General features: G+C 46.2%; 5 protein-coding genes across 5 annotated transcripts in view; all 5 read left to right on the top strand.

Annotated features, from left to right (window-relative positions):
- Positions 1 to 3484, top strand: part of LOC147270232 (uncharacterized) — a 10053-nt gene extending 6569 nt beyond the window's left edge. Inside the window, exon 6 of the mRNA XM_086215150.1 lies at positions 1 to 3484. This exon is cut by the window's left edge and continues 5500 nt beyond it. Within this exon, the coding sequence (XP_086071276.1) occupies positions 1 to 2489 (2489 nt within the window). The 3' untranslated portion in view covers positions 2490 to 3484.
- Positions 3485 to 8663: 5179 nt separating this feature from the next.
- LOC147270231 (uncharacterized) lies at positions 8664 to 9757 on the top strand. Its single transcript, XM_086205117.1, has 4 exons — positions 8664 to 9068; positions 9177 to 9280; positions 9359 to 9645; positions 9751 to 9757. The coding sequence occupies exons 1-4, from the start codon at positions 8966 to 8968 to the stop codon at positions 9755 to 9757; spliced, it is 501 nt and encodes a 166-aa protein (XP_086061243.1). The 5' UTR covers positions 8664 to 8965.
- A 579-nt stretch (positions 9758 to 10336) lies between these two features.
- On the top strand, positions 10337 to 19987 carry LOC147270230 (uncharacterized). The gene is made up of 5 exons (XM_086205111.1): positions 10337 to 10348; positions 10453 to 10587; positions 10673 to 10741; positions 10853 to 10918; positions 11030 to 19987. The coding sequence occupies exons 1-5, from the start codon at positions 10337 to 10339 to the stop codon at positions 18992 to 18994; spliced, it is 8247 nt and encodes a 2748-aa protein (XP_086061237.1). The 3' UTR covers positions 18995 to 19987.
- Positions 19988 to 28451: 8464 nt separating this feature from the next.
- LOC147270229 (uncharacterized) lies at positions 28452 to 35319 on the top strand. Its single transcript, XM_086216259.1, has 11 exons — positions 28452 to 28542; positions 29623 to 30075; positions 30182 to 30285; positions 30364 to 30636; positions 30756 to 30849; positions 30960 to 31027; positions 31139 to 31354; positions 31459 to 31593; positions 31677 to 31745; positions 31855 to 31920; positions 32032 to 35319. Exons 2-11 carry the CDS (start codon positions 29973 to 29975, stop codon positions 35317 to 35319), a joined length of 4416 nt encoding a protein of 1471 aa, XP_086072385.1. The 5' UTR covers positions 28452 to 28542; positions 29623 to 29972.
- Positions 35320 to 60090: 24771 nt separating this feature from the next.
- The window catches only part of LOC147270228 (uncharacterized), a 12701-nt gene continuing 7231 nt past the window's right edge, over positions 60091 to 65560 (top strand). Inside the window, exons 1-12 of the mRNA XM_086213022.1 lie at positions 60091 to 60141; positions 61258 to 61351; positions 61600 to 61702; positions 61811 to 61914; positions 61993 to 62265; positions 62378 to 62471; positions 62579 to 62646; positions 62757 to 62972; positions 63082 to 63216; positions 63301 to 63369; positions 63469 to 63534; positions 63646 to 65560. The exon at positions 63646 to 65560 is cut by the window's right edge and continues 7231 nt beyond it. Of these exons, the coding sequence (XP_086069148.1) occupies positions 61600 to 61702; positions 61811 to 61914; positions 61993 to 62265; positions 62378 to 62471; positions 62579 to 62646; positions 62757 to 62972; positions 63082 to 63216; positions 63301 to 63369; positions 63469 to 63534; positions 63646 to 65560 (3043 nt within the window). The 5' untranslated portion in view covers positions 60091 to 60141; positions 61258 to 61351. The remainder of the gene's footprint in view (positions 60142 to 61257; positions 61352 to 61599; positions 61703 to 61810; positions 61915 to 61992; positions 62266 to 62377; positions 62472 to 62578; positions 62647 to 62756; positions 62973 to 63081; positions 63217 to 63300; positions 63370 to 63468; positions 63535 to 63645) is intronic.

The following is a 65560-nucleotide window of genomic DNA, read 5'->3' as shown; positions in this document are numbered from 1 at the left end:
TGAAGTCGGTTCAAAGCGTCGTCGATGAGAACAGGGCCAGGTTTGAGGTCGATTGTCCTGAGTTGGATCACGCTGAGGAGATTGCTCAGCAAGGTCAGGTCGATGAGGATGTTTGGGGGGAGCTCTGTCCTGAGCTGGAAGCGGAACGCCTCGAGTGTTTAGAGGAGATGAAAGAGCAAAGGCAAGGCGAAAATGCTGATGAGCATTTGGCCGACGCCTTACAAAATGTTCCCGATTTGGCGGCTGCCAAACCAAAAACAGATGTGTTTTTGGAGAGGAACAGGAGCATTTTGCCCAGAAGTGACGGCTTGGCCTTAGTTAGGTCTCTGAACGAGACGCAAATGGCTGTCTTCAACAAAGTTAGACAGTGGTGTCTGCAGAAGGCCATGGGTAAGAACCCAGAGCCTCTGCATGTGTTTTTGACAGGCGGTGCAGGGACGGGGAAAAGTCACTTAATTAGGGCCATTCAGTACGAGGCCGGGAGACTGCTGGCAACACTTTGTCATCAACCAGATAGCATTTCGGTTCTGTTAATGGCCTCCACGGGCATAGCTGCATACACTTTAAATGCAGCAACAATTCATCACTCGCTGAGTATTGGCACACACTCCAGCTTGCCTTACACACCCTTGGGAGAAGACAAACTGAACTCTCTAAGGGCCACATTTAGAGACCTCCAAATTGTCATCATTGATGAGATTAGCATGGTTGATCACAATCTGTTGGCATACGTTCACGGCAGGTTGAGGCAGCTAAAACAGACCGGTGACTTTTCCCCATTTGGTAATGTTAGCGTCATAGCCGTCGGTGACTTCTACCAGTTGCCTCCCGTTAAAGGGAAGCCGCTGTACGCTGGTCAGGTTGGTGTGGACCTGTGGTGCCACTTTAGCGTGGTGGAGCTGACTACTGTCGTCAGACAGAAGGACAGCTCCTTTGCTGAGATGTTGAACAGGCTTCGGGTGCGTTCCAAGAAAACCCCCATGTTAGACGGCGACGTCCAAATTTTGAAATCGCGAGAGACAGGGGAAGATAGCTCGGCCTTGCATATTTTCACCACAAATGTGCAAGTGGAAGAATTTAATTTGAACCAGTTGTTCCGCACGTGCCCAGATTATGTTGAAATTGACTCTAAAGACTTTACGCCGAACCGCAAAACCGGCAAATTGGAACCTGGAATCATTAGCAAGGGGCAGGGCACGTGTTTGGAATCTAAATTGTGTTTGGCCAAAAACGCCAGGGTTATGCTCTGTCGTAACGTCGACGTCCAGGACGGTCTGGTCAATGGCGCGTGTGGCACTGTCAGCTACATTGAATTTGGCCCCGACCCCACATTTCCTCTGAGAATTTACGTCAAGTTCGATGACGACAACATTGGCAGACAGAGGAGGACAGAGCGTCCACACGCAGCAGTAGAATACAGGCATTCTACTGCTATTGAACCAGACAGGGAGAAGACCAGGAAGCGCGGTTGTGTGCGGGTGCAGTTTCCCCTCAGGCTAGCGTGGGCTTGTACAGTCCACAAAGTACAGGGGTTGACTGTAGACCAGGCTGTTGTCAGTTTAAAGAAGGTATTTGCACCTGGGCAGGCGTATGTAGCTCTCAGTCGTGTTAGGGCCTTGTCGGGACTGATCATCAAGGACTTTGAAGAAAAGGCCATTTACTGCAAGGACACCATTAAGGAGGCCATGGCTAGCATGCCTCCATTTTTGATTGAGCAGCCTTCATCAAATACACAGTTCGCGGTGTATTTGATGAACGTACAAAGTTTAAGTCGCCACCTGCTAGACTTGGTGTCCTGCACGCAGCATTTGCAGCTTAACTGCATTGCTGTCACAGAAACATGGCTCACTGCACAGTCCTCATTGGACTGTGTGCAAATCTCTGGCTACGATTTCCACAGTCGTCCTCGGTCTCTGTGTTACAGCGCCGCTGACCCCACATTCTCCAAATTCCAGCAGTTAGAACGCGGTGGCGTCGGCCTGTATAGTTTAGCCCATTCGGACGTCGACATTCTGCAGGTACCCGATTTCAATCTGGAGTGCTTGGTGTGCCTGCACAAAAAATTGAGCATTTCCCTGGCCGTCATTTACCGTCCACCAGCGTATCCAAATTTGCTGTTCAAAGGCAATGTGGGGAGGTTGCTTGACTGGTTAACTCCGACAAGTAACACTGTTGTAGTCATGGGAGACTTTAACGAGAACATTTTGAAAGGGTCATCAATTTGTAAATTTATGGAAGAAAAGGGGTTCACCCAACACGTGACACAAGAGACCACAGAAAAGGGGACGCTAATTGACCACGTTTACGTTAAAACGTCACAGTACGACGTGGAATGTGCAGTCTGGCCAGCCTACTTCAGCGATCACGAAGGGATCCTGTGTAGGTTTTCTGTTTCAGATGATCAGGGGGAGTTAGATGACCTCGCCAGTTTGTTTAGCTTGGGTGACTTTGAGGATTTCCAGGGCGATTCTGACCACCAGGATGACTGAGTGTCAAAGCTACATGGCTGTCCCAGGTCAAATACTAGCCTCATGTCAGCTCAGTTGGCTCTGTGTGTGCTGGTAGGACAAGTTGACTCGGACCTGTTGTTGATAGGAAGCCTGGCATGACTGTTGGCATTTGTTAGTATAGAAAGTCCCACTCCACCTCTCTGTGCCCTTTTTAATCTTTTTAACTTTTTTAACCTTTTTAACTTTGGCTATTTATTCTGTGCATGTCTTGACATGCACGGTTTTTAAGGTATTTATTCATGTATTTATTAACTTATTCCACTGTCACGCACTGCACTTACTGCAGTTTTGTAGTGACTATGAGTTGGTAGTTTAGCTCCACGAATCATGGTTCCACTCGTGCTGCGTGACAATCATGGGTCACAGCACGTTGTTGTAGTTGTTATTTATAGTTGTTGTTGGTCATTTATAGTTGTTGTGAGTCACTGTCTGTCACATTATTGCTGTTGGTCTCTTATGAATGTTTTATAAATGTATTCTGTATGTATTTTTGCCTGTTGTCTCTCCTCTCAGCCCCCTCCCTCTTTGTCTCTCTCTCTCTCTCTGTATCTCTCCTCTTCTCCCACTGCCCCCGCCCCTCACCCCCAAGTCTATCTCCCCTCTCCACCCCAGCCCCATCTCTCTCCCTCTCCCTTTCAACCCCAACCGGTCCAGGCAGGTGGCCGCCCACTTTGAGCCTGGTTCTGCCTGAGGTTTCTTCCTGTAAAAGGGAGTTTTTCCTCACCACCGTCGCCAAGTGCTTGCTCATGTGGGAATGTTGGGTTTCTTTCACTAAACTTGTAAATAGTTTGTTCATTGAACCCCAACGGGGAGAAATTTCATTTCAGTTCTAAATTACTTTCATTATGTTCACTGTATGTTCTAAATGCATTTTTATTTGACTTCAGATTTATAATTTCCATTTTGTTACACATGCAGTGACTGTCTCTAATTGACCTTTTGTTCAAACTAATCAGTAAATAAATTCCCATGTTCACCACAGCTGATGTCTGTCTTTTATTGTCACAATAACTGTACATGGACAATGAATGTTGAACTTTCTAATCCAGTCAAATGTCCTGTTTTCAATGCTGTATTTTGCCACATTCATGCTTGATGATATTCAGCAACTTAACTGGAAGAACCACAGTAAAGTGACAGCCAACAGGTAGCACAGACAATGATGAACACAAGGGTCAATATGAAGCTGTCACATCTGCAGTCACACTTTGGGTCCAACTGGAGCTTCTACCTCCTCAACTTCAACTCTCACCACTTTGATACCAACATGGATGGAGGAGCACTTCTCCATCACCCTGGGATTGATGATGTCATTCAACACCTTCACTAGGAGAAGCACATCAAACTTAGACAAAGGTAGGACAGAAGATGACAGGCAGACGGATCAATGCTGTCAGCTCAGCACTTGGAGTCACAACTGAAAAAGATGGTCTAAAATATTACTATTGGCCAACATATGGAGAGTTAATGACTGTTTTTAACAGTAAAACTGGCAGAATCCTCCTCTGCCCTTCAGTCTAAAAAAGATGGTAGAGATTTGTTATCTGTTGTCATGGAAACCAAAAGGCAGCTTCTCTGCCCTCATGTACATACTCTCAAACAAACACTTGTAGCTTCTAAACTAAAACACTCACACCTTCAGAAAACACACCATTGAATTCCTGACAAAAAACTCTACGCACTGATGTCTTTACTTTCAACTTTTGACCCACATATGCTGAGTTATGACTGTGTTTCACAGTTAAACTGCCAAATCCTCCTCTGCTCTCAGCTCTGACACAGATGGCAGAGAGCGAGCAGAGAAGGGAGGGGCTCTTAAAGGGCCGGCTCTCAGCTCTGCACTCACACTGTGCAGCGCACTGAGGCTCGTATCTCCTAAACTACAAGGCCTAGGGATTTGCCGATGACACCGTTGGATTCGGGCCGGCGATCCGGCCGCGGTTAGGCGGGGGCTCAGGCCCTAACAACGCTGCTTGCAGCTTTAATTAGGGCCTGAGCCAGAAGGTACTTCTGGGCGAAGACCCTATTATGTTTCGAAGTCAGAGAGACACGAAGTCAGCGCTAAAAGCAGTAAAAACACACACTTAGGAGCATCACAGGCCTCTAAAAACATCACAGGGGGGTCCGGGGGGGGGACGGGGGGTGAGGTCCCCCATTGAAACCAATGGTGGCAAAAATTTTATCTGAAATTGCTCCGTTTTATTAGGGCCTGAGCCAGAAGGTACTTCTGGGCGAAGACCCTATTATGTTTCGAAGTCAGAGAGACACGAAGTCAGCGCTAAAAGCAGTAAAAACACACACTTAGGAACATCACAGGCCTCTAAAAACATCACAGGAGGGTCCGGGGGGGGACAGGGGGGTGAGGTCTCCCATTGAAACCAATGGTGGCAAAATTATATCTGAAATTGCTCCGTTTTATTATTAGGGCCTGAGCCAGAAGGTACTTCTGGGCGAAGACCCTATTATGTTTCGAAGTCAGAGAGACACGAAGTCAGCGCTAAAAGCAGTAAAAACACACACTTAGGAGGATCACAGGCCTCTAAAAACATCACAGGGGGGTCCGGGGGGGGACAGGGGGTGAGGTCCCCCATTGAAACCAATGGTGGCAAAATTATATCTGAAATTGCTGCGTTTTTTTTAGGGCCTGAGCCAGAAGGTACTTCTGGGCGAAGACCCTATTATGTTTCGAAGTCAGAGAGACACGAAGTCAGCGCTAAAAGCAGTAAAAACACACACTTAGGAGGATCACAGGCCTCTAAAAACATCACAGGAGGGTCCGGGGGGGGACCGGGGGGTGAGGTCCCCCATTGAAACCTATGGTGGCAAAAATTTTATCTGAAATTGTAAAATTTCTTGACTTATTATTGTTTCTTTCTTCTCCCGCCACTTTGAGGCTTAATTTGACCCCCTGAACATGCATGAAATTCGCTGAAATTTTGCACACACGTCCGGTCTGGCGAAAAATTTTATATTTAAAAAAAAAATTTCGCAAAAACTCAATAGCGCCACCTAGGGAGCCAAAAAACTCGCAAAAAATTTGGAGCGCTATAACTGCTTGTACGAATGTCCCACAGACACGGGACCAACACCGTTGCACTCGTCTCATCAAGACAAAAATTTCATACGCTCTGACCTCTCACCTATCTACAACACAATGTCCACAAATTGGACAAAACTGTCAAAATGAGGACTTTTGCTCCTCCCCGAACAAAATCTATCTCCTCCTAAACCGTAAATGGCACCGCTTCCAGACTTTCACACATTACTCTCCCAACACTGCTCTTCAAAAATCTTTAAAGGCTAATATACTACGCGCTCGGTTTGGATTTTATAAGCCGTCAAAGTCGGGGAGACACGTTTCACGCTTACAATGGAAGTCAATGGGGAGGCCGTGTCCTCTCATGGTACATACTCTCAAACAAATGCTTCTCACGTCTAAGCTAAAACTCTCACAGCTTCACAAAACACACCACTGGATTCCTCAGAAAAATCTCGACAAAAATATGGTATTATATTGCACTTTGAAGCAACATATGCAGACTTATTTGACTTTCACACACTAAAAATGTACACTTTTAAGCTGCTCTCCACTCAGGCACAGATGGCAGAGATTTGTTTACTGTAGTCATGGAAACCACAATTGGAGGGTCTCTGCCCTCATGTACATACTCTGAAACAAACACTTGTAGCTTCTAAACTAAAACACTCACACCTTCAGAAAACACACCATTGAATTCCTGAGAAAAAACTCTACGCACTGATGTCTTTACATTACACTTTTGACCAACATACGCTGAGTTATGACTGTGTTTGTCAGTTAAACTGGCAAAATCCTCCTCTGCTCTCCACTCTGACACAGATGGCAGAGAGCAGTGGGGGAGGTGCAGCTACAGTGACAGCTGTCACCTGTACATGTACATGTACTGTACCTGTACTGTCACGTATCTCTATACGGAGAAGTTACCTCTTCATAAACTCCATGCTCTCAAACACAAAGTTCATAACTCACAAATACACATCACACTGCTTCGTCACATCCATCTAAGTATGTTATTTTATTGCACATTTAAGCAACATATGGAGAGTTATTTCCTTCTACATACTAACATTTTCACACTTCTGCTCTACTCTCTACACTCAAACACATGGCAGACATTAGTTGTCAGTTGTCATGGAAAGGGGGGAGCATATCTTCCCTCATGGTACATACTCTCACAAATACGCTTACAACATCTACAATACAACCCCCACACCTTCATAAAGCACACCATTGAATTTCTGACAAATAACTTTACCTAAATATGGTCTTACATTGCACTTTTGACCAACATATGCTGAGTTATGACTGTGTTTCACAGTTAAACTGCCAAATCCTAACAGGCAAATTCCTCCTCTGCTCTCCACTCTGGTACACATCACACAGATTTGTTTACTGTGGTCATGCAAACCTCCACTCTGCACCTCTCCACTCTCACACAGGTAACAGAGAGCAGTGGGGGAGGTGAAGCTACAGCGACAGCTGTCAGCTGTGATAGGATAGGGAGAGGCTAAGTATTCATAAACTACATGCTCTCAAACACAGACATCACAACTCACAAACAGACCTCACGCTTCTTCAGAAAAATATCCATCTAAGTATGGTATTACATTGCACTTTTAAGAAACGTGCAGAGTTCGTTGCTTTTCTCACACTAAAAACTTCCAAATCCTACTCTGCTATCCACACTAACACACAGTAGACATTTGGCGTCAGTTGTCATGGAAACCGAAAGCGGAGCATATCTTCCCTCACGGTACATACTCTCAAAAAAACGATTACATCGAAATAAAATACAACACTCACACCTTCATAAAGCACACCATTGAATTCCAGAGAAAAAACTCTACGCACTGATGTCTTTACATTCCACTTTTGACCAACATATGCTGAGTTATGACTGTGTTTCACAGTTAAACTGCCAAATCCTCCTCTGCTCTCCACTCTGACACAGACGGCAGAGAGAGAGCAGAGAAGGGAGGGGCTCTTAAACCCTAGCAACAAGGCTCTGTGAAGTCTCAGCTCTCTCCTCAATGGTCAGATCTGACAGCTCTCTGCCAATCAGTTGCTGTGCTGCAATGCACTTCATGACGTGTCATCATGCCACCTCTCTGCCAATCAGTTGCTGTGCTTCAATGCACTCCGTGACGTCTCCTCATAGGAGCTGATATAACCTGACGGCTACGGTCGCCATTTCCTCTTGCTCTCGCGACTGGAGGTAAGTGCTTTCTTCTCTATTGCATGACTTATTATTAGCTTCAGCCAAGCTACCATTAATTCAGTCTTTTCATTTGGTTCATCGATATGTATTTCCCCTACTTACATGTGCTCCGTGTATGCAGTAATGTTATTGTGCACTTACAACCCTAAACTCCGCACTCCGCCCGCTTGATGCGACAAAGCCGCTAGCTCGTTGCCGGCCATTTAGCATCACCGCGACTCGGCCACTAGCTCGTCGTCGGCCATTTCGCAACACCGCAACTGGGCCGCTAGCTCGTGGTCGGCCATTTCGCACCACCGCGACTGGGCCGCTAGCTCGTCGTCGGCCATTTCGCATCACCGCAACTGGGCCGCTAGCTCGTCGTCGGCCATTTCGCACCACCGCGACTGGGCCGCTAGCTCGTTGTCGGCCATTTCGCAACACCGTGACTGAGCCGCTAGCGTCGTCGGCCATTTCGCAACACCGTGACTGAGCCGCTAGCTCGTTGTCGGCCATTTCGCACCACCGCGACTGGGCCGCTAGCTCGTCGTCGGCCATTTCGCACCACCGCGACTGGGCCGCTAGCTCGTCGTCGGCCATTTCGCATCACCGAGACTGGGCCGCTACCTTGTAGTCGGCCATTTTAGATAAACTATCTACATCTGTATGGTTTTCTGTGTTTTTATCTGTGTAAATATATATTTGTATGATTGCATGTATGTGCCTACATGTATGTGTGCATACATGTTTGTTTTGCACATCTTTATTACATCTTATTTCTACTTTTAATACCTAATACTATATGTCACAATATTATTCATTGCATTGGTGCTATTATATTGTAAAAACACCCTCATGTTTTCTTTCCAGATCTTGACTTGTCTCTTACTGCTCTGCTGCTTTGTGCTACTATATCTACAACTCTTCTTCAGGAAAGCTCTACTTTGAAAAATATACACGTACACCTAGTTACTTAATTTACTTTTACACATATCTTTTGTCTAATTCAACACTTTTGCATTAGTTCACACACTCACAAACTCACACACACTCACTCTACATTTACTGATTGCTCATCTCCCACAACCAAGGTAAGTTGCACTTCTTTAATTCACCCACTTCTGATGATCACGGCCCTCCAGTTTGTGAGTACAACTACCATTCTATACTACTACCCTTTGTCTGAGAACACTTAGTTTCAAAATTTGTCATTTGTAGATGCCCCGTTCCAAGTCCCACCGGCTTGCCCAGGCGGCCAAGCGGAGGATGGCGCAGCGGGAGCCTTGGACCCCTGGGCCACCTGTCCCCGAGTTTGTTGCTCGTATGTATCAACACTTTTTTAAATACCAAACTCCTGCTACTCTAACATGTGCTACAAAAACCATGTCTGCCATTGCCTCACATTCTAACATTATCTCCATCCTAACAGGGCGCGGTACCGGACACCGCCATCGCGTGCGGAGATGGCCTACTTCACTCTACACCAACCACTCCGTGAAGTTGGTCACTCCTGCACAGATCCCCGGCCAGAAGGTACCGATCTTTCTCATTCTACATCATTGCATGCATGTCATGCTTGCTGTCTGTTCTAAACATGTGCTTATGTGACAGATGGTGTTCGTCCTCGGAGACTCCCACCTGCGCGCCATCGTCGACGGGTTCGTAAGTATGCCGCAGGGTTCTCTCTCTTTCGGCTTCTTGTCTGTTCCAGGTGGAGCCGCCTCTGACCTCAGGACCGAGGTCATGCATGCCGCCCTCCCCTGGACCCCGGACTTGGTGTGTGTGGGTGCCCCGAGCAACAACCTCACAGCCAGCAGGACTGTTGGTGAGGCGGCGTTGGACTTCCGTGCTCTCCTGACCACAGTCAGCAGCCTCTGGCCGACGGTGAGCTTCTCCTTGTCATATACTGTTACTATTATGTATTCCCTCTTGCACAGTCACACTTGTTACTTATGTCATTATTTACATTCACACTTAACATTTGTTTCATTTCGCCCTTCAAGGTGTTAGTGATGGATTTCCCTCCACGCTTAACCATCGATCCGGCCTTGCAGGACCTGCTGCGTCAGGAATACCGCCGTGTCACAGCGCGCATGGGTATGTTAAATTTTCACACATCTCCTTGTCCAATCAATTGCATACTTCTATTAAATGTACAGTACACCATTACGATAGATATTTCTGCTTTCCACATCTCTCAGGTATCCCATACGTGTCTATGGCGGAGCACCTCCCAGTCCATCGGTTGGAGCTGTGGTGCCACGACGGTGTAAGTACAGCATTATTTTGTCGTTTAGATATGTGGCACGCTTTACCTTCCCTCTTCCCATGCCACGTGACCCAACGTCATTAAAGTCTGCTTTGTTTTCCTGTCTTTCAGGTGCATCTCAGCGACTCCGATGGCATGCCGGTTGTGGTGGACCTGCTGTGGAACGCCGCGGTCCGTCAGCTCGCCCCCCCTCCACCACAGCCCACCGTGTCACCCCGCACATCGCCACGTGTCAGGGTGTCTCCCAGGGTGATCGTGACGGGACACATCCCTGTGCCTCGTCGTCGTGACCCCCGGGAGTGGACCGTCGTTGGACGGGCATGCGCGGTAATGTATTTCACTACTACGTTATCCTCATGCACTCTTCTGAACTCTTTTTCTCATGATCAACATCTAATATATATCCTCCTTCCCCTCTTTGCTTTCTGTTTGAAAGACTGGTACACCTCCGGCCCGACAGTCTCCCATCCCGTCCAACCCGGTGTGGTTCAGCAGTGACATGCTGGTTGCCATGGAGAAGGTTTCACCTTCTTCTGGCTCTGGCTGCACTGCTGCTCCACCAGCTGGCCAGGTAACTATACCACTCATTACATGTACTTCTTTCAAGCCTACAGTCATATCAGATTTTGTAAACAAAAATTCTCTCCTTCCTTCAGCCTTCCCCTGGGCACGGGAAGCGCCAGCGCCAACGTGTTGCCTCAAAGCGCAAAGGAGGAAAGCGACAGGTTGGTATTTGGATCTTTTCCTCCAATAACTGCAATAAAACTTACACCTGCATTTTGACTTATACATGTAAATCCACTTATTTTGTACTTACACTCCTTTTCTTTCTTTAGGTGCTGGCAACACCACCTGCCCATCTGACCGTGTCCGCCTCCAAGCCCCGTCCAGCAGCGCAGCAGGTTCGCCTTGCTTTAATTACATACACTTTACTTCTTGTGGCTCATTCAAATTGCCAACATTTCCTCTTCTACTTCGTTCACATTTAACATTGTCTTTTCATCTTCTATCAGGTGGAGGCGGCAGCCAAGGCGTGCGAGGAGGAGTCTGCGGTGCCACTGACTGCTGCCGTGGTGCCAGAGGGTCGGAGGAGGGAGGTTGCCGCAGCTTGCCCGGCCTTGCTGACGGAGTCGCCTGTCCAGGAGTCAACGCACACGCCCGGCAAAGCTAAGTCAGACTTCTCTGTCTTCTCTGTGCATGATGTGAAAGCGGCTAATGCAGATTCCAATGGCAATGATGTGACAATGGTGGCTCCTAATAGCAGAGGCATTAAGATAGGCAAGATTGTGAAGGGCTCATTTCACCAGGGACATGAGCAGTTTAAGTATGGAGGACTGCAGTGTATGGCTATTGCTTTGGTCAGCATAGCCAAACACACTTTCAGCAGTGTGTTCTCCTGGAAAAGGTGTGAGCTGGATCAGGTCTTAATTAAAGGAGATCAGTTATACACCTTCTTGCGTGACAGTGGCTCTTTTACACATCCCACAAATCTGCTATCTGTTCCTGATCTGCCACAGCACTTGGAAGTTGATGGACAGATGTGCAGTTTCCATTTTGGGGATGTACTGTTGGGTGAAGTTGGTGTGACTGAAGGGGAGCTGGTTGACTTTGGTGTCTTTATCAGTCTGCGTGATGGACTGGCCAGGATCTTCAGTCAGTACAGCACATGTCTCATGACACTGTGTGGCAACACCACTTCCATCATCCATCAGGATGGACAGTTTGCTGTGGTTGACAGTCACTCCCGTAATTATAGTGGCTTGTCACATTGCCGTGGTACGAGTGTGGTTCTGCATTTTGCTTGTATTGATGACCTGCACCACTACATCTGCTGTTTGGCTGAGAGTCTCAGTTCAAACCAGAAACTTTTTGAACTCTGTGGTGTTCTTGTGATTCCGAGTGTAAATCCAGTTCCGTCTGGTGTGTCTGCAGACAGTTGTAGGATTGCATCCACAACTAAAACACGGCCTACTTTAACTGAAAAAATGGTACATGATGGCTCTGTGCACATATCTGACGATGTTCGAACTGTAGCTGGAAATCTGGCAATGTGTAACATTGCTGACCAGACTTTCTCCCATGATGGTGGCACTGCGGTACAGGAAGAACCACACTGTAGCCATGGCATAAAGCGCAACATTTCTCCTGACACCCATGTGTCAAAGAAATTAAAGTTGCTTGATGAGAATACACTCAGTACAGACATAGACACAGATGTAGAATTTATTAGCGCTGTTACAACTAACACGCTAATGTTTTGTCCTCTTGGTGTAGATTCCTGTAAGGTTTTGTGTCAAAAGTTAAACATTGAGTTTGACAAGTTCAATCCTCCACTCTCAACAGAAGTTGGATTGATCGGTCCTCCATGTAAGAATGAGAGGATCGTTGCTGATGGGAACTGCTTCTTCAGGGCCATCTCTCAGGCAGTGAGCGGCTCACAGAAGCACCATCGCAAGATTAGATCTGCTGTTTGTAAAGAGCTGGAGAGAAATGCTCAGAAATATGTCTCTCTTCTGAGAAGACAGTATTCGTCTGTGTCACAGTACCTCCAGCAGTCCAGGATGAAATATGTTAATACTTGGGCCACAGAGGTGGAAATACAAGTCATGGCAGATTGCTTAGGAGTTACTGTGTGTACGTTTTTGAATAGTCGTTGGATTAAGTATAGTAGTGCTGGTGACCTTTTCTCTCCACAATGCATTTATGTGGAGAACATCCTGGACAGGCATTTTGAGAATGTGGTCTGTGTGTCTAAGCCTGGACAACAGACGTGTTATGGTTTTTGTAAACTTGTGGATGTGCCAACTTACACCTTGAGGACTACAGTGCAGGATGTTGACATAGAATCTGTAGAATATAACTTTCCATTTGTGGTTTCTGACAAACGTCTTGACACTGATAAGGTTGTGCAAAATGATAGTCAGGTAAAAGTTAACATTACCGCTCGTAGATCTAAATATTTGACGCAAAAGAAAAGTACACATGACAAATTTAATATGTTGATCAGGAAGCAAAATACCTTGAAACACAGACAAACATATGCTCAAAATGTTACCTGTAGGGAAAGGAAAAAATTATTTAGTCACATTAAATATCACACACAATTGGAACATAGGCAAAACGTAAAGGCAAAGAGTAAAGCAAGGAGTTTAACACAATACCAGCAAAACCCCCAACATAGACAAAAAGCTAAAGAAATGAGTAAAGCTAAAAGCATGCTGAAATATAGACAAAACCTACAGTACAGACAACATCTTAAATCCCAAAGTGTGGCAAAATATAAAGATAATATTCAGCATAGACAGCAAGTTAGAGCCAGGAGTATTGACAAGTATAGGCACAATATTCTGTTTAGACAAAAACTTAAGCACACACAAGTCATTACATATCAAACAGATATCAAACATAGAATGAAAGTCAGAGCCAAAAAGAAGGAAGTTTTCAAAAGGAAATATCATGAAAGCTCCAAATTTAAACAGACAGTTATTGCTAACGTTAAATTACGTAGCAAGACCACAGCTGTAAGGTGTCAAGATTTCACCTTTGTCATGGAACGATTCTTGGAGAAGGTTAGAGACGGCCCTGAGTTCATTTGTTGTGTCTGTCATCGGTTGTTGTTCAGAACTCAGGTGCTGGGTTGTAGCTATGAAATGTATGCTGGAAATTCTGCCAGAGTTGCTGTTGCAAACCGATGCATTAGTGACACGTATTTGCATAGGTGTGGTAGTGATTGTGTTGTGCCTTGTGGGTTGGCAGCTTGTAGAGGGGAACTTTGGATCTGCCATACGTGTCACAGTAAAATTTCCAAAGGGCAGATTCCAGCTGAGTGTTGGGTCAACAACCTGACACCTGATCCCATTCCGCCGGAACTGGGATGCTTGAATAGCTTGGAGCAACACTTGATTGCGCTGCATATTCCGTTCATGAAATTGTTGGCATTGCCTAAAGGGGGGCAGAACGGAGTACATGGGCCGGTAACATGCGTTCCGGCTAATGTCGTGCAGACAACCAATGTGTTGCCTAGGACTAGCGTGGAAGGGTCCATGATGCAGGTCAAACTTAAACGCAAGTTGACCTACAAGGGCCATTATCGATATCAGTTTGTCGATAGTACACGAGTAAGACAGGCGCTGCACTTTTTAAAAAGGAATAATCCTTTCTACAAGGACATTGACTTCAATGAGGATTGGGTCAATGACTTTTGTCGCCAGGACGATGGCGAGACTGAGGAGGTTCAGTCTGACGGTGAGGACGGAGCTGTCGTAGATGGGGCAGAGTCTTGTGAGCAGAAGCAGGTCGTTTCAGAGGGTGCGGTGACAGCTCCGTCAGGTGGTCAAGACGACGTGATAGATGATTCAACAGAAATAATACAAGATGAACTGTTGCATGACAGACAGCAGCACTGCATGTTTCAGGACACTTGCCTTATGCCTGTTGATATTGGTCAGGAAGCATTAGACCAGTATTTCGAGGACATCATCAACGTGGCGCCTGCGGAAGGGAATAGTCCAGTTAGGCTGCTTTCTGACCACACGAACGAGGCCAAGTGTTTCCCCGTCTTGTTTCCTCTGGGTAGGAAAACATTTCACGACGGGCGCTCGCAAGCGTTGACTTTGACGCGGTACTTCAACAACCGGATTATGCATGCGGATGGCCGCTATTCCGGCAACGTTGAGTACATTTTTTTCAGTCAGTACATGTCTGAGACTGAGCAAGTGTCCTCTAAAGTTTCCGTGGCAGGGCGTAAGGGTAGGGCAGGTCACAAGTCCCAGAAGGTTAGCGCAGCGATGCTGATGAACGAGGACACTTTGAAGCAGATGTTGCAGGTCGACGAGGGCTTCAGATTTCTGAAGCCCATTCGAGGAACGCCTGCCTTTTGGCAGTCGGTTCAAAAGGACCTGTTAGCATGCGTCCGTCAGTTGGGGATTCCGACGTGGTTCTGTTCGTTTTCGTCTGCTGATCTGCGCTGGCAGAATCTCCTGACCAGTATCCTGAAGCAGGAGGGCAGAACGCAGACGGTAGAGGATTTGGAGTGGGCAGACAGGTGCGAGCTGTTGCGGAGGAACCCCGTGACAGCCGCGAGGATGTTTGACTACAGGTGGCATTGCTTCTTGAATGAGGTTCTCAAGTCTCCTTCACAACCGATTGGCAAAATCACAGATTACTTTTATAGGGTAGAATTTCAGCAGCGCGGCTCCCCTCATGTCCACTGTCTGTTTTGGATTGAGGGGGCTCCCCAAATTGATAAGAACACAGATGAGGAGGTGGTGGCATTTATTGACCAATATGTCACCTGCGACTTAAACCCTGACGATGACACGTTATCGGCTATCGTGGCATCGGTTCAAGCCCACTCCAGGCGACACACCAAATCCTGCTTGAAACACGGAACGTGTCGCTTCCATTTCCCAAAAGTTGTTTCGGCCCGGACTTTTGTTTGTAAAACGGAAATTAAAACCTGTACCTGTGATCCGAAGGCCAGAGAGAATCCTCAGTCAACAAGCGTGCCGGTCTGTAATTGTTTTCAAGACACGAATCCCATTAATAAGGAGACGGCACACGCCATTTTGAAAGCCGTGAAGAAGGCTGTTAAAAAAGCGGACGCAGGAGAAGTGGCCTACGCTAGCGTAGAACACTTGTTCCAGACTCTGGGCATTAATCAGGACATTTTTGAGCTGGCTTATAAGCGCCTGCACACAAAGACTAGGGTAGTCTATAAAAGAGGGGTAAAGGATGTCTGGGTGAACCAGTACAATAAGAAATTGTTGAAGTGCTGGAATGCTAACATGGACATTAGCTTTGTCACCGATGCCTATGCAGTAATCATTTACATCATTTCGTATATAACCAAAGCCGAGAGAGAAATTGGGCTTTTATTGGCCAACGCACAAAAAGAAGCATCCAAACAATCAAATCTCTCTGCTAGAGAGGCTTTGAAAAAATTAGGAAGTGTGTATTTGCACAATAGGGACGTTTGTGCCCAGGAGTCGGTGTACAGGCTAACGAACATGCATCTGAGGGAGTGTTCCAGGAAGGTCGTTTTTGTGCCGACGGGGGCAAATGTAGTTAGGATGAGTTTACCCCTCAGTGTGTTGAGGCAGAAAGCCGCTTGTGGTGACATGAGGTCAGAGGATATGTGGATGCCAAATATAGTGGATAGATATAGGAGCAGGCCAGATGACCAGGTGTTCGAGGACATGTGTATGGCTACGTTTGCGTCTGAGTATCGTCTTCTCAGCAAGAATGAAAAGTCCAAGAACATGATTCAACTGAAGAATGGACTTGGCTTCATCTCGAGGAGAACGCGGTCTCAGTTCGCTGTTGTGCGCTACATGCGGTTTGATTTAGAAAAACAGGAGGAAGCACACTATCAGAGTCTGCTTCAGATGTATCTCCATTACAGAATTGACGCAGATCTGAAACCTGAGGGGTTTCATCTGTTCAGTCAGTTCTATAAGGATGGAGAGGTTAGGTTCAGGGACGGTTCGATGAAGTCGGTGCAAAGCGTCGTCGATGAGAACAGGGCCAGGTTTGAGGTCGATTGTCCTGAGTTGGATCACGCTGAGGAGATTGCTCAGCAAGGTCAGGTGGATGAGGATGTTTGGGGGGAGCTCTGTCCTGAGCTGGAAGCGGAACGCCTCGAGTGTTTAGAGGAGATGAAAGAGCAACGGCAAGGCGAAAATGCTGATGAGCATTTGGCCGACGCCTTACAAAATGTTCCCGATTTGGCGGCTGCCAAACCAAAAACAGATGTGTTTTTGGAGAGGAACAGGAGCATTTTGCCCAGAAGTGACGGCTTGGCCTTAGTTAGGTCTCTGAACGAGACGCAAATGGCTGTCTTCAACAAAGTTAGACAGTGGTGTCTGCAGAAGGCCATGGGTAAGAACCCAGAGCCTCTGCATGTGTTTTTGACAGGCGGTGCAGGGACGGGGAAAAGTCACTTAATTAGGGCCATTCAGTACGAGGCCGGGAGACTGCTGGCAACACTTTGTCATCAACCAGATAGCATTTCGGTTCTGTTAATGGCCTCCACGGGCATAGCTGCATACACTTTAAATGCAGCAACAATTCATCACTCGCTGAGTATTGGCACACACTCCAGCTTGCCCTACACACCCTTGGGAGAAGACAAACTGAACTCTCTAAGGGCCACATTTAGAGACCTCCAAATTGTCATCATTGATGAGATTAGCATGGTTGATCACAATCTGTTGGCATACGTTCACGGCAGGTTGAGGCAGCTAAAACAGACCGGTGACTTTTCCCCATTTGGTAATGTTAGCGTCATAGCCGTCGGTGACTTCTACCAGTTGCCTCCCGTTAAAGGGAAGCCGCTGTACGCTGGTCAGGTTGGTGTGGACCTGTGGTGCCACTTTAGCGTGGTGGAGCTGACTACTGTCGTCAGACAGAAGGACAGCTCCTTTGCTGAGATGTTGAACAGGCTTCGGGTGCGTTCCAAGAAAACCCCCATGTTAGACGGCGACGTCCAAATTTTGAAATCGCGAGAGACAGGGGAAGATAGCTCGGCCTTGCATATTTTCACCACAAATGTGCAAGTGGAAGACTTCAATTTGAACCAGTTGTTCCGCACGTGCCCAGATTATGTTGAAATTGACGCTAAAGATTTTACGCCGAACCGCAAAACCGGCAAATTGGAACCTGGAATCATTAGCAAGGGGCAGGGCACGTGTTTGGAATCTAAATTGTGTTTGGCCAAAAACGCCAGAGTCATGCTCTGTCGTAACGTCGACGTCCAGGACGGTCTGGTCAATGGCGCGTGTGGCACTGTCAGCTACATTGAATTTGGCCCCGACCCCACATTTCCTCTGAGAATTTACGTCAAGTTCGATGACGACAACATTGGCAGACAGAGGAGGACAGAGCGTCCACACGCAGCAGTAGAATACAGGCATTCTACTGCTATTGAACCAGACAGGGAGAAGACCAGGAAGCGCGGTTGTGTGCGGGTGCAGTTTCCCCTCAGGCTAGCGTGGGCTTGTACAGTCCACAAAGTACAGGGGTTGACTGTAGACCAGGCTGTTGTGTCTTTAAAGAAGGTATTTGCACCTGGGCAGGCGTATGTAGCTCTCAGTCGTGTTAGGGCCTTGTCGGGACTGATCATCAAGGACTTTGAAGAGAAAGCCATTTACTGCAAGGACACCATTAAGGAGGCAATAGCTAGCATGCCTCCATTTTTGATTGAGCAGCCTTCATCAAATACACAGTTCGCGGTGTATTTGATGAACGTACAAAGTTTAAGTCGCCACCTGCTAGACTTGGTGTCCTGCACGCAGCATTTGCAGCTTAACTGCATTGCTGTCACAGAAACATGGCTCACTGCACAGTCCTCATTGGACTGTGTGCAAATTTCTGGCTACGATTTCCACAGTCGTCCTCGGTCTCTGTGTTACAGCGCCGCTGACCCCACATTCTCCAAATTCCAGCAGTTAGAACGCGGTGGCGTCGGCCTGTATAGTTTAGCCCATTCGGACGTCGACATTCTGCAGGTACCCGATTTCAATCTGGAGTGCTTGGTGTGCCTGCACAAAAAATTGAGCATTTCCCTGGCCGTCATTTACCGTCCACCAGCGTATCCAAATTTGCTGTTCAAAGGCAATGTGGGGAGGTTGCTTGACTGGTTAACTCCGACAAGTAACACTGTTGTAGTCATGGGAGACTTTAATGAGAACATTTTGAAAGGGTCATCAATTTGTAAATTTATGGAAGAAAAAGGGTTCACCCAACACGTGACACAAGAGACCACAGAAAAGGGGACGCTAATTGACCACGTTTACGTTAAAACGTCACAGTACGACGTGGAATGTGCAGTCTGGCCAGCCTACTTCAGCGATCACGAAGGGATCCTGTGTAGGTTTTCTGTTTCAGATGATCAGGGGGAGTTAGATGACCTCGCCAGTTTGTTTAGCTTGGATGACTTTGAGGATTTCCAGGGCGATTCTGACCACCAGGATGACTGAGTGTCAAAGCTACATGGCTGTCCCAGGTCAAATACTAGCCTCATGTCAGCTCAGTTGGCTCTGTGTGTGCTGGTAGGACAAGTTGACTCGGACCTGTTGTTGATAGGAAGCCTGGCATGACTGTTGGCATTTGTTAGTATAGAAAGTCCCACTCCACCTCTCTGTGCCCTTTTTAATCTTTTAACTTTTTAAACCTTTTTAACTTTGGCTATTTATTCTGTGCATGTCTTGACATGCACGGTTTTTAAGGTATTTATTCATGTATTTATTAACTTATTCCACTGTCACGCACTGCACTTACTGCAGTTTTGTAGTGACTATGAGTTGGTAGTTTAGCTCCACGAATCATGGTTCCACTGGTGCTGCGTGACAATCATGGGTCACAGCACGTTGTTGTAGTTGATATTTATAGTTGTTGTTGGTTATTTATAGTTGTTGTGAGTCACTGTCTGTCACATTATTGCTGTTGGTCTCTTATAAATGTATCATGCATGTATATTTTTGCCTGTTGTCTCTCCTCTCAGCCCCCTCCCTCTTTGTCTCTCTCTCTCTCTGTATCTCTCCTCTACTCCCACTGCCCCCGCCCCTCACCCCCAAGTCTATCTCCCCTCTCCACCCCAGCCCCATCTCTCTCCCTCTCCCTCTCAACCCCAACCGGTCCAGGCAGGTGGCCGCCCACTTTGAGCCTGGTTCTGCCTGAGGTTTCTTCCTGTAAAAGGGAGTTTTTCCTCACCACCGTCGCCAAGTGCTTGCTCATGTGGGAATGTTGGGTTTCTTTCACTAAACTTGTAAATAGTTTGTTCATTGAACCCCAACGGGGAGAAATTTCATTTAAGGTCTAAATTACTTTGATTAATTATGTTCACTGTATGTTCTAAATGCATTTTTATTTGACTTCAGATTTATAATTTCCATTTTGTTACACATGCAGTGACTGTCTCTAATTGACCTTTTGTTCAAATTAATCAGTTAATAAATTCCCATGTTCACCACAGCTGATGTCTGTCTTTTATTGTCACAATAACAGTGTACATGGACAATGAATGTTGAACTTTCTAATCCACAGTCAAATGTCCTGTTTTCAATGCTGTATTTTGCCACATTCATGCTTGATGATATTCAGCAACTTAACTGGAAGAACCACAGTAAAGTGACAGCCAACAGGTAGCACAGACAATGATGAACACAAGGGTCAATATGAAGCTGTCACATCTGCAGTCACACTTTGGGTCCAACTGGAGCTTCTACCTCCTCAACTTCAACTCTCACCACTTTGATACCAACATGGATGGAGGAGCACTTCTCCATCACCCTGGGATTGATGATGTCATTCAACACCTTCACTAGGAGAAGCACATCAAACTTAGACAAAGGTAGGACAGAAGATGACAGGCAGACGGATCAATGCTGTCAGCTCAGCACTTGGAGTCACAACTGAAAAAGATGGTCTAAAATATTACTATTGGCCAACATATGGAGAGTTAATGACTGTTTTTAACAGTAAAACTGGCAAAGTCCTCCTCTGCCCTTCAGTCTAATACAGATGGCTGAGATTTGTTTACTGCAGTCATGGAAACCACAATTGGAGCTTCTCTGCCCTCATGTACATACTCTCAAACAAACACTTGTAGCTTCTAGACTAAAACACACACACCTTCAAAAAACACACCATTGAATTCCTGAGAAAAAACTCTACGCACTGATGTCTTTACTTTCAACTTTTGACCAACATATGCTGAGTTATGACTGTGTTTCACAGTAAAACTGCCAAATCCTCCTCTGCTCTCCACTCTGACCGAGATGGCAGAGAGCGAGCAGAGAAGGGAGGGGCTCTTAAAGGGCCGGCTCTCAGCTCTGCAGTCATGCTGTGCAGCGAACTGAGGCTCGTATCTCCTAAACTACAAGGCCTAGGGATTTGCCGATTATACCGTTGGATTCGGGCCGGCAATCCGGCCGCAGTTAGGCGGGGGCTCAGGCCCTAACAACGCTGCTTGCAGCTTTAATTAGGGCCTGAGCCAGTCCCTGGCGAAGACCCTATTATGTTTCGAAGTCACACTCGCCACTTCAAAAGTTAATTTGACCCCCTAAACATGCATGAAAACTCACCAAATTTGGTAAGCACATCGGGTGCGGCGAAAAATTCGATAATTAAAAAAAAAAGAGGCGCTCTACTTAATAGCGCCACCTACATACACAAAAAACCACGCCACAGACTGTAGGAATGTCCTACAGACATGGGACAAACACCATTGAACTCGTCTCATCAAGACGGATAAATCATGCACTCACACCCCTGACCTAACTGTAACAGGATGTCCACAATTTGGACACAAATGTCTAATTTTGGACAATTTTGCACCCCGAACAAAATCTATCTCCTCCTAAACCGTAAATGCCAGGGCTTCCAAACTTTCACACATTACTCTCCCAACTGTGCTGATTAAAAGTTGTTCAAGGTTAATATACTACGCGCTCGGTTTGGATTTTATGAGCCGTCAAAGTGGGGGAGACACTTTTCGCCTTACAATGGAAGTCTATGGGGAGAGCGTGTCCTCTCAGGGTACATACTCTCAAACAAATGCTTCTCACATCTACACCATACATTCCACAGCTTTTAAAAACACACCACTGTATTCCTGACAAAAATCCCTACAAAAATATGGTATTTTGTGTGACTTTTGACCAACGTATGCCGACTTATTCACCTTTTACACACTACATTTCTCTGAATCCTCCACTCTCTCCACTCCAGCACAGATCAAAGACAGTGCAGCGGGGGAGGGGTTCTTAAAGGGCCAGCTGGCAGCTCTGCTCTCAGCTCTGACAGAGATGGCAGAGAGCGAGCAGAGAAGGGAGGGGCTCTTAAAGGGCCGGCTCTCAGCTCTGCAGTCACACTGTGCAGCGCACTGAGGCTCGTATCTCCTAAACTACAAGGCCTAGGGATTTGCCGATTACACCGTTGGATTCGGGCCGGTGTCAAGGACGCGGCCGTAGGCCGCGCGGGGGCTCAGGCCCTAACAACGCTGCTTGCAGCTTTAATCTTCTTCTTCTTATTCTTTCCGGTTCCGCCGCCAAAAAACCCCTTAATTACACCCCCTGAACATGCATGAAATTCGCTGAATTTTGGCACGCACGTCCGGTCTGGCAAAAAATTTTATATTTTAAAAAAATATTTCACCAAAACTCAATAGCGCCACCTAGGGAGCCAAAAAACTAAAAAAAAAATTGGGAGCGCTATAACTGCTTGCACGAATGTCCCACAGACATGGGACCAACACCGTTGGAATCGTCTCATTAAGACGAAAAATTCATACACTCTGACCTCTCACCTATCTACAACACAATGTCCACAAATTGGACAAAACTGTCAAAAAAAGGAATTTTTTACTCCCCGAACAAAATCTATCTCCTCCTAAACCGTAAATGGCATCGCTTCCAAACTTTCACACATTACTCTCCCAACACTGCTCTTCAAAAATCTTTAAAGGCTAATATACTACGCGTTCGGTTTGGATTTTATAAGCCGTCAAAGTCGGGGAGACACGTTTCACGCTTACAATGGAAGTCAATGGGGAGGCCGTGTCCTCTCATGGTACATACTCTCAAACAAATGCTTCTCACGTCTAAACTAAAACTCTCACAGCTTCACAAAACATACCAGTCGATTCCTCAGAAAAATCTCTACAAAAATATGGTATTATATCCCACTTTCAAGCAACATATGCGGAGTTATTTGCTTTTCACACACTAAAAATGTACACTTTTCGGCTGCTCTCCACTCAGGCACAGATGGCAGAGATTTGTTTACTGTAGTCATGGAAACCACAATTGGAGGGTCTCTGCCCTCATGTACATACTCTCAAACAAACACTTGTAGCTTCTAAACTAAAACACTCACACCTTCAGAAAACACACCATTGAATTCCTGACAAAAAACTCTACGAACTGATGTCTTTACATTACACTTTTGACCAACATATGCAGAGTTATGACTGTGTTTGTCAGTTAAACTGTCAAATCCTCCTCTGCTCTCCACTCTGACACAGATGGCAGAGAGCGAGCAGAGAAGGGAGGGGCTCTTAAAGGGCCGGCTCTCAGCTCTGCACTCACACTGTGCAGCGCACTGAGGCTCGTATCTCCTAAACTACAAGGCCTAGGGATTTGCCGATTACACCGTTGGATTCGGGCCAGCGATCCGGCCGCGGTTAGGCGGGGGCTCAGGCCCTAACAACGCTGCTTGCAGCTTTAATTAGGGCCTGAGCCAGAAGGTACTTCTGGGCGAAGACCCTATTATGTTTCGAAGTCAGAGAGACACGAAGTCAGCGCTAAAAGCAGTAAAAACACACACTTAGGAACATCACAGGCCTCTAAAAACATCACAGGGGGGTCCGGGGGGGGACGGGGGGTGAGGTCTCCCATTGAAAACAATGGTGGCAAAATTATATCTGAAATTGCTCCGTTTTATTATTAGGGCCTGAGCCAGAAGGTACTTCTGGGCGAAGACCCTATTATGTTTCGAAGTCAGAGAGACACGAAGTCAGCGCTAAAAGCAGTAAAAAAACACACTTAGGAGCATCACAGGCCTCTAAAAACATCACAGGGGGGTCCGGGGGGGGACAGGGGGGTGAGGTCCCCCATTGAAACCAATGGTGGCAAAAATTTTATCTGAAATTGTAACGTTTTAATATTATTAGGGCCTGAGCCAGAAGGTACTTCTGGGCGAAGACCCTATTATGTTTCGAAGTCAGAGAGACACGAAGTCAGCGCTAAAAGCAGTAAAAACACACACTTAGGAGGATCACAGGCCTCTAAAAACATCACAGGGGGGTCCGGGGGGGGAGAGGGGGGTGAGGTCTCCCATTGAAACCTATGGTGGCAAAAATTATATCTGAAATTGCTGCGTTTTTTGGGGTATTATTCTTTCTTTCTTCTCCCGCCACTTTGACGCTTAATTTGACCCCCTGAACATGCATGAAATTCGCTGAATTTTTGCACACACGTCCGGTCCGGCGAAAAATTTTATATTTAAAAAAAAAATTTTGCAAAAACTCAATAGCGCCACCTAGGGAGGCAAAAAACTCGCAAAAAATTTGGAGCGCTATAACTTCTTGTACGAAGGTCCGACAAACACGGGACCAACACCGTTGCACTCGTCTCATCAAGACGAAAATTTCATACGCTCTGACCTCTGACCTATCTACAACACAATGTCCACAAATTGGACAAAACTGTCAAAATGAAGACTTTTGCTCCTCCCCGAACAAAATCTATCTCCTCCTAAACCGTAAATGGCATCGCTTCCAGACTTTCACACATTACTCTCCCAACACTGCTCTTCAAAAATCTTTAAAGGCTAATATACTACGCGCTCGGTTCCCATTTTATAAGCCCTCAAAGTCGGGGAGACACGTTTTACGTTACAATGGAAGTCAATGGGGTGGCCGTGTCCTCTCATGGTACATACTCTCAAACAAATGCTTCTCACGTCTACACTGAAACTCTCACAGCTTCACAAAACACACTACTGGATTCCTCAGAAAAATCTCTACAAAATTGTGGAATTATATTCCACTTCCAAGCAACATATGCAGAGTTATTTGACTTTCACACACTGAAAATGTTGATTTTTCAGCTGCTCTCCACTCTAGCACAGATGGCAGAGATTTGTTTACTGTAGTCATGGAAACCACAATTGGAGCTTCTCTGCCCTCATGTACATACTCTCAAACAAACACTTGTAGCTTCTAAACTAAAACACTCACACCTTCAGAAAACACACCATTGAATTCCTGAGAAAAAACTCGACGCACTGATGTCTTTACATTCCACTTTTGACCCACATATGCTGAGTTATGATTGTGTTTCACAGTAAAACTGCCAAATCCTCCTCTGCTCTCCACTCTGACACAGATGGCAGAGAGCGAGCAGAGAAGGGAGGGGCTCTTAAAGGGCCAGCTCTCAGCTCTGCAGTCACGCTGTGCAGCGCACTGAGGCTCGTATCTCCTAAACTACAAGGCCTAGGGATTTGCCGATTACACCGTTGGATTGGGGCCGGCGATCCGGCCGCGGTTAGGCGGGGGCTCAGGCCCTAACAACGCTGCTTGCAGCTTTAATTAGGGCCTGAGCCAGAAGGTACTTCTGGCGAAGACCCTATTATGTTTGCTCGGCAGAGCAACACATTAGCAGCACTAAAAACACTAAAAACCCACACTAAACAGTGTCCCAGGCCCCCCCAACACCCATGAGGCAACTGGGCCAGACGGCCCGGAGCCAGTTTTCACATACACACCCATTCAAAACCTGGTATTATACTGTTCTTGCTCTCAATGAGTGCGCGCTATATGCGCATAATGCGCATAACGCGCATAATCTAATTTGACCCCCTGAACATGCATGAAATTCGCTGAATTTCGGCACAATCGTTCGGTATGTCTCAACATTCACTAATCAAAAACAAAAACGCCACAAAAGTCTCTAGCGCCACCTAGGGAGCCACACAAAAAAAAGATAATTTTTTTTAATTTCGCGCGCTATAACTCCTCACACAAAACTCCCACAGACATGGGACCAACACCGTTGGACTCGTCTCATCAAGACGAACAATTCTTACACTCTGACCCCTCACCTATCTCCAACAGAATGTCCACAAATTGGACAAAACTGTCAAAATCAGGACTTTTTTTACTCCCCGAACAAAATCTATCTCCTCCTAAACCGTAAATGCCAGGGCTTCCAAACTTTCACACATTACTCTCCCAACTGTGCTCTTCAAAAATCTTTAAAGGCTAATATACTACGCGCTCGGTTTGGATTTTATAAGCCCTCAAAGTGGGGGAGACACGTTTCACGCTTACAATGGAAGTCAATGGGGAGGCCGTGTCCTCTCATGGTACATACTCTCGAACAAATGCTTCTCACGTCTATACCATACATCGCACAGCTTTTAAAAACATATCACTGTATTCCTGACAAAAATCCCTACAAAAATATGGTATTTTGTGTTACTTTCCACCAACGTAGGCCGAGTTATTCAGCTTTTACACACTACATTTCTCTTAATCCTCCACTCTCTCCACTCTAGCACAGATCAAAGAAAGTGCAGCGGGGGAGGGGTTCTTAATGGGCCAGCTGGCAGCTCTGCTCTCAGCTCTGCTCTCAGCTCTGACAGAGATGGCAGAGATTTGTTTACTGTAGTCATGGAAACCACAATTGGCACTTCTCTGCCCTCATGTACATACTCTCAAACAAACACTTGTCGCTTCTAAATTAAAACACTCACACCTTCAGAAAACACACCATTGAATTCCTGAGAAAAAACTCTACGAACTGATGTCTTTACATTACACTTTTGACCAACATATGCAGAGTTATGACTGTGTTTGTCAGTAAAACTGCCAAATCCTCCTCTGCTCTCCACTCTGACAGAGATGGCAGAGAGCGAGCAGAGAAGGGAGGGGCTCTTAAAGGGCCGGCTCTCAGCTCTGCACTCACACTGTGCAGCGCACTGAGGCTCGTATCTCCTAAACTACAAGGCCTAGGGATTTGCCGATTACACCGTTGGATTGGGGCCGGTGTCAAGGACGCGGCCGTAGGCCGCGTGGGGGCTCAGGCCCTAACAACGCTGCTTGCAGCTTTAATTAGGGCCTGAGCCAGTCCCTGGCGAAGACCCTATTATGTTTCGAAGTCACACTCGCCACTTCAAAAGTTAATTTGACCCCCTAAACATGCTTGAAAACTCACCAAATTTGGTAAGCACATCGGGTGCGGCGAAAAATTAGATAATTAAAAAAAAAAGAGGCGCTCTACTCAATAGCGCCACCTACATACACAAAAAACCACGCCACAGACTGTAGGAATGTCCTAGAGACATGGGACCAACACCATTGAACTCGTCTCATCAAGACGGATAAATCATACACTCACACCCTTGACCTAACTGTAACAGGATGTCCACAATTTGGACACGAATGTCTAATTTTGGACAATTTTGCACCCCGAACAAAATCTATCTCCTCCTAAACCGTAAATGCCAGGGCTTCCAAACTTTCACACATTACTCTCCCAACTGTGCTGATTAAAAGTTGTTCAAGGTTAATATACTACGCGCTCGGTTTGGATTTTATGAGCCGTCAAAGTGGGGGAGACACTTTTCGCCTTACAATGGAAGTCTATGGGGAGAGCGTGTCCTCTCAGGGTACATACTCTCAAACAAATGCTTCTCACATCTACACCATACATTCCACAGCTTTTAAAAACACACCACTGTATTCCTCACAAAAATCCCTACAAAAATATGGTATTTTGTGTGACTTTTGACCAACGTATGCCGAGTTATTCACCTTTTACACACTACATTTCTCTGAATCCTCCACTCTCTCCACTCCAGCACAGATCAGAGACAGTGCAGCGGGGGAGGGGTTCTTAAAGGGCCAGCTGGCAGCTCTGCTCTCAGCTCTGCTCTCAGCTCTGACAGAGATGGCAGAGAGCGAGCAGAGAAGGGAGGGGCTCTTAAAGGGCCGGCTCTCAGCTCTGCTCTCACACTGTGCAGCACACTTAGCCCAGGGGTTAACCCTACTGTTCTCATGGAAACCTCCACTCTGCACCTCTCCACTCTCACACAGGTAACAGAGAGTAGTGGGACAGGTGCAGCTACAGCAACAGCTGTCACCTGTGATAGGATAGGGAGAGACTACCTCTTCATAAATTACATGCTCTCAAACACAAAGTACACAAGTCACAAATACACATCACACTGCTTTGGAAATACATCCATCTATCACTCACAAATTCTCCTACTACATGAGGGTATTACACATCGATTTCTATCAAGACATGTCTTGATGACTTCTGACCATTTCTCTAACTAACTACACATCATCCTCTCCTCTCCACTCAGCCACTCATGAACCACAGTGCCAGACGGGAGGCACTTTGAACATCTCTCACTCTGAAGCCACAGTTTGCCATATACATCTCCTCCAAAAAGAAAAAAAAATTCAGTTCAGCTCATAACACTTCATGTTACAATCCCTTTGACTGATCAACACTTGCTATGGATTGTGTGTGTGTGTGTGTGGGATAAAGGGTACAAAGTCTCATTCTAATCCAAAAATCATGATAATGCAAAATATCTCTCGAATAACAACAATCAAGGACGTTACACCTTTGCACGTTTCATTTTCTGCCCATGTAATAATACTTTATTTGTCCTCTGCACACATCCCTCCTACATTCTATATAGACAGCTAAATCCTAAATCCTCCTCTGCTCTCCACTCTGACACAGACGGCAGAGAGAGAGCAGAGAAGGGAGGGGCTCTCAAACCCTAGCAACAAGGCTCTGTGAAGTCTCAGCTCTCTCCTCAATGGTCAGATCTGACAGCTCTCTACCAATCAGTTGCTGTGCTACAATGCACTTCATGACGTGTCATCATGCCACTTCTCTGCCAATCAGTTGCTGTGCCTCAGAGCACTCGGTGACGTCTCCTCATACTAGCTCATAAAACCCGACTGCTGCATCGCCATTTTCTCCTGCTCGTCTGACCGGAGGTGAGTGCTGCCGTCTCTGTTGCATGATTTCTTGTTACTTACGGTCCTGTTTCAAATACTCATTTTTGCTTCATTCTGTTACGCGACACCGTATTTCCCCTGCTACCAGGTACTCCCTAAACGCTGCTACATCCGCACCTCAGCCATTCCGCCTCACCTTGACGAACTTGTTAGGTCCTCGGGTCTATTTCGCCTCTTCTACACCGCTAGCTTCACACCTCTGCCGACTTACCTTGCCACCACGAAGTCGCTAGCTTTGAACGTCTGCCGTTTAAACTCACCACCACAAGGCCGCTACCTCTTGGAGTCCGCCATTTCGCCTAAACGCGACTACGCCGCTATCGCTGCCATTTCGCGTCGCTGACACGAGGCCGCTGTCTCCGCCATTTCGCGTCACCGAGACGAGGCCGCTAGCTCCGCCATTTCACCTCTCCAGACGAGGCCGCTAGCTCCGCCATTTCACCTCTCGAGACAGGCCGCTAGCTCCGCCATTTCGCGTCTCCACAGGAGGCCGCTAGCTCCGCCATTTCGCGTCTCCACAGGAGGCCGCTAGCTCCGCCATTTCGCGTCTCCACAGGAGGCCGCTAGCTCCGCCATTTCGCGTCTCGAGACGAGGCCGCTAGCTCCGCCATTTCACCTCGCCTCCGCCATTTCCATGTCATGTGGCTGCACGAAATAAGCGCCATTTCGCCTCACCGCCAGGAACTGCTACCTAGTCCCTTTTACTAAATCATTTCACATGACGAACAGCTTCATATGTTTCTGTATCCATTTAACCATTTTTTATTATTTTATTAAATCATACTTTAGATGTTTTTGAGTTGTTTAATGATTTTCTCTCAATACTGTATAACAGTGAAGCATATTATACATAGTTATATCGTTTCACACTGTCAATCACTACAAATAATTATTACACACGTTCATTAATGCCATCATTTCACATGAATAATAGCTTTATTTAGATTGTTTATAGGTGTGGTTGTATGTTTATAGGTGTGTGTTTATCTGTGTATCTTCTATGTCTATATGTGTGTATATAAAACAATACCTTGTAACACCGTCATGTCTACCTTACAGATTACCTGCTTGTGACTTGCTGGTCTGCTACATCTCGTATATCAACAACTACTCTTCCAGACTACTCTCATCTGCAAACTCAACACATACTTACATACTCACTTCATTTATTCAAACGCATAACTTTTGCATACTTTTACAACTCTTCATTGGTTCTCTCTCACACACACACACACACACACACACTACTTTTACACATCGCCCATCTCCTACTGCCAAGGTAAGTTGCACTTCTTTTTAATTACCTCACTTAAGAAGTGAACATCTTTCCTGTTTGTGAGTACAAATACCATAATATAGTCTCATGCTTTCATTGTGAACCATCAATCAATATACATTCTCTTTTATAGATGCCCCGTGCGAAGGCCCACCAGCGTGCCCAGGCGACCAAGCGGAGGATGGCGGAGAGGCAGCCTTGGATCCCTGGGCCACCTATCCCCGAGTTTGTTGCTCGTATGTATTACCTATTCTTTACATACCTTGCCGTTCTCACTTAAACACTTGCCACAAAAAAACATGTCAGCCACGGCCTCACATTCTTTACATCTCATCCAAACAGGGCGCGGTACCGGACACCGCCATCGCGTGCGGAGATGGCAAACTTCACTCTACACCAACCACTCCGTGAAGTTAGTCACTCCTGCACAGTCCCCCGGCCAGAAGGTACCAATCTTTCTCATTCTACATCATTGCATGCATGTCATGCTTGCTGTCTGTGCTAAACATGTGCTTCTGTGACAGATGGTGTTCGTCCTTGGAGACTCCCACCTGCGCGCCATCGTCGACGGGTTCGTAAGTATGCCGCAGGGTTCTCTCACTTTTGGATTCTTATCCGTTCCAGGTGGAGCCGCCTCTGACCTCAGGACCGAGGTCATGCATGCTGCCCTCCCCTGGACCCCGGACTTGGTGTGCGTGGGGGCCCCCAGCAACAACCTCACAGCCAGCAGGACTGTTGGTGAGGCGGCGTTGGACTTCCGTGCTCTCCTGACCACAGTCAGCAGCCTCTGGCCGACGGTGAGCTTCTGTTTGTCATATACTGTTACTATTATGTCTTCCCTCCTACACAGTCACACTTGATACTTATGTCATTATTTACAGTCATACATGACATTTGTTTCATTTCACCCTTCAAGGTGTTAGTGATGGATTTCCCTCCACGCTTAACCATCGATCCGGCCTTGCAGGACCTGCTACGTCAGGAATACCGCCGTGTCACAGCGCGCATGGGTATGTCACTCTTCACGTCTCCTTTTTACATCACATTCATACTTTGACGTTCTATTATTTCATGCACATTACACAGTACCATAAATATTTATGCCGTCCACATCTTCCAGGTATCCCATACGTGTCTATGGCGGAGCACCTCCCAGTCCATCGGTTGGAGCTGTGGTGCCACGACGGTGTAAGTACAGCATTATTTTGTTGTTTAGATATGTGGCACGCTTTACCTTCCCTCTCTCCATGCCACGTGACCCTACCCCATTAAAGTCTACTTTATTTTCATGTCTTTCAGGTTCACCTCAGCGACTCCGATGGCATGCCGGTTGTGGTGGATCTGCTGTGGAACGCCGCGGTCCGTCAGCTCGCCCCCCCTCCACCACAGCCCACCGTGTCACCCCGCACATCGCCACGTGTGAAGGTGTCTCCCAGGGTGATCGTGACGGGACACGTTCCTGTGCCTCGTTGTCGTGACCCCCGGGAGTGGACCCTCGTTGGACGGGCATGCGCGGTAATGTATTTCACTATTATATTATCCAAATGCACATTTCTTAACATTTTTTCTCACGAACAACATCTAACATATCCTTCCCCTCTTTGCTTTCTGTTTGAAAGACTGGTACACCTCCGGCCCGACGGTCTGCCATCCCGTCCAACCCGGTGTGGTTCAGCAGTGACATGCTGGATGCCATGGAGAAGGTTTCACCTTCTTCTGGCTCCGGCTGCACTGCTGTTCCACCAGCTGGCCAGGTAACTATACCACCCATTACATGTACTGTTTCAAGCCTACATACATATCAGATGTTCTGAAAAAAATTCTCTCCTTCCTTAAGCCTTCCCCTGGGTACGGGAAGCGCCAGCGCCATCGTGTTGCCTCAAAGCCCAAAGGAGGAAAGCGACAGGTTGGTATTTGGATCTTTTCTTCCAATAACTGCAATATAACTTATACCTGCATTTTGACTCTAAACTAAATCCACTTATTTTGTACTGACTCTCCTTTGCTTTATTTAGGTGCTGGCAACACCACCTGCCCATCTGACCGTGTTCGCCTCCAAGCCCCGTCCAGCAGCGCAGCAGGTGGGCCTTGATTTAATTACATACACTTTACTTCTTGTGGCTCATTCAAATCACCAACATTTCCTCTCCTACTTCATTTACATTTAACATCGTCTTTTCATCTTCTATCAGGTGGAGGCGGCAGCCAAGGCGTGCGTGGAGGAGTCTGCGGTGCCACTGACTGCTGCCGTGGTGCCAGAGGGTCAGAGGAGGGAGGTTGCCGCAGCTTGCCCGGCCTTGCTGACGGAATCGACTGTCCAGGAGCCGACCCAGATGACACACACGCCCAGCAAAGCTAAGTCTGATCTTTTCACTTTTCCTGATGTTAAAGCAGCTCTGGTAGATTCCAACAGCAATGATGTGGCAGTGGTGGCTCCTAATAGTAGAGGGATTAAGGTAGTTAAAGTTCTGAGGGGCTCATTTCACCAGGGACATGAGCAGTTTAAGTATGGAGGACTGCAGTGTATGGCTATTGCTTTGGTCAGCATAGCCAAACACACTTACAGCACTGTCTTCTCCTGGAAAAGAGGTGATCTGGATCAGGTCTTAATTGAAGGTGATGAGTTATACACCTTCCTGCGTGACAGTGGCTCTTTTACACATCCCTCAAATCTGCTATCTGTTCCTGATCTACCACAGCAGTTGGAAGTTGATGGACAGATGTGCAGTTTCCATTTTGGGGATGTACTGTTGGGTGAAGTAGGTGTGACTGAAGGGGACCTGGTGGACTTTGGTGTCTTTATCAGTCTGCGTGATGGACTGGCCAGAATCTTCAGTGAGTACAGCACATGTCTTATGACACTCTGTGGGAACACCACTTCCATCATCCATCAGGATGGACAGTTTGCTGTTGTCGACAGTCACTCACGTAATTATAGTGGCTTGTCACATTGCCGTGGTACCAGTGTGGTTCTGCATTTTGCATGTCTTGATGACCTGCATCACTACATCTGCTGTTTGGCTGAGAGTCTCAGTTCAAACCAGAAACTTTTCGAACTCTGTGGTGTTGTTGTGTGTTCAGATGTAAATGCAGTTCCATCTGGAGAGAGCTGTATGATTGAGTCCAGTAAAGCTAGACAGTCGACTATTATTAAGAAAGTACATGATGACTGCAACATATCCGACGGTGTTGTTACTGTACCTACAAGTGTGGCCATGTCTAACATTGCTGAACAGACTCCATCTTGTAATGTCAGTGCTGCGTTACACAAAGAACCACATGGTACTCATGGCACAAAGCGTTCAATTTCTCCTGGCACCCATGTGTCAAAGAAATTAAAGACGCTTGAAGACTGTATGCTAAGCACAGATGTAGAAATTAGCGCTGTCACTAATGACACGCTGCTGTTTTGTCCTCTTGGTGTGCGCAAGTGTCAGGTTTTATGTCAGAAGTTAAACATTGACTTTGACAAGTTCAATCCTCCACTCTCCACAGAAGTTGGATTGATCGGTCCTCCATGTAAGAATGAGAGGATCGTTGCTGATGGGAACTGCTTCTTCAGAGCCATCTCTCAGGCAGTGAGTGGCTCTCAGAAGCACCATCGCAAGATTAGATCAGCTGTTTGTAAAGAGCTGGAGAGAAATGCTCAGAAATATGTCTCTTTTCTGAGAAGACAGTATTCGTCTGTGTCACAGTACCTCCAGCAGTCCAGGATGAAATATGTTAATACTTGGGCCACAGAGGTGGAAATACAGGTCACAGCAGATTTGTTAGGAGTTAGTGTTTGTACTTTTCTGGATAAACGTTGGATTAAGTATAGAAGTGCAGGTGACCTTTTCTCTCCACAATGCATCTATGTGGAGAACATCCTGGACAGGCATTTTGAGAATGTGGTCTGTGTGTCTAAGCCTGGACAACAGACATGTTATGGTTGTTGTAAACTTGTGGATGTGCCAACTTACACCTTGAGGACAAAGTTGCAAGTTCCTACTGACTGTGACACGGAACATGTAGGATGTCATTTCCCTTTCGTTGTTTCTGACAAAGGTCTTGATACTGATCAGTTTCTGCAAGTGAATACTGAGTCCAAAGTTACTGTCGACGCTGGGAGGTCTAAATATTTGAAACTCAAAAAAAAAAACAGGGACAAATTGAATAAATTGACGGGGGAGAAACATCTTTTGACTTACAAAAACATGTATTGGCAAAATGCTCTCTACAGAGAGAGGAAAAAACTACAAAAGCTCAATAAATATCACACGCATTTAGCATATAAACAGAGTGTTAAAGTAAAGAGTAGACTCAATTACCAACAGAATCCCCAGCATAGAGAAAAGGTTAAGACTAGAAGTAAAGCTCTAAGTATAGTCAAATATCAACAAAACATCCAGCACAGACTCAGTGTGATAGCCAAGAGTATAGAAAAATATAGAGACAATCTCCACCATAGACAAAATTTAAAATCCAGAAGCGCTGTTAAATATAGACATAACACCAAACATAGACAGAATGTTAAAGCCAGAAGTGCTGTCAAATATCAAGATGACATCAAGCATAGGCAGAGCGTTAAAGCCAGAAGTCTTGTCAAATATAGAGATGACATCAAGCATAGGCAGAGCGTTAAAGCCAGAAGTCTTGTCAAATATAGAGATGACATCAAGCATAGGCAGAGCGTTAAAGCCAGAAGTCTTGTCAAATATAGAGATGACATCAAGCATAGGCAGAGCGTTAAAGCCAGAAGTCTTGTCAAATATAGACACGACATCAAGCATCAACAAAAAATTATATCCAAACAGAAGACAGTTATAACAAAAAAGTATCATGGCAGTTCCGAATTTAAGAAAAAAGTTATTGCCACTGTTAAATTACATAGGACAAAAAGAGCTGAAAAGTATCAAGACTTCAACTTTGTCATGGAACAATTCTTGGATAAGGTTAGAGACGGCCCTGAGTTCATCTGTTGTGTCTGTCATCGGTTGTTGTTCAGAACTCAGGTGCTGGGTTGTAGTTATGAAATGTACGCTGGAAGTTCTGCTAGAGTTGCCGTTGCTAACCGATGCATTAGTGACACGTATTTGCATAGGTGTGGTAGTGATTGTGTAGTGCCTTGTGGGTTGGCAGCTTGTAGAGGGGAACTTTGGATCTGCCATACGTGTCACAGTAAGATTTCCAAAGGGCAGATTCCAGCTGAGTGTTGGGTCAACAACCTGACACCGGATCCCATTCCGCCGGAACTGGGATGCTTGAATAGCTTGGAGCAACACTTGATTGCGCTGCATATTCCGTTCATGAAATTGTTAGCATTGCCCAAAGGGGGGCAGAACGGAGTACATGGGCCGGTAACATGCGTTCCGGCTAATGTTGTGCAGACAACCAATGTGTTGCCTAGGACTAGCGTGGAAGGGTCCATGATGCAGGTCAAACTTAAACGCAAGTTGACCTACAAAGGCCATTATCGATATCAGACAGTACACGAGTAAGACAGGCGCTGCACTTTTTGAAAAGGAATAATCCTTTCTACAAGGACATTGACTTCAATGAGGATTGGGTCAATGACTTTTGTCGCCAGGACGATGGCGAGACTGAGGAGGTTCAGTCTGACGGTGAGGACGGAGCTGTCGTAGATGGGGCAGAGTCTTGTGAGCAGAAGCAGGTCGTTTCAGAGGGTGCGGTGACAGCTCCGTCAGGTGGTCAAGACGACGTGATAGATGATTCAACAGAAATAATTCAAGATGAACTGTTGCATGACAGACAGCAGCACTGCATGTTTCAGGACACTTGTCTTATGCCTGTTGATATTGGTCAGGAAGCATTAGACCAGTATTTCGAGGACATCATCAACGTGGCGCCTGCGGAAGGGAATAGTCCAGTTAGGCTGCTTTCTGACCACACGAACGAGGCCAAGTGTTTCCCCGTCTTGTTTCCTCTGGGTAGGAAAACATTTCACGACGGGCGCTCGCAAGCGTTGACATTGACGCGGTACTTCAACAACCGGATTATGCATGCGGATGGCCGCTATTCCGGCAACGTTGAGTACATTTTTTTCAGTCAGTACATGTCTGAGACTGAGCAAGTGTCCTCTAAAGTTTCCGTGGCAGGGCGTAAGGGTAGGGCAGGTCACAAGTCCCAGAAGGTTAGCGCAGCGATGCTGATGAACGAGGACACTTTGAAGCAGATGTTGCAGGTCGACGAGGGCTTCAGATTTCTGAAGCCCATTCGAGGAACGCCTGCCTTTTGGCAGTCGGTTCAGAAGGACCTGTTAGCATGCGTCCGTCAGTTGGGGATTCCGACGTGGTTCTGTTCGTTTTCGTCTGCTGATCTGCGCTGGCAGAATCTCCTGACCAGTATCCTGAAGCAGGAGGGCAGAACGCAGACGGTAGAGGATTTGGAGTGGGCAGACAGGTGCGAGCTGTTGCGCAGGAACCCCGTGACAGCCGCGAGGATGTTTGATTACAGGTGGCATTGCTTCTTGAATGAGGTTCTCAAGTCTCCTTCACAACCGATTGGCAAAATCACAGATTACTTTTATAGGGTAGAATTTCAGCAGCGCGGCTCCCCTCATGTCCACTGTCTGTTTTGGATTGAGGGGGCTCCCCAAATTGATAAGAACACAGATGAGGAGGTGGTGGCATTTATTGACCAATATGTCACCTGCGACTTAAACCCTGACGATGACACGTTATCGGCTATCGTGGCATCGGTTCAAGCCCACTCCAGGCGACACACCAAATCCTGCTTGAAACACGGAACGTGTCGCTTCCATTTCCCAAAAGTTGTTTCGGCCCGGACTTTTGTTTGTAAAACGGAAATTAAAACCTGTACCTGTGATCCGAAGGCCAGAGAGAATCCTCAGTCAACAAGCGTGCCGGTCTGTAATTGTTTCCAAGACACGAATCCCATTAATAAGGAGACGGCACACGCCATTTTGAAAGCCGTGAAGAAGGCTGTTAAAAAAGCGGACGCAGGAGAAGTGGCCTACGCTAGCGTGGACCACTTGTTCCAGACTCTGGGCATTAATCAGGAGATTTTTGAGCTGGCTTTTAAGCGCCTTCACACAAAGACTAGGATAGTCTATAAAAGAGGGGTAAAGGATGTCTGGGTGAACCAGTATAGTAAGAAGTTGTTGCAGTGCTGGAATGCTAACATGGACATTAGCTTTGTCACCGATGCCTATGCTGTAATCATTTATATCATTTCGTATATAACCAAAGCCGAGAGAGAAATTGGGCTTTTATTGGCCAACGCACAAAAAGAAGCATCCAAACAATCAAATCTCTCTGCTAGAGAGGCTTTGAAAAAATTAGGAAGTGTGTATTTGCACAATAGGGACGTTTGTGCCCAGGAGTCGGTGTACAGGCTAACGAACATGCATCTGAGGGAGTGTTCCAGGAAGGTCGTGTTTGTGCCGACGGGGGCAAATGTAGTTCGGATGAGTTTACCCCTCAGTGTGTTGAGGCAGAAAGCTGCTTGTGGTGACATGAGGTCAGAGGATATGTGGATGCCGAATATCGTTGACAGGTATAGGAGCAGGCCAGATGACCAGGTCTTTGATGACATGTGTATGGCTACGTTTGCGTCTGAGTATCGTCTTCTCAGCAATAATGAAAAGCCCAAGAACATGATTCAACTGAAGAATGGACTTGGCTTCATCTCGAGGAGAACGCGGTCTCAGTTCGCTGTTGTGCGCTACATGCGCTTTGATTTAGAAAAGCAAGAGGAAGCACACTATCAGAGTCTGCTTCAGATGTATCTCCATTACAGAATTGACGCAGATCTGAAACCTGAGGGGTTTCATCTGTTCAGTCAGTTCTATAAGGATGGAGAGGTTAGGTTCAGGGACGGTTCGATGAAGTCGGTCCAAAGCGTCGTCGATGAGAACAGGGCCAGGTTTGAGGTCGATTGTCCTGAGTTGGATCACGCTGAGGAGATTGCTCAGCAAGGTCAGGTGGATGAGGATGTTTGGGGGGAGCTCTGTCCTGAGCTGGAAGCGGAACGCATCGAGTGTTTAGAGGAGATGAAAGAGCAACGGCAAGGCGAAAATGCTGATGAGCATTTGGCCGACGCCTTACAAAATGTTCCCGATTTGGCGGCTGCCAAACCAAAAACAGATGTGTTTTTGGAGAGGAACAGGAGCATTTTGCCCAGAAGTGACGGCTTGGCCTTAGTTAGGTCTCTGAACGAGACGCAAATGGCTGTCTTCAACAAAGTTAGACAGTGGTGTCTGCAGAAGGCCATGGGTAAGAACCCAGAGCCTCTGCATGTGTTTTTGACAGGCGGTGCAGGGACGGGGAAAAGTCACTTAATTAGGGCCATTCAGTACGAGGCCGGGAGACTGCTGGCAACACTTTGTCATCAACCAGATAGCATTTCTGTTCTGTTAATGGCCTCAACAGGCATAGCTGCATACACTTTAAATGCAGCAACAATTCATCACTCGCTGAGTATTGGCACACACTCCAGCTTGCCCTACACACCCTTGGGAGAAGACAAACTGAACTCTCTAAGGGCCACATTTAGAGACCTCCAAATTGTCATCATTGATGAGATTAGCATGGTTGATCACAATCTGTTGGCATACGTCCACGGCAGGTTGAGGCAGCTTAAACAGACCGGTGACTTTTCCCCATTTGGTAATGTTAGCGTCATAGCCGTCGGTGACTTCTACCAGTTGCCTCCCGTTAAAGGGAAGCCGCTGTACGCTGGTCAGGTTGGTGTGGACCTGTGGTGCCACTTTAGCGTGGTGGAGCTGACCACTGTCGTCAGACAGAAGGACAGCTCCTTTGCTGAGATGTTGAACAGGCTTCGGGTGCGTTCCAAGAAAACCCCCATGTTAGACGGCGACGTCCAAATTTTGAAATCGCGAGAGACAGGGGAAGATAGCTCGGCCTTGCATATTTTCACCACAAATGTGCAAGTGGAAGAATTTAATTTGAACCAGTTGTTCCGCACGTGCCCAGATTATGTTGAAATTGACGCTAAAGACTTTACGCCGAACCGCAAAACCGGCAAATTGGAACCTGGAATCATTAGCAAGGGGCAGGGCACGTGTTTGGAATCTAAATTGTGTTTGGCCAAAAACGCCAGAGTCATGCTCTGTCGTAACGTCGACGTCCAGGACGGTCTGGTCAATGGCGCGTGTGGCACTGTCAGCTACATTGAATTTGGCCCCGACCCCACATTTCCTCTGAGAATTTACGTCAAGTTCGATGACGAAAACATTGGCAGACAGAGGAGGACAGAGCGTCCACACGCAGCAGTAGAATACAGGCATTCTACTGCTATTGAACCAGACAGGGAGAAGACCAGGAAGCGCGGTTGTGTGCGGGTGCAGTTTCCCCTCAGGCTAGCGTGGGCTTGTACAGTCCACAAAGTGCAGGGGTTGACTGTAGACCAGGCTGTTGTGTGTTTAAAGAAGGTATTTGCACCTGGGCAGGCGTATGTAGCTCTCAGTCGTGTTAGGGCCTTGTCGGGACTGATCATCAAGGACTTTGAAGAAAAGGCCATTTACTGCAAGGACACCATTAAGGAGGCCATGGCTAGCATGCCTCCATTTTTGATTGAGCAGCCTTCATCAAATACACAGTTCGCGGTGTATTTGATGAACGTACAAAGTTTAAGTCGCCACCTGCTAGACTTGGTGTCCTGCACGCAGCATTTGCAGCTTAACTGCATTGCTGTCACAGAAACATGGCTCACTGCACAGTCCTCATTGGACTGTGTGCAAATCTCTGGCTACGATTTCCACAGTCGTCCTCGGTCTCTGTGTTACAGCGCCGCTGACCCCACATTCTCCAAATTCCAGCAGTTAGAACGCGGTGGCGTCGGCCTGTATAGTTTAGCCCATTCGGACGTCGACATTCTGCAGGTACCCGATTTCAATCTGGAGTGCTTGGTGTGCCTGCACAAAAAATTGAGCATTTCCCTGGCCGTCATTTACCGTCCACCAGCGTATCCAAATTTGCTGTTCAAAGGCAATGTGGGGAGGTTACTTGACTGGTTAACTCCAACAAGTAACACTGTTGTAGTCATGGGAGACTTTAATGAGAACATTTTGAAAGGGTCATCAATTTGTAAATTTATGGAAGAAAAAGGGTTCACCCAACACGTGACACAAGAGACCACAGAAAAGGGGACGCTAATTGACCACGTTTACGTTAAAACGGCACAGTACGACGTGGAATGTGCAGTCTGGCCAGCCTACTTCAGCGATCACGAAGGGATCCTGTGTAGGTTTTCTGTTTCAGATGATCAGGGGGAGTTAGATGACCTCGCCAGTTTGTTTAGCTTGGATGACTTGGAGGATTTCCAGGGCGATTCTGACCACCAGGATGACTGAGTGTCAAAGCTACATGGCTGTCCCAGGTCAAATACTAGCCTCATGTCAGCTCAGTTGGCTCTGTGTGTGCTGGTAGGACAAGTTGACTCGGACCTGTTGTTGATAGGAAGCCTGGCATGACTGTTGGCATTTGTTAGAATAGAAAGTCCCACTCCACCTCTCTGTGCCCTTTTTTAATCTTTTTAACTTTTTAAACCTTTTTAACTTTGGCTATTTATTCTGTGCATGTCTTGACATGCGCGGTTTTTAAGGTATTTATTCATGTATTTATTATTAAGTTATTCCACTGTCACGCACTGCACTTACTGCAGTTTTGTAGTGACTATGAGTTGGTAGTTTAGCTCCACGAATCATGGTTCCACTGGTGCTGCGTGACAATCATGGGTCACAGCACGTTGTTGTTGTTGTTGTTATTTATAGTTGTTGTTGGTCATTTATAGTTGTTGTGAGTCACTGTCTGTCACATTATTGCTGTTGGTCTCTTATAAATGTTTTATAAATGTATTCTGTGTGTATTTTTGCCTGTTTTGTCTCTCCTCTCAGCCCCCTCCCTCTCTCTCTCTCTCTCTCTGTATCTCTCTCCTCTTCTCCCACTGCCCCCGCCCCTCACCCCCAAGTCTATCTCCCCTCTCCACCCCAGCCCCATCTCTCTCCCTCTCCCTCTCAACCCCAACCGGTCCAGGCAGGTGGCCGCCCACTTTGAGTCTGGTTCTGCCTGAGGTTTCTTCCTGTAAAAGGGAGTTTTTCCTCACCACCGTCGCCAAGTGCTTGCTCATGTGGGAATGTTGGGTTTCTTTCACTAAACTTGTAAATAGTTTGTTCATTGAACCCCAACGGGGAGAAATTTCATTTAAGTTGTAAATTACTTTCATTAATTATGTTCACTGTATGTTCTAAAAGCATTTTTATTTGACTTCAGATTTATAATTTACACTTTGTTACACATGCAGTGACTGTCTCTAATTGACCTTTTGTTCAAATTAATCAGTTAATAAATTCACATGTTCACCACAGCTGATGTCTGTCTTTTATTGTCACAATAACAGTGTACATGGACAATGAATGTTGAACTTTCTAATCCACAGTCAAATGTCCTGTTTTCAATGCTGTATTTTGCCACATTCATGCTTGATGATATTCAGCAACTTAACTGGAAGAACCACAGTAAAGTGACAGCCAACAGGTCGCACAGACAATGATGAACACAAGGGTCAATATGAAGCTGTCACATCTGCAGTCACACTTTGGGTCCAACTGGAGCTTCTCCCTCCTCAACTTCAACTCTCACCACTTTGATACCAACATGGATGGAGGAGCACTTCTCCATCACCCTGGGATTGATGATGTCATTCAACACCTTCACTAGGAGAAGCACATCAAACTTAGACAAAGGTAGGACAGAAGATGACAGGCAGACGGATCAATGCTGTCAGCTCAGCACTTGGAGTCACAACTGAAAAAGATGGTCTTAAATATTACTTTGACCAACATATGCTGAGTTATGACTGTGTTTGTCAGTTAAACTGCCAAATCCTCCTCTGCTCTCCACTCTGACAGAGATGGCAGAGAGCGAGCAGAGAAGGGAGGGGCTCTTAAATGGCCGGCTCTCAACTCTGCACTCGCACTGTGCAGCGAACTGAGGCTCGTATCTCCTAAACTACAAGGCCTAGGGATTTGCCGATTACACCGTTGGATTGGGGCCGGCGATCCGGCCGCGGTTAGGCGGGGGCTCAGGCCCTAACAACGCTGCTTGCAGCTTTAATTAGGGCCTGAGCCAGAAGGTACTTCTGGGCGAAGACCCTATTATGTTTCGAAGTCAGAGAGACACGAAGTCAGCGCTAAAAGCAGTAAAAACACACACTTAGGAGCATCACAGGCCTCTAAAAACATCACAGGAGGGTCCGGGGGGGGACAGGGGGGTGAGGTCCCCCATTGAAACCAATGGTGGCAAAAATTATATCTGAAATTGCTGCGTTTTATTATTATTATTATTATTATTATTATTATTCTTTCTTTCTTCCGCGACATCTTAAACGCTTAATTTGACCCCCTGAACATGCATGAAATTCGCTGAAATTTTGCACGCACGTCCGGTCCGGCGAAAAATTCGATATTTAAAAAAAAAAATCTGGAAAAACTCAATAGCGCCACCTACAGAGCTACAAAAGTACACAAAAATTTGAATCGTTATAACTGCTTGCACGAATGTCCCACAGACATGGGACCAACACCGTTGGAATCGTCTCATTAAGACGAAAAATTCATACACTCTGACCTCTCACCTATCTACAACACAATGTCCACAAATTGGACAAAACTGTCAAAAAAAGGAATTGTTTACTCCCCGAACAAAATCTATCTCCTCCTAGGCCGTTAATGGTATTGCTTCCAGACTTTCACACATGACTCTCCCAACACTGCTCTTCAAAAATCTTTAAAGGTTTTTTCAAAATCCAATCGGTTCCCATTTTATAAGCCGTCAAAGTCGGGGAGACACGTTTTACGTTACAATGGAAGTCAATGGGGAGGCTGTGTCCTCTCATGGTACATACTCTCAAACAAATGCTTCTCACGTCTACACTGAAACTCTCACAGCTTCACAAAACACACCACTGGATTCCTCAGAAAAATCTCTACAAAAATATGGGGTTACATTGCACTTTGAAGCAACATATGCAGAGTTATTTGACTTTCACACACTGAAAATGTGGATTTTTCAGCTGCTCTCCACTCAGGCACAGATGGCAGAGATTTGTTTACTGTAGTCATGGAAACCACAATTGGAGGGTCTCTGCCCTCATGTACATACTCTCAAACAAACACTTGTAGCTTCTAAACTAAAACACTCACACCTTCAAAAAACACACCATTGAATTCCTGAGAAAAAACTCTACGCACTGATGTCTTTACTTTCAACTTTTGACCAACATATGCTGAGTTATGACTGTGTTTCACAGTTAAACTGCCAAATCCTCCTCTGCTCTCAGCTCTGACACAGATGGCAGAGAGCGAGCAGAGAAGGGAGGGGCTCTTAAAGGGCCGGCTCTCAACTCTGCAGTCGCACTGTGCAGCGCACTGAGGCTCGTATCTCCTAAACTACAAGGCCTAGGGATTTGCCGATTACACCGTTGGATTCGGGCCGGCGATCCGGCCGCGGTTAGGCGGGGGCTCAGGCCCTAACAACGCTGCTTGCAGCTTTAATTATTCTTTCTTTCTTCTCCCGCCACTTTGACGCTTAATTTGACCCCCTGAACATGCATGAAATTCGCTGAATTTTTGCACACACGTCCGGTCCGGCAAAAAATTTTATATTTAAAAAAAAAAATTCGCAAAAACTCAATAGCGCCACCTAGGGAGCCAAAAAACTCGCAAAAAATTTGGAGCGCTCTACCTGCTTGCACGAATGTCCCACACACACGGGACCAACACCGTTGCACTCGTCTCATCAAGACGAAAAATTCATACGCTCTGACCTCTCACCTATCTACAACACAATGTCCACAAATTGGACAAAACTGTCAAAATGAGGACTTTTGCTCCTCCCCGAACAAAATCTATCTCCTCCTAAACCGTAAATGGCACCGCTTCCAGACTTTCACACACTACTCTCCCAACACTGCTCTTCAAAAATCTTTAAAGGCTAATATACTACGCGCTCGGTTCCCATTTTATAAGCCGTCAAAGTCGGGGAGACACGTTACACGCTTACAATGGAAGTCAATGGGGTGGCCGTGTCCTCTCATGGTACAAACTCTCGAACAAACGCTTCTCACGTCTAAACTAAAACTCTCACAGCTTCACAAAACACACCAGTCGATTCCTCAGAAAAATCTCTACAAAAATATGGTATTATATTCCACTTCCAAGCAACATATGCAGAGTTATTTGCTTTTCACACACTAAAAATGTACACTTTTCAGCTGTTCTCCACTCTAGCACAGATGGCAGAGATTTGTTTACTGTAGTCATGGCAACCACAATTGGAGGGTCTCTGCCCTCATGTACATACTCTCAAACAAACACTTTAGCTTCTAAACTAAAAGACTCACACCTTCAGAAAACACACCATTGAATTCCTGAGAAAAAACTCTACGCACTGATGTCTTTACATTCCACTTTTGACCAACATATGCTGAGTTATGACTGTGTTTCACAGTTAAACTGCCAAATCCTCCTCTGCTCTCCACTCTGACACAGATGGCAGAGAGCGAGCAGAGAAGGGAGGGGCTCTTAAAGGGCCGGCTCTCAGCTCTGCACTCGCACTGTGCAGCGCACTGAGGCTCGTATCTCCTAAACTACAAGGCCTAGGGATTTGCCGATGACACCGTTGGATTGGGGCCGGCGATCCAGCCGCGGTTAGGCGGGGGCTCAGGCCCTAACAACGCTGCTTGCAGCTTTAATTAGGGCCTGAGCCAGAAGGTACTTCTGGGCGAAGACCCTATTATGTTTCGAAGTCAGAAAGACACGAAGTCAGCGCTAAAAGCAGTAAAAACACACACTTAGGAGCATCACAGGCCTCTAAAAACATCACAGGGGGGTCCGGGGGGGGACAGGGGGGTGAGGTCTCCCATTGAAAACAATGGTGGCACAAATTGTATCTGAAATTGCTGCGTTTTATTATTATTATTATTATTATTCTTTCTTTCTTCCGCTGCACTTTAACGCTTAATTACACCCCTTAAACATGCATGAAATTCGTTGAAATTTGGCACGCACGTCCGGTCTGGCGAAAAATTTTATATTTGAAAAAAAAAATTTGCAAAAACTCAATAGCGCCACCTAGGGAGCCAACAAACTCGCAACAAATTTGGAGCACTGTAACTGCTTGCACGAATGTCCCACAGATATGGGACCAACACCGTTGGACTCGTCTCATCAAGACGAACAATTCTTACACTCTGACCCCTCACCTATCTCCAACAGAATGTCCACAAAATGGACAAAACTGTCAAAATCAGGACTTTTTTTACTCCCCGAACAAAATCTATCTCCTCCTAAACCGTAAATGCCAGGGCTTCCAAACTTTCACACATTACTCTCCCAACTGTGCTCTTCAAAAATCGTCAAAGGTTTTAATACTACGCGCTCGGTTTGGATTTTATGAGCCGTCAAAGTGGGGGAGACACATTTCACGCTTACAATGGAAGTCTATGGGGAGAGCGTGTCCTCTCAGGGTACATACTCTCGAACAAATGCTTCTCACGTCTACAATATACATCGCAAAGCTTTTAAAAACACACCACTGTATTCCTGACAAAAATCCCTACAAAAATATGGTATTTTGTGTTACTTTTGACCAACGTAGGCCGAGTTATTCAGCTTTTACACACTACATTTCTCTGAATCCTCCACTCTCTCCACTCTAGCACAGATCAAAGAAAGTGCAGCGGGGGAGGGGTTCTTAAAGGGCCAGCTGGCAGCTCTGCTCTCAGCTCTGCTCTCAGCTCTGACAGAGATGGCAGAGAGCGAGCAGAGAAGGGAGGGGCTCTTAAAGGGCCGGCTCTCAGCTCTGCACTCACACTGTGCAGCACACTGAGGCTCGTATCTCCTAAACTACAAGGCCTAGGGATTTGCCGATTACACCGTTGGATTGGGGCCGGTGTCAAGGACGCGGCCGTAGGCCGCGTGGGGGCTCAGGCCCTAACAACGCTGCTTGCAGCTTTAATTAGGGCCTGAGCCAGAAGGTACTTCTGGGCGAAGACCCTATTATGTTTCGAAGTCAGAGAGACACGAAGTCAGCGCTAAAAGCAGTAAAAATACACACTTAGGAGGATCACAGGCCTCTAAAAACATCACAGGAGGGTCCGGGGGGGGAGAGGGGGGTGAGGTCTCCCATTGAAACCTATGGTGGCAAAAATTATATCTGAAACTGTTAAGTTTTTAGGGCCTGAGCCAGAAGGTACTTCTGGGCGAAGACCCTATTATGTTTCGAAGTCAGAGAGACACGAAGTCAGCGCTAAAAGCAGTAAAAACACACACTTAGGAGCATCACAGGCCTCTAAAAACATCACAGGGGGGTCCGGGGGGGGACGGGGGGTGAGGTCTCCCATTGAAACCTATGGTGGCAAAAATTATATCTGAAATTGCTAAGTTTTTCTACTATTATTATTCTTTTTTCTTCCGCCGCCAAAAAAACCCTTAATTACACCCCCTGAACATGCATGAAATTCGCTGAATTTTGGCACGCACGTCCGGTCTGGCGAAAAATTTTATATTTTAAAAAAAAATTTCAACAAAACTCAATAGCGCCACCTAGGGAGCCAAAAAACTAAAAAAAAATTGGGAGCACTATAACTGCTTGCACGAATGTCCCACAGACATGGGACCAACACCGTTGGAATCGTCTCATTAAGACGAACAATTCATACACTCTGACCTCTGACCTATCTACAACACAATGTCCACAAATTAGACAAAACTGTCAAAAAAAGGAATTTTTTACTCCCCGAACAAAATCTATCTCCTCCTAAACCGTAAATGGCACCGCTTCCAGACTTTCACACATTACTCTCCCAACACTGCTCTTCAAAAATCTTTAAAGGCTAATATACTACGCGCTCGGTTTGGATTTTATAAGCCGTCAAAGTCGGGGAGACACGTTTCACGCTTACAATGGAAGTCAATGGGGAGGCAGTGTCCTCTCATGGTACATACTCTCGAACAAATGCTTCTCACGTCTAAACTAAAACTCTCACAGCTTCACAAAACACACCAGTCGATTCCTCAGAAAAATCTCTACAAAAATATGGTATTATATTCCATTTCCAAGCAACATATGCAGAGTTATTTGCTTTTCACACACTAAAAATGTACACTTTTCAGCTGCTCTCCACTCCTGCACAGATGGCAGAGATTTGTTTACTGTAGTCATGGAAACCACAATTGGAGGGTCTCTGCCCTCATGTACATACTCTCAAACAAACACTTGTAGCTTCTAAACTAAAACACTCACACCTTCAAAAAGCACACCATTGAATTCCTGAGAAAAAACTCTACGCACTGATGTCTTCACTGTCAACTTTTGACCAACATATGCTGAGTTATGACTGTGTTTCACAGTAAAACTGCCAAATCCTCCTCTGCTCTCAGCTCTGACAGAGATGGCAGAGAGCGAGCAGAGAAGGGAGGGGCTCTTAAAGGGCCGGCTCTCAGCTCTGCACTCGCGCTGTGCAGCGAACTGAGGCTCGTATCTCCTAAACTACAAGGCCTAGGGATTTGCCGATTACACCGTTGGATTCGGGCCGGTGTCAAGGACGCGGCCGTAGGCCGCGTGGGGGCTCAGGCCCTAACAACGCTGCTTGCAGCTTTAATTAGGGCCTGAGCCAGAAGGTACTTCTGGGCGAAGACCCTATTATGTTTCGAAGTCAGAGAGACACGAAGTCAGCGCTAAAAGCAGTAAAAACACACACTTAGGAGCATCACAGGCCTCTAAAAACATCACAGGGGGGTCCGGGGGGGGACGGGGGGTGAGGTCCCCCATTGAAACCAATGGTGGCAAAAATTATATCTGAAATTGCTGCGTTTTATTATTATTATTATTATTATTATTCTTTCTTTCTTCCGCGACATCTTAAACGCTTAATTTGACCCCCTGAACATGCATGAAATTCGCTGAAATTTTGCACGCACGTCCGGTCCGGCGAAAAATTCGATATTTAAAAAAAAAAATCCGGAAAAACTCAATAGCGCCACCTACAGAGCTACAAAAGTACACAAAAATTAAAATAGTTATAACTGCTTGCACGAATGTCCCACAGACATGGGACCAACACCGTTGGAATCGTCTCATTAAGACGAAAAATTCATACACTCTGACCTCTCACCTATCTACAACACAATGTCCACAAATTGGACAAAACTGTCAAAAAAAGGAATTTTTTACTCCCCGAACAAAATCTATCTCCTCCTAGGCCGTTAATGGTATTGCTTCCAGACTTTCACACATGACTCTCCCAACACTGCTCTTCAAAAATCTTTAAAGGTTTTTTCAAAATCCAATCGGTTCCCATTTTATAAGCCGTCAAAGTCGGGGAGACACGTTTTACGTTACAATGGAAGTCAATGGGGAGGCTGTGTCCTCTCATGGTACATACTTTCAAACAAACGCTTCTCACATCTACACTGAATCTCACACAGCTTCACAAAACACACACTGGATTCCTCAGAAAAATCTCTACAAAAATATGGAATTATATTCCACTTCCAAGCAACAAATGCAGAGTTATTTGCTTTTCACACACTAAAAATGTGCATTTTTTAGCTGCTCTCCACTCAGGCACAGATAGCAGAGATTTGTTTACTGTAGTCATGGAAACCACAATTGCAGCTTCTCTGCCCTCATGTACATACTCTCAAACAAACACTTGTAGCTTCTAAACTAAAACACTCACACATTCAGAAAACACACCATTGAATTCCTGAGAAAAAACTCTACGCACTGATGTCTTTACATTCAACTTTTGACCAACATATGCTGAGTTATGACTGTGTTTGTCAGTAAAACTGCCAAATCCTCCTTTGCTCTCCACTCTAGCACAGATGGCAGAGATTTGTTTACTGTAGTCATGGAAACCACAATTGGAGCTTCTCTGCCCTCATGTACATACTCTCAAACAAACACTTGTAGCTTCTAGACTAAAAGACTCACACCTTCAGAAAACACACCATTGAATTGCTGAGAAAAAACCCTACGCACTGATGTCTTTACGTTCCACTTTTGACCCACATATGCTGAGTTATGACTGGTTTTCACAGTAAAACTGCCAAATCCTCCTCTGCTCTCCACTCTGACACAGATGGCAGAGAGCGAGCAGAGAAGGGAGGGGCTCTTAAAGGGCCGGCTCTCAACTCTGCACTCGCACTGTGCAGCGAACTGAGGCTCGTATCTCCTAAACTACAAGGCCTAGGGATTTGCCGATGACACCGTTGGATTCGGGCCGGCGATCCGGCCGCGGTTAGGCGGGGGCTCAGGCCCTAACAACGCTGCTTGCAGCTTTAATTTTCACTATTATTCTTTCTTTCTTTCACGCCAAGTAAATCCTTTATTTGAACCCCTGAACATGTATGAAATTCGCTGAAATTTTGCACACTCGTCCGGTCTGGCGAAAAATTTTATATTTAAAAAAAAAAATTCGCAAAAACTCAATAGCGCCACCTAGGGAGCCAAAAAACTCGCAAAAAATTTGGAGCGCTATAACTGCTTGCACGAATGTCCCACAGACATGGGACCAACACCGTTGCACTCGTCTCATTAAGACGAAAAATTCATACGCTCTGACCTCTCACCTATCTACAACACAATGTCCACAAATTGGACAAAACTGTCAAAATGAGGACTTTTGCTCCTCCCCGAACAAAATCTATCTCCTCCTAAACCGTAAATGGCATCGCTTCCAAACTTTCACACATTACTCTCCCAACTGTGCTCTTCAAAAATCTTTAAAGGCTAATATACTACGCGCTCGGTTCCCATTTTATAAGCCGTCAAAGTCGGGGAGACACGTTTTACGTTACAATGGAAGTCAATGGGGAGGCTGTGTCCTCTCATGGTACATACTCTCAAACAAATGCTTCTCACGTCTACACTGAAACTCTCACAGCTTCACAAAACACACCACTGGATTCCTCAGAAAAATCCCTACAAAAATATGGGGTTACATTGCACTTTGAAGCAACATATGCAGAGTTATTTGACTTTCACACACTGAAAATGTGGATTTTTCAGCTGCTCTCCACTCTAGCACAGATGGCAGAGATTTGTTTACTGTAGTCATGGAAACCACAATTGCAGCTTCTCTGCCCTCATGTACATACTCTCAAACAAACACTTGTAGCTTCTAAACTAAAACACTCACACCTTCAAAAAGCACACCATTGAATTCCTGAGAAAAAACTCTACGCACTGATGTCTTTACATTCAACTTTTGACCCACATATGCAGAGTTATGACTGTGTTTCACAGTTAAACTGCCAAATCCTCCTCTGCTCTCAGCTCTGACACAGATGGCAGAAAGCGAGCAGAGAAGGGAGGGGCTCTGAAAGGGCCGGCTCTCAGCTCTGCAGTCACACTGTGCAGCGCACTGAGGCTCGTATGTCCTAAACTACAAGGCCTAGGGATTTGCCGATTACACCGTTGGATTCGGGCCGGCGATCCGGCCGCGGTTAGGCGGGGGCTCAGGCCCTAACAACGCTGCTTGCAGCTTTAATTAGGGCCTGAGCCAGTCCCTGGCGAAGACCCTATTATGTTTCGAAGTCACACTCGCCACTTCAAAAGTAAATTTGACCCCCTAAACATGCATGAAAACTCACCAAATTTGGTACGCACATCGGGTGAAGCGAAAAATTCAATAATTTAAAAAAAAAGAGGCGCTCTACTCAATAGCGCCACCTACATACACAAAAAACCACGCCACAGACTGTAGGAATGTCCTACAGACATGGGACCAACACCTTTGAACTCGTCTCATCAAGACGGATAAATCATACACTCACACCCCTGACCTAACTGTAACAGGATGTCCACAATTTGGACACGAATGTCTAATTTTGGACAATTTTGTGCCCCGAACAAAATCTATCTCCTCCTAAACCGTAAATGCCAGGGCTACCAAACTTTCACACATTACTCTCCCAACTGTGCTGATTAAAAGTTGTTCAAGGTTAATATACTACGCGCTCGGTTTGGATTTTATGAGCCGTCAAAGTGGGGGAGACACTTTTCGCCTTACAATGGAAGTCTATGGGGAGAGCGTGTCCTCTCAGGGTACATACTCTCAAACAAATGCTTCTCACATCTACACCATACATTCCACAGCTTTTAAAAACACACCACTGTATTCCTGACAAAAATCCCTACAAAAATATGGTATTTTGTGTGACTTTTGACCAACGAATGCCGACTTATTCAGCTTTTACACACTACATTTCTCTTAATCCTCCACTCTCTCCAGTCCAGCACAGATCAGACACAGTGCAGCGGGGGAGGGGTTCTTAAAGGGCCAGCTGGCAGCTCTGCTCTCAGCTCTGCTCTCAGCTCTGACAGAGATGGCAGAGAGCGAGCAGAGAAGGGAGGGGCTCTTAAAGGGCCGGCTCTCAGCTCTGCACTCACACTGTGCAGCGCACTGAGGCTCGTATCTCCTAAACTACAAGGCCTAGGGATTTGCCGATTACACCGTTGGATTGGGGCCGGTGTCAAGGACGCGGCCGTAGGCCGCGCGGGGGCTCAGGCCCTAACAACGCTGCTTGCAGCTTTAATTAGGGCCTGAGCCAGAAGGTACTTCTGGGCGAAGACCCTATTATGTTTCGAAGTCAGAGAGACACGAAGTCAGCGCTAAAAGCAGTAAAAACACACACTTAGGAGCATCACAGGCCTCTAAAAACATCACAGGGGGGTCCGGGGGGGGGACGGGGGGTGAGGTCTCCCATTGAAACCTATGGTGGCAAAAATTATATCTGAAATTGCTAAGTTTTTCTACTATTATTATTCTTTTTTCTTCCGCCGCCAAAAAAACCCTCAATTACACCCCCTGAACATGCATGAAATTCGCTGAATTTTGGCACGCACGTCCGGTCTGGCGAAAAATTTTATATTTTAAAAAAAAATTTCAACAAAACTCAATAGCGCCACCTAGGGAGCCAAAAAACTAAAAAAAAATTGGGAGCACTATAACTGCTTGCACGAATGTCCCACAGACATGGGACCAACACCGTTGGAATCGTCTCATTAAGACGAACAATTCATACACTCTGACCTCTGACCTATCTACAACACAATGTCCACAAATTAGACAAAACTGTCAAAAAAAGGAATTTTTTACTCCCCGAACAAAATCTATCTCCTCCTAAACCGTAAATGGCACCGCTTCCAGACTTTCACACATTACTCTCCCAACACTGCTCTTCAAAAATCTTTAAAGGCTAATATACTACGCGCTCGGTTTGGATTTTATAAGCCGTCAAAGTCGGGGAGACACGTTTCACGCTTACAATGGAAGTCAATGGGGAGGCAGTGTCCTCTCATGGTACATACTCTCGAACAAATGCTTCTCACGTCTAAACTAAAACTCTCACAGCTTCACAAAACACACCAGTCGATTCCTCAGAAAAATCTCTACAAAAATATGGTATTATATTCCATTTCCAAGCAACATATGCAGAGTTATTTGCTTTTCACACACTAAAAATGTACACTTTTCAGCTGCTCTCCACTCCTGCACAGATGGCAGAGATTTGTTTACTGTAGTCATGGAAACCACAATTGGAGGGTCTCTGCCCTCATGTACATACTCTCAAACAAACACTTGTAGCTTCTAAACTAAAACACTCACACCTTCAAAAAGCACACCATTGAATTCCTGAGAAAAAACTCTACGCACTGATGTCTTCACTGTCAACTTTTGACCAACATATGCTGAGTTATGACTGTGTTTCACAGTAAAACTGCCAAATCCTCCTCTGCTCTCAGCTCTGACAGAGATGGCAGAGAGCGAGCAGAGAAGGGAGGGGCTCTTAAAGGGCCGGCTCTCAACTCTGCAGTCACGCTGTGCAGCGAACTGAGGCTCGTATCTCCTAAACTACAAGGCCTAGGGATTTGCCGATTACACCGTTGGATTCGGGCCGGCGATCCGGCCGCGGCTAGGCGGGGGCTCAGGCCCTAACAACGCTGCTTGCAGCTTTAATTATTATTCTTTCCGGTTCCGCCGCCAAAAAAACCCTTCATTACACCCACTGAACATGCATGAAATTCGCTGAATTTTGGCACGCACGTCCGGTCTGGCAAAAAATTTTATATTTTAAAAAAAAATTTCACCAAAACTCAATAGCGCCACCTAGGGAGCAAAAAAACTAAAAAAAAATTGGGAGCGCTATAACTGCTTCCACGAATGTCCCACAGACATGGGACCAACACCGTTGGAATCGTCTCATTAAGACGAAAAATTCATACACTCTGACCTCTCACCTATCTACAACACAATGTCCACAAATTGGACAAAACTGTCAAAAAAAGGAATTTTTTACTCCCCGAACAAAATCTATCTCCTCCTAAACCGTAAATGGCATCGCTTCCAAACTTTCACACATTTCTCTCCCAACTGTGCTCTTCAAAAATCTTTAAAGGCTAATATACTACGCGTTCGGTTTGGATTTTATAAGCCGTCAAAGTGGGGGAGACACCTTTCACACTTACAATGGAAGTCAATGGGGTGGCCGTGTCTTCTCATGGTACAAACTCTCGAACAAATGCTTCTCACGTCTAAACTAAAACTCTCACAGCTTCACAAAACACACCACTGGATTCCTCAGAAAAATCTCTACAAAAATATGGTATTATATTCCACTTCCAAGCAACAAATGCGGAGTTATTTGCTTTTCACACACTAAAAATGTACACTTTTCAGCTGCTCTCCACTCCTGCACAGATGGCAGAGATTTGTTTACTGTAGTCATGGAAACCACAATTGGAGCTTCTCTGCCCTCATGTACATACTCTCAAACAAACACTTGTATCTTCTAAACTAAAACACTCACACCTTCAAAAAGCACACCATTGAATTCCTGAGAAAAAACTCTACGCACTGATGTCTTTACATTCAACTTTTGACCAACATATGCTGAGTTATGACTGTGTTTCACAGTTAAACTGCCAAATCCTCCTCTGCTCTCCACTCTGACACAGATGGCAGAGAGCGAGCAGAGAAGGGAGGGGCTCTAAAATGGCCGGCTCTCAGCTCTGCAGTCGCACTGTGCAGCGAACTGAGGCTCGTATCTCCTAAACTACAAGGCCTAGGGATTTGCCGATTACACCGTTGGATTCGGACCGGCGATCCGGCCGCGGTTAGGCGGGGGCTCAGGCCCTAACAACGCTGCTTGCAGCTTTAATTAGGGCCTGAGCCAGAAGGTACTTCTGGCGAAGACCCTATTATGTTTGCTCGGCAGAGCAACACATTAGCAGCACTAAAAACACTAAAAACACACACTAAACAGTGTCCCAGGCCCCCCCAACACCCATGAGGCAACTGGGCCAGACGGCCCGGAGCCAGTTTTCACATACACACCCATTCAAAACCTGGTATTATACTGTTCTTGCTCTCAATGAGTGCGCGCTATATGCGCATAATGCGCATAATGCGCATAACGCGCATAATCTAATTTGACCCCCTGAACATGCATGAAATTCGCTGAAATTTGGCACAATCGTTCGGTATGTCTCAACATTCACTAATCACAAACAAAAACGCCACTAAAGTCTATAGCGCCACCTAGGGAGCCACACAAAAAAAAGATAATTTTTTTTAATTTCGCGCGCTATAACTCCTCACACAAAACTCCCACAGACATGGGACCAACACCGTTGGACTCGTCTCATCAAGACTAACAATTCTTACACTCTGACCCCTCACCTATCTCCAACAGAATGTCCACAAATTGGACAAAACTGTCAAAATCAGGACTTTTTTTACTCCCCGAACAAAATCTATCTCCTCCTAAACCGTAAATGCCAGGGCTTCCAAACTTTCACACATTACTCTCCCAACTGTGCTCTTCAAAAATCTTTAAAGGCTAATATACTACGCGCTCGGTTTGGATTTTATAAGCCCTCAAAGTGGGGGAGACACGTTTTACGCTTACAATGGAAGTCAATGGGGAGGCCGTGTCCTCTCATGGTACATACTCTCGAACAAATGCTTCTCACGTCTATACCATACATCGCACAGCTTTTAAAAACATATCACTGTATTCCTGACAAAAATCCCTACAAAAATATGGTATTTTGTGTTACTTTCCACCAACGTAGGCCGAGTTATTCAGCTTTTACACCCTACATTTCTCTTAATCCTCCACTCTCTCCACTCTAGCACAGATCAAAGAAAGTGCAGCGGGGGAGGGGTTCTTAATGGGCCAGCTGGCAGCTCTGCTCTCAGCTCTGCTCTCAGCTCTGCCAGAGATGGCAGAGAGGGAGCAGAGAAGGGAGGGGCTCTTAAAGGGCCAGCTGGCAGCTCTGCTCTCAGCTCTGCTCTCAGCTCTGACAGAGATGGCAGAGATTTGTTTACTGTAGTCATGGAAACCACAATTGGCACTTCTCTGCCCTCATGTACATACTCTCAAACAAACACTTGTCGCTTCTAAATTAAAACACTCACACCTTCAGAAAACACACCATTGAATTCCTGAGAAAAAACTCTACGAACTGATGTCTTTACATTACACTTTTGACCAACATATGCAGAGTTATGACTGTGTTTGTCAGTTAAACTGCCAAATCCTCCTCTGCTCTCCACTCTGACAGAGATGGCAGAGAGCGAGCAGAGAAGGGAGGGGCTCTTAAAGGGCCGGCTCTCAGCTCTGCACTCACACTGTGCAGCGCACTGAGGCTCGTATCTCCTAAACTACAAGGCCTAGGGATTTGCCGATTACACCGTTGGATTCGGGCCGGTGTCAAGGACGCGGCCGTAGGCCGCGCGGGGGCTCAGGCCCTAACAACGCTGCTTGCAGCTTTAATTATTCTTTCTTTCTTCTCCCGCCACTTTGACGCTTAATTTGACCCCCTGAACATGCATGAAATTCGCTGAATTTTTGCACACACGTCCGGTCCGGCAAAAAATTTTATATTTAAAAAAAAAAATTCGCAAAAACTCAATAGCGCCACCTAGGGAGCCAAAAAACTCGCAAAAAATTTGGAGCGCTCTAACTGCTTGCACGAATGTCCCACACACACGGGACCAACACCGTTGCACTCGTCTCATCAAGACGAAAAATTCATACGCTCTGACCTCTCACCTATCTACAACACAATGTCCACAAATTGGACAAAACTGTCAAAATGAGGACTTTTGCTCCTCCCCGAACAAAATCTATCTCCTCCTAAACCGTAAATGGCACCGCTTCCAGACTTTCACACACAACTCTCCCAACACTGCTCTTCAAAAATCTTTAAAGGCTAATATACTACGCGCTCGGTTCCCATTTTATAAGCCGTCAAAGTCGGGGAGACACGTTACACGCTTACAATGGAAGTCAATGGGGTGGCCGTGTCCTCTCATGGTACAAACTCTCGAACAAACGCTTCTCACGTCTAAACTAAAACTCTCACAGCTTCACAAAACACACCAGTCGATTCCTCAGAAAAATCTCTACAAAAATATGGTATTATATTCCACTTCCAAGCAACATATGCAGAGTTATTTGCTTTTCACACACTAAAAATGTACACTTTTCAGCTGCTCTCCACTCTAGCACAGATGGCAGAGATTTGTTTACAGTAGTCATGGAAACCACAATTGGAGGGTCTCTGCCCTCATGTACATACTCTCAAAAAAACACTTGTAGCTTCTAAACTAAAAGACTCACACCTTCAGAAAACACACCATTGAATTCCTGACAAAAAACCCTACGCACTGATGTCTTTAAATTCAACTTTTGACCAACATATGCAGAGTTATGACTGTGTTTGTCAGTAAAACTGCCAAATCCTCCTCTGATATCAGCTCTGACACAGATGGCAGAGAGCGAGCAGAGAAGGGAGGGGCTCTTAAAGGGCCGGCTCTCAGCTCTGCACTCGCGCTGTGCAGCGAACTGAGGCTCGTATCTCCTAAACTACAAGGCCTAGGGATTTGCCGATTACACCGTTGGATTCGGGCCGGCGATCCGGCCGCGGTTAGGCGGGGGCTCAGGCCCTAACAACGCTGCTTGCAGCTTTAATTCTTTCTTTATTCCGCGAACTCTTTAACGCTTAATTTGACCCCCTGAACATGCATGAAATTCGCTGAATTTTTGCAGATACGTCCGGTCCGGCGAAAAATTTGATATTCTAAAAAAAATTTACACGCAAAACTCAACAGCGCCACCTAGCAAGCCAAAAACACGTTTACGTCAATAACTTCCCCGAGGAATGTCCCACACACATGGGACCAACACCGGTGGATTCGTCTCATCAAGACGAAAAATTCGTACACTCTGACCCCTGACCTAACTCCAACAGGATGTCCACAATTTGGACACAAACGTCCAATTTTTCACCATCGCACCCTCCGAACAAAATCTATCTCCTCCTGAACCGTAAATGGCATCGCTTCCAAACTTTCACACATAAATCACACAACTCTGCTCTTCAAAAATCTTTAAAGGTTAATATACTACGCGCTCGGTTCCCATTTTATAAGCCGTCGAAGTTGTGGACACAAATTCACGTTATAATGGAAGTCTATGGGGAGAGCGTGTCCTCTCAGGGTACATATTCTCGAACAAACGCTTGTCACGTCTACGCTGAAAGTCACACAGCTTCACAAAACACACCACTGGATTCCTCACAAAAATCCCTACAAAAATATGGTATTATATCCCACTTCCAAGCAACATATGCAGAGTTATTTGCTTTTCACACACTAAAAATGTACACTTTTCAGCTGCTCTCCACTCAGGCACAGATAGCAGAGATTTGTTTACTGTAGTCATGGAAACCACAATTGCAGCTTCTCTGCCCTCATGTACATACTCTCAAACAAACACTTGTAGCTTCTAAACTAAAACACTCACACCTTCAGAAAACACACCATTGAATTCCTGACAAAAAACTCTACGCACTGATGTCTTTACATTCCACTTTTGACCCACATATGCTGAGTTATGACTGGTTTTCACAGTAAAACTGCCAAATCCTCCTCTGCTCTCCACTCTGACACAGATGGCAGAGAGCGAGCAGAGAAGGGAGGGGCTCTTAAAGGGCCGGCTCTCAACTCTGCTCTCACACTGTGCAGCGAACTGAGGCTCGTATCTCCTAAACTACAAGGCCTAGGGATTTGCCGATTACACCGTTGGATTGGGGCCGGCGATCCGGCCGCGGTTAGGCGGGGGCTCAGGCCCTAACAACGCTGCTTGCAGCTTTAATTATTATTATTCTTTCTTTTTCCGCCGCCAATAAATCTCATTATTTCACCCCCTAGACATGCATGAAATTCGCTGAAATTTGGCACGCACGTCCGGTCTGGCAAAAATTTCGATATTCTGAAGAAAAAATTCGGCAAAACTCTATAGCGCCACCTACAGAGCAAAAAAACTAAAAACAAAATAGAATCTTTGTAACTGCTTACACGAATGTCCCACAGACACGGGACCAACACCGTTGCACTCGTCTCATCAAGACGAACAATTCATACACTCTGACCTCTCACCTATCTACAACACAATGTCCACAAATTGGACAAAACTGTCAAAATTTAGACTTTTTTTACTCCCGAACAAAATCTATCTCCTCCTAAACCGTAAATGGCATCGCTTCCAAACTTTCACACATTACTCTCCGAACTGTGCTGATTAAAAGTTCAGTAAGAATAATATACTACGCGCTCGGTTTGGATTTTATAAGCCGTCAAAGTCGGGGAGACACATTTCACGCTTACAATGGAAGTCAATGGGGTGGCCGTATCCTCTCATGGTACATACTCTCGAACAAACGCTTGTCACGTCTACACTGAAACTCTCACAGCTTCACAAAACACACCACTGGATTCCTCAGAAAAATCTCTACAAAAATATGGAATTATATTCCACTTCCAAGCAACATATGCAGAGTTATTTACTTTTCACACACTAAAAATGTACACGTTTTAGCTGCTCTCCACTCCTGCACAGATGGCAGAGATTTGTTTACTGTAGTCATGGAAACCACAATTGCAGCTTCTCTGCCCTCATGTACATACTCTCAAACAAACACTTGTAGCTTCTAAACTAAAACACTCACACCTTCAGAAAACACACCATTGAATTCCTGAGAAAAAACTCTACGCACTGATGTCTTTACTTTCAACTTTTGACCAACATATGCTGAGTTATGACTGTGTTTCACAGTTAAACTGCCAAATCCTCCTCTGCTCTCCACTCTGACAGAGATGGCAGAGAGCGAGCAGAGAAGGGAGGGGCTCTTAATGGGCCGGCTCTCAGCTCTGCACTCACATTGTGCAGCACACTTAGCCCAGGGGTTAACCCTAACCCTACTGTTCTCATGCAAACCTCCACTCTGCACCTCTCCACTCTCACACAGGTAACAGAGAGTAGTGAGACAGGTGCAGCTACAGCGACAGCTGTCACCTGTGATAGGATAGGGAGAGGCTACCTCTTCATAAATTACATGCTCTCAAACACAAAGTTCACAAGTCACAAATACACATCACACTGCTTTGGAAATACATCCATCTATCACTCACAAATTCTCCTACTACATGAGGGTATTACACATTGATTTCTATCAAGACATGTCTTGATGACTTCTGACCATTTCTCTAACTAACTACACATCATCCTCTCCTCTCCACTCAGCCACTCATGAACCACAGTGCCAGACGGGAGGCACTTTGAACATCTCTCACTCTGAAGCCACAGTTTGCCATATACATCTCCTCCAAAAAGAAAAAAAATTCAGTTGAGCTCATAAGACTTCATGTTACAATCCCTTTGACTGATCAACACTTGCTATGGATTGTGTGTGTGTGTGTGTGGGGGGGATAAAGGGTACAAAGTCTCATTCTAATCCAAAAATCTGGATAATGCTAAATATCTCTCTAATAACAACAATCAAGGACGTTTCACCTTTGCACGTTTCATTTTCTGCCCAAGTAATAATACTTCATTTTTCCTCTGCACACATCCCTCCTACATTCTATATAGACAGCTAAATCCTAAATCCTCCTCTGCTCTCCACTCTGACACAGACGGCAGAGAGAGAGCAGAGAAGGGAGGGGCTCTCAAACCCCAGCAACAAGGCTCTGTGAAGTCTCAGCTCTCTCCTCAATGGTCAGATCTGACAGCTCTCTACCAATCAGTAGCTGTGCTGCAATGCACTTCATGACGTGTCATCATGCCACTTCTCTGCCAATCAGTTGCTGTGCCTCAGAGCACTCGGTGACGTCTCCTCATAGGAGCTCATAAAACCCGACTGCTGCATCGCCATTTTCTCCTGCTCGTCCGACCGGAGGTGAGTGCTGCTGTCTCTTGTATTGCTTGCATGATTTCTTGTTACTTACGGCCATGTTTCAAATTCTCATTTTTGCTTCATTGTGTTACGCGACACCGTATTTCCCCTTCTAACATGTACTCAGTAAACGCCGCTACATCCGCTATCGCTGCCATTTCGTGTTGCTGAGAGGAGCCGCTACCTCCGCCATTTCGCGTCTCCGAGACGAGGCCGCTAGCTCCGCCATTTCGCGCCACCGAGACGTGGCCGCTAGCTCCACCATTTCGCGTCACCGAGACGAGGCCGCTAGCTCCGCCATTTCGCGTCACCTAGACAAGGCCGCTAGCTCCGCCATTTCGCGTCACCGAGACGAGGCTGCTAGCTCCGCCATTTCGCGTCACCGAGACGAGGCCGCTAGCTCCGCCATTTCGCGTCACCGAGACGAGGCCGCTAGCTCCGCCATTTCGCGTCACCGAGACGAGGCCGCTAGCTCCGCCATTTCGCGTCACCGAGACGAGGCCGCTAGCTCCGCCATTTCGCGTCACCGAGACGAGGCCGCTAGCTCCGCCATTTCGCGTCACCGAGACGAGGCCGCTAGCTCCGCCATTTCGCGTCACCGAGACGAGGCCGCTAGCTCCGCCATTTCGCGTCACCGAGACGAGGCCGCTAGCTCTGTCAATTCACCTTGCCGCGACTAGGCTCCTCTCCTCCGCCATTTCATGTCTCTGCACGAAATCAACACCATTTCGCCTCACCACCAGGAACAGCTACCTACTCCCTTTTACTTAATCATTTCACATGACTAAAAGCTCCGTATGTTACTGTATCCATTTCAACTTTTTAAAAATGTATTTATATCATACTTTAGATGTTTTTGAGTTGTTTAATGATTTTCTCGCTATATTGTACAACCGTGAGTCAAATTATACAGTAATATTGTTTCACACTGTCAATCACGACAAATTATTACTACACATGTTCATTAATGCCATCATTTCACATGAATACAGCCTCATATACATTATGTTTATAGGTGTGTATGTATGTTTATAGGTGTGTGTTTATCTGCATATCTTGTATGTCTCTATGTGTGTATATACAACGATACTTTCTAACACCTTCATGTCTACCTTACAGATTACCTGCTTGTGACTTGCTGGTCTGCTACATCTCGTATATCAACAACTACTCTTCCAGACTACTCTCATCTGCAAACTCAACACATACTTACGTACTCACTTCATTTACTCAAACGCATAACTTTTGCATACTTTAACAACTCTACATTCGTTCACATACACACACACACACACACTACTTTTACACATCGCCCATCTCCTACTGCCAAGGTAAGTTGCACTTCTTTTTTATTACCTCACTTAAGAAGTGAACATCTCTCCCGTTTGTGAGTACAAATAGCATAATATAGTCTCTTCCTTTCATTGTGAACCATCAATCAATATACATTCTCTTTTATAGATGCCCCGTGCGAAGGCCCACCGGCGTGCCCAGGCGACCAAGCGGAGGATGGCGGAGAGGCAGCCTTGGATCCCTGGGCCACCTATCCCCGAGTTTGTTGCTCGTATGTATTACCTATTCTTTACATACCTTGCCACTCCCACTTAAACACTTGCCACAAAAAACCATGTCAGCCATGGCCTCACATTCTTGTACATGTCCATCCTACCAGGGCGCGGTACCGGACACCGCCATCGCGTGCGGAGATGGCAAACTTCACTCTACACCAACCACTCCGTGAAGTTAGTCACTCCTGCACAGACCCCCGGCCAGAAGGTACCAATCTTTCTCATTCTACATCATTGCATGCATGTCATGCTTGCTGTCTGTGCTAAACATGTGCTTCTGTGACAGATGGTGTTCGTCCTCGGAGACTCCCACCTGCGCGCTATCGTCGACGGGTTCGTAAGTATGCCGCAGGGTTCTCTCTCTTTCGGCTTCCTCTCTGTTCCAGGTGGAGCCGCCTCTGACCTCAGGACCGAGGTCATGCATGCCGCCCTCCCCTGGACCCCGGACTTGGTGTGTGTGGGTGCCCCGAGCAACAACCTCACAGCCAGCAGGACTGTTGGTGAGGCGGCGTTGGACTTCCGTGCTCTCCTGACCACAGTCAGCAGCCTCTGGCCGAAGGTGAGCTTCTGTTCGACATATACTGTTTTGTCTGTCCTTCTAAACAGCCATACTTCAACATACCTCATTATTTACAGTCATACATCGCATCTGTTTGATTTCTCCCCTGTAGGTCTTTGTGATGGATTTCCCTCCACGCTTGACCATCGATCCGGCCCTGCAGGACTTGCTGCGTCAGGAATATCGCCGTGTCACAGCGCGCATGGGTATGTCACACTTTTTCACATCTCCTTCTCCTATACATTTAACACTTCACTGTTCTAATGAATACACATTTACACACTATAATACATATGATTTCCACACCTCTCAGGTATCCCATACGTGTCTATGGCGGAGCACCTCCCAGTCCATCGGTTGGAGCTGTGGTGCCACGACGGTGTAAGTACAGCATTATTTTGTTGTTTAGATATGTGGCACGCTTTACCTTCCCTCTTCCCATGCCACGTGACCCTACGCCATTAAAGTCTACTTTCTTTTCCTGTCTTCAGGTGCATCTCAGCGACTCCGATGGCATGCCGGTTGTGGTGGACCTGCTGTGGAACGCTGCGGTCCATCAGCTCGCCCCCCCTCCACCACAGCCCACCGTGTCACCTCGCACATCGCCACGTGTCAGGGTGTCTCCCAGGGTGATCGTGACGGGACACGTTCCTGTGCCTCGTCGTCGTGACCCCCGGGAGTGGACCATCGTTGGACGGGAATGCGCGGTAATGTATTTCACTACTACGTGAGCCAAATGCACATTTCTTAACACTTGTTCTCATGACCAACATCTAACATATATCCTCTTTCCCCTCTTTGCTTTCTATTTGAAAGACTGGTACACCTCCGGCCCGACAGTCTCCCATCCCGTCCAACCCGGTGTGGTTCAGCAGTGACATGCTGGATGCCATGGAGAAGGTTTCACCTTCTTCTGGCTCTGGCTGCACTGCTGCTCCACCAGCTGGCCAGGTAACTAGACCACGCATTGCATGTACTGTTTCAAGCCTACATGCATATCAGATGTTCTACAAAATAATTCTCTCCTTCTTTCAGTCTCCCCCTGGCAAAGGGAAGCGCCAGCGCCATCGTGTTGCCTCAAAGAACAAAGGAGGGAAGCGACAGGTTGGTTTTTGGATCCTTTCTTACAGTAACTGCAATATAACTTAAACCTGCATTTTCACTTTAACTAACAAATCCACTTCTCTCAATCTCTTAATTTAGGTGCTGGCAACACCACCTGCCCGTCTGACCGTGTCCGCCTCCAAGCCCCGTCCAGCAGCGCAGCAGGTTCGCCTTGCTTTAATTACATACAGTTTACTTCTTTTGGCTCATTTAAATCACCAACATTTCCTCTCCTACTTCATTTACATTTAACATTCTGTTTTCGTCTTCTATCAGGGGGAGGCGGCAGCCAAGGCGTGCGTGGAGGAGTCTGCGGTGCCACTGACTGCTGCCGTGGTGCCAGAGGGTCCGAGGAGGGAGGTTGCCGCAGCTCGCCCGGCCTTGCTGACGGAATCGACTGTCCAGGAGCCAGCGCAGACAACCACCAAAGCTAAGTCTGAATTTTCGATGTTCTCTGTGCATGATGTTAAAGCGGCTAATGCAGATTCCAATGGCAATGATGTGGCAATGGTGGCTCCTAATAGCAGAGGCATTAAGATAGGTAAGGTTGTGAAGGGCTCATTTCACCAGGGACATGAGCAGTTTAAGTATGGAGGACTGCAGTGTATGGCTATTGCTTTGGTCAGCTTAGCCAAACACACTTTCAGCAGTGTGTTCTCCTGGAAAAGGTGTGATGTAGATCGCGTCTTAATTGAAGGTGATGAGTTATACACCTTCCTGCGTGACAGTGGCTCTTTTACACATCCCTCAAATCTGCTGTCTGTTCCTGATCTGCCACAGCACTTGGAAGTTCATGGACAGATATGTAGTTTCCATTTTGGGGATGTGCTCTTAGGGGAAGTAGGTGTGACTGAAGGGGAGCTGGTGGACTTCGGTGTCTTTATCAGTCTGCGTGATGGACTGGCCAGGATCTTCAGTGAGTACAGCACATGTCTAATGACACTGTGTGGAAACACCACTTCCATCATCCATCAGGATGGACAGTTTGCTGTGGTTGACAGTCACTCGCGTAATTATAGTGGCTTGTCACATTGCCGTGGTACCAGTGTGGTTCTGCATTTTGCAGGTCTTGATGACCTGCACCACTACATCTGCTGTTTGGCTGAGAGTCTCAGTGCAAACCAGAAACTTTTCGAACTCTGTGGTGTTCTTATGTGTTCGGATGTGAATCCACTTCCATCTGGAGAGAGTTGTATGGTTGAATCCAGTGAAGCGAGACAGTCTGCTTTTATTGCCAAAACAGTACACGATGACCTCAACATCTCCGAAGGTGTTCTTACTGTACCTCCAAGTCTGGCCATGTCTAACATTGCTGACCAGACTCCATCTTGTAATGTCAGCACTGCGTTACACAAAGAACCACACGGTACTCACGACACGAAGCGCAAAATTTCTCCTGACACCCATGTGTCAAAGAAATTAAAGACACTTGAAGACTGTATGCTTTCCACAGATGTAGAAATTTGCGCTGTCACAAATGACACGCTGCTGTTTTGTCCTCTCGGTGTACATAATTGTCAGGTTTTATGTCAGAAGTTAAATATTGACTTTGACAAGTTAAATCCTCCACTCTCCACAGAAGTTGGATTGATCGGTCCTCCATGTAAGAATGAGAGGATCGTTGCTGATGGGAACTGCTTCTTCAGGGCCATCTCTCAGGCAGTGAGTGGCTTTCAGAAGCACCATCGCAAAATTAGATCAGCTGTTTGTAAAGAGCTGGAGAGAAATGCGCAGAGATATGTCTCTCTTTTGAGAGGACAGTATTCTTCTGTGTCACAGTACCTCCAGCAGTCCAGGATGAAATATGTTAACACTTGGGCCACAGAGGTGGAGATACAGGTCACAGCAGATTTCTTAGGAGTTAGTGTTTGTACTTTTCTGGATAAACGTTGGATTAAGTATAGCAGTGCCAGTGACCTTTTTTACCCAGAGTGCATTTATGTACAAAACATCCTGGACAGGCATTTTGAGAATGTGGTCTGTGTGTCTAAGCCTGGACAACAGACGTGTTATGGTTGTTGTAAAGTTGTGGATGTGCCAACTTACACCTTGAGGACTAAGTTACAAGTTCCTGCTGAGTGTGACACGGAACATGTAGCATGTCATTTCCCTTTCGTTGTTTCTGACAAAGGTCTTGATACTGATCAGTTTCTGCACGTGAATACTGAGTCTAAAGTAACTGTTGATGCTG

The sequence above is a fragment of the Aulostomus chinensis genome, chromosome 1 (assembly GCF_037954235.1).
Source record: "Aulostomus chinensis isolate RoL2024-O1b breed Wild chromosome 1, RoL_Achi_v1.0, whole genome shotgun sequence".
In the NCBI taxonomy this organism is placed as follows: domain Eukaryota; kingdom Metazoa; phylum Chordata; class Actinopteri; order Syngnathiformes; family Aulostomidae; genus Aulostomus; species Aulostomus chinensis.
The sequence above is the reverse complement of the archived record's forward strand: the minus strand, read 5'-3'. Positions and strand labels throughout refer to the sequence as shown.

Excerpts from the sequence above, each read along its gene's own strand:
- LOC147270230 (XM_086205111.1), top strand. Across the intron at positions 10,588-10,672 it reads CTGCTCCACCAGCTGGCCAG|CCTTCCCCTGGGCACGGGAA; the intron begins GTAACTATACCA and ends TCCTTCCTTCAG. Across the intron at positions 10,919-11,029 it reads CCCGTCCAGCAGCGCAGCAG|GTGGAGGCGGCAGCCAAGGC; the intron begins GTTCGCCTTGCT and ends ATCTTCTATCAG.
- LOC147270231 (XM_086205117.1), top strand. The coding sequence starts at position 8,966 with ATGCCCCGTTCCAAGTCCCACCGGCTTGCCCAGGCGGCCAAGCGGAGG. Across the intron at positions 9,069-9,176 it reads TGTCCCCGAGTTTGTTGCTC|GGCGCGGTACCGGACACCGC; the intron begins GTATGTATCAAC and ends CCATCCTAACAG. Across the intron at positions 9,281-9,358 it reads CACAGATCCCCGGCCAGAAG|ATGGTGTTCGTCCTCGGAGA; the intron begins GTACCGATCTTT and ends CTTATGTGACAG.
- LOC147270229 (XM_086216259.1), top strand. The coding sequence starts at position 29,973 with ATGCCCCGTGCGAAGGCCCACCAGCGTGCCCAGGCGACCAAGCGGAGG. Across the intron at positions 30,286-30,363 it reads CACAGTCCCCCGGCCAGAAG|ATGGTGTTCGTCCTTGGAGA; the intron begins GTACCAATCTTT and ends CTTCTGTGACAG. Across the intron at positions 31,594-31,676 it reads CTGTTCCACCAGCTGGCCAG|CCTTCCCCTGGGTACGGGAA; the intron begins GTAACTATACCA and ends TCCTTCCTTAAG.